Source organism: Protomyctophum parallelum, assembly GCF_964188405.1.
Source record: "Protomyctophum parallelum genome assembly, chromosome: 5".
In the NCBI taxonomy this organism is placed as follows: Eukaryota; Metazoa; Chordata; class Actinopteri; order Myctophiformes; family Myctophidae; genus Protomyctophum; species Protomyctophum parallelum.
Genome location: NC_139702.1, coordinates 3,804,035 through 3,876,123, shown reverse-complemented (window position 1 = coordinate 3,876,123; position 72,089 = coordinate 3,804,035). Strand labels below are relative to the sequence as shown.

General features: G+C 43.0%; 5 protein-coding genes across 5 annotated transcripts in view; 3 read left to right on the top strand and 2 right to left on the bottom strand.

Moving 5' to 3' along the window:
* The window catches only part of LOC310858896 (tubulin polymerization-promoting protein family member 3-like), a gene marked incomplete at its 3' end in the record, with an annotated part of 4,365 nt that extends 3,981 nt beyond the window's left edge, over positions 1–384 (bottom strand). Inside the window, exon 1 of the mRNA XM_083765191.1 lies at positions 313–384. The remainder of the gene's footprint in view (positions 1–312) is intronic.
* A 4,115-nt stretch (positions 385–4,499) lies between these two features.
* Positions 4,500–7,336, bottom strand: LOC310859206 (tubulin polymerization-promoting protein family member 3-like; the record flags this gene model as incomplete). Its single annotated transcript, XM_083765607.1, has 4 exons — positions 7,298–7,336; positions 5,474–5,665; positions 4,922–5,075; positions 4,500–4,658 (listed from the first exon to the last, which is right to left on the bottom strand). Exons 2-4 carry the CDS (start codon positions 5,662–5,664, stop codon positions 4,500–4,502), a joined length of 504 nt encoding a protein of 167 aa, XP_083621733.1. The 5' UTR covers position 5,665; positions 7,298–7,336.
* Positions 7,337–12,258: 4,922 nt separating this feature from the next.
* Positions 12,259–22,752, top strand: ftr84 (finTRIM family, member 84). Its single transcript, XM_083764995.1, has 7 exons — positions 12,259–12,973; positions 14,904–14,999; positions 15,841–16,074; positions 17,051–17,207; positions 17,395–17,451; positions 17,811–17,864; positions 22,074–22,752. The coding sequence occupies exons 1-7, from the start codon at positions 12,407–12,409 to the stop codon at positions 22,634–22,636; spliced, it is 1,728 nt and encodes a 575-aa protein (XP_083621121.1). The 5' UTR covers positions 12,259–12,406; the 3' UTR covers positions 22,637–22,752.
* A 3,151-nt stretch (positions 22,753–25,903) lies between these two features.
* Positions 25,904–30,118, top strand: LOC310859420 (DNA repair protein complementing XP-A cells homolog). Its single transcript, XM_083765956.1, has 5 exons — positions 25,904–26,360; positions 26,934–27,039; positions 27,482–27,647; positions 28,468–28,585; positions 29,914–30,118. The coding sequence occupies exons 1-5, from the start codon at positions 26,027–26,029 to the stop codon at positions 30,066–30,068; spliced, it is 879 nt and encodes a 292-aa protein (XP_083622082.1). The 5' UTR covers positions 25,904–26,026; the 3' UTR covers positions 30,069–30,118.
* Positions 30,119–35,855: 5,737 nt separating this feature from the next.
* Positions 35,856–58,098, top strand: rexo5 (RNA exonuclease 5). The gene is made up of 18 exons (XM_083766178.1): positions 35,856–35,974; positions 36,601–36,727; positions 37,392–37,512; positions 38,086–38,193; positions 38,619–38,707; positions 39,082–39,197; positions 39,534–39,672; positions 41,319–41,413; positions 41,792–41,894; positions 42,590–42,699; positions 43,571–43,679; positions 47,447–47,563; positions 48,197–48,334; positions 49,099–49,191; positions 50,041–50,452; positions 50,954–51,123; positions 57,117–57,223; positions 57,955–58,098. Exons 1-18 carry the CDS (start codon positions 35,910–35,912, stop codon positions 58,022–58,024), a joined length of 2,289 nt encoding a protein of 762 aa, XP_083622304.1. The 5' UTR covers positions 35,856–35,909; the 3' UTR covers positions 58,025–58,098.
* The last annotated feature ends 13,991 nt before the right edge of the window (positions 58,099–72,089 follow it).

Sequence of the window (72,089 nt, the reverse complement as noted above, 5' to 3'; positions counted from 1 at the left end):
TGTTACAATTAGGCTTACGATTTTAGGCGTGCGACACCACGCACGGAGAGGTATAAATCAGACATTGCCTGCGACAGCAACGTGATCAAAACAGCCCAGAGAGGAAGCATAGCGGTGCTGTGCTGTTCATACCTTAGACTAGTGTATATATATTTATATATACTCTATGGTTCATACCTTAGACTAGAGTATATATATTTATATATACTCTATGGTTCATACCTTAGACTAGAGTATATATATTTATATATACTCTATGGTTCATACCTTAGACTAGAGTATATATATTTATATATACTCTATGGTTCATACCTGCCAAGTGACCGGTGGATGAGCGCTGCGGCCTGTCTGCGATGATGCTACTGCTTCCTCTAGATCCACTCCACTCCCAGGCTGCAGGCTGTATAATGACGGCTCGATGGAGGGATGGAAGGATGGAGGGATGCAGAACGGAGGAGAGAGGAGGAGGAGCCGGAGAGGGAGGGAGAGGAGGGGGGGGGGGGGGGGGGGAGCACCTGACGTCATCACGTGCTAATGAGTGCAATGTTTATGTTACAGTAGCCTCGGAAACCCAGACGTTTTTAAGTGTTATACTATACAGTAGATGCCAATTGGACATTATGTTCTATTTGTGTGTAGCCTACGGACTAAGTTATGCAGAATTTGGCCTTTAGAAGGCAATTTAATTACAATATAACTAGGCTATTATACTATATATTACAAACACAAACAAACAAAATCAACCTCGCAATCGAATTCATGATAAAAACTGGCCGGAATCATAAACATGTGATTCGCAGAAGAGGAAGCACGCCCTCTAGTGTCTTACCTCCGTCAGTGTGTGTGTGTGTGTGTGTGTGTGTGTGTGTGTGTGTGTGTGTGTGTGTGTGTGTGTGTGTGTGTGTGTGTGTGTGTGTGTGTGTGTGTGTGTGTGCATGTGTGTGTGTGTGTGTGTGCGCGCGCGTGTGTGCATGCGCGTGTGCATGTCCTTTTGTTATGGCCTATAGAGAGACAGGTGTCACAGACAACATTTTCTGCATGGGAACAGACTAACAGAGCCTGCATTTATTAAATTCGGCTAAAATAATGGTTCAATTGAAATTTATTTTTTAAGAATAAGTCCTCTGTGTAAAGTGGTCACCACTTAGTGGTGAAAACAAAAACATCAATACCCCATTTTGATATTTTCATAGAAGCTTCCTAATATACAGCTCCATCTCAATTAATTAGAATATTGGGTAAAAAGTTCGTTTTTTTTCACAAAGTGAAACTTAGCCTACATATATTCTCAATTCATTGTGCATAAAATGAGGTATTTTTGTTTTCATCTTGATGATTCTGATAAATTTACAGAAGAAAATTAACTTTGACACAATATTCTAATTAATTGAGATGGAATCAAACGTGTTGGCCTTTTTTGCCTTGCTCATCATGATATTTATATTTGTTCACCAATTACGTCTCCGGAGTGCCTTGGAATCCTTTTTTCTTTGCAAGTCTGCATTTCACACCTTTTGGAAATTAAGCAGTAGGCCTACCACCAAAAAAACCCTTTTTGTACATGTTATGGGCAGCCTTTGTCTGGTAAAACCACTCCCCCTTCTGGACAACATTTGCAGGGAGCTGGTGAACTCAATACTGCCGCAATCTGGCGAATTCAGGTTAAGCAGCCTGGCTGTATATTTCTAATAATAATAATAATAATACATTTTATTTATAAGGCGCCTTTCAGGGCACTCAAGGTCGCCATACAGGTTAAAACAGTACAAGAACACATTTAAAAGCAGAACAAAACTAGGGCACAGCTTGCAGCAGAAGTCATAGGCCTGCCTAAACAGGTGGGTTTTGAGGTGAGTTTGAAATATGGTGATAGCATGTTTTCCTTATGGTGTGTATGGCGTGTCACATGTGGACGTGTGACTGTCTGCCTGGGCGTGACGTTCCAATTCCATCACACCTGGGGTTGATCTTCTCATCAAGCCCATGCAGCAAATAAAGCCCAGCTGGCTCTTCACTCCAGCTCTTTGCCAGTTTGTTCAGTTGCAACCGGAGCTGTACTGTGCCTCGATCATGCTCTCTGTTTTTGCTTATCAGTATCCGACAACAGGGGTGCCTGCCACTGTTTATTGTAGTGCTACATATCCGAGAGCCGTCAGAAAACAAGAATGACTCTCAGACCACTGCCAGACCACAAAGTTATCTCTAACAATGACAGATAGCATCATTCTGCCCACAACCTTTGCTGCGTGTCACCCCCCCCCCCCCCCCCCCCCCATGCATCTCTCAATCCATTTCCTGTCAGCCTACTGTACAAACGTGTTTCAATCCTTCTGGCCGTGGTCAGAATTTTAATCATCATAGTAATACACAATATAATATCAATATAAGAAAATACATAGGTTATAAAATACAAAAGTTAGGAATACAAAGATAATAGATTCTAAAATAAAAATCCAACAAGAAAACAACAGGAGTGTTCTATTACAAAAAATAGTGATACAATACCAGTTCCTCATTTATCCCAAGAAAGCTCTTAGAAGGAAGTGAAGTGGTCACGTGACTGGGCTGCGCCATGACACTTTCATGGACACTTTCATGGGAGCCAAACTACACCCGGAAGTTTGGCAGAATGCATTGGAGTCAATGAGAGCTCAGTGACCAGCTCATGAACAAACATTATTTATGAATGGCTGAGACCTTTTGTAAAGTGATGCTTCTGGAAAATAAAATAATATATATAACACGTTATTTTAGGCTGTCTTATTTTTTGATGTGCATACTACTTAATGTGATTTATTTTTTCAAAGAGCAGAGAGCAGCCCAGGCAGAAAACGTACTATGTGCTCTTCTATAAATACCTCAATAAAAATAAATAGTTATTAAGTCGAAAAACAACCACTCAGAAAAAACGTGTGATATCACTTATGTCTTCTTTCATATTCCTGAACCAATTATATGACAAAGCTTGCAAACGTTCATGTATAATGTTTGTTATGAGCTGGTCCAGCCGGCTCCATTCACTGCCATGTATTCATTGCACTACTGGTGTGAGTTTGGCTCCCATGAAAGTGTCCATGAAAGTGTCATGGCGCAGCCCAGTCACGTGACCACTTCACTTCCTTCTAAGAGCTTCCTTGATTTATCCCCTAGTGAATTCTGTATGTATGGAGTTAATCTAGTTAATCTAGTACTCTTCTCTCTGTAGAAGTAAACAACTCTATCAGCTCTTGTTTTCATGGCCTCACCACTTCAATATCATGAATGAAAGCTCAGCCTACACACCTCGTGTCCTTGTGGCATTGGAATGCCTGGCTACAGGATGTTTTTATTTTAGTTTTGCCAAAAAAATAAAAATAGAAAACCCTGACTTGTGGTGCGTTACCCGTTCAAATCATATAAAAGATAACGGTAATGGGTCGCACATACCAAGACCGCATATATTTCTTTGCATAACCCATTCTGACCGGGCACCCATTTTGGTGTTGGCATCATGTTATGCTTTAGCTATTGAAAAATAGCAGATCTACAAGCTCATATCGCGCCACCGAGTGGCGCGATACGAGCTTGTAGGTCTGCTATTTTTGAAAAATCGATGACACTTTTAGAATCTGATCTCAGGTCAGAATGGGTTAATAATGAAACTGTCAGGATGTAATAGACATTTTTAGAATCTGATCTCAGGTCAGAATGGGATAATGGAACACAAATGTTTCGGCTATCCAGCCTTCATCAGTGTCACACTGATGAAGGCTGGATAGCTTTAGATAGTTTGTCTTCCATTATGCAAAAATAAAAACAAAAAAATGCAGTCTTGGTGTGTGCGACCCATTACCGTTATTTCTGCCAACAAAATAAAAACCACAAGGACATTGTTTTTTGTTTTTTTTTAGCTGTGTGAGGATGTAGGAAAAGAGCCACACTTGATTGGTCATGACATTACAGTAAACGGTTATTTCAGGGAAGGTTACCTGGGGGTATAAGTATGTAGCCAAGAAATGTTGACGTTGTGTACCTTTTTCCATCAATATATCTCTCAGATTGTTAGCATGTTTATTAGCAAAAATGTGAGGAGATAGTGGAAAAGGCCTTTCACGCCACATGGATCATCTACATTTATTTCATGAGTGTTTGGTCCACAATGTCCTCATGATTCTAAATATACTTCTTTATTTTGGAAAATACAAAACACTTATTTTTTCTTTTTCTGTAGTCTGTATTTGTTTGGAGTTGAAGCAGACTCCCTCATCGTCAGTGGTTGTGTACCTTTTTCCATCAATATATCTCTCAGATTGTTAGCATGTTTATTAGCAAAAATGTGAGGAGATAGTGGAAAAGGCCTTTCACGCCACATGGATCATCTACATTTATTTCATGAGTGTTTGGTCCACAATGTCCTCATGATTCTAAATATACTTCTTTATTTTGGAAAATACAAAACACTTATTTTTTCTTTTTCTGTAGTCTGTATTTGTTTGGAGTTGAAGCAGACTCCCTCATCGTCAGTGGCCTGGGAACTTGGCACCTATGAGGGGACCAGGGAGGTCCGTGCGGCCGGCCTTGCCTTTCCCTTTGCCTGATTCGTCGAAGCGCTCCTTGTGTGATCCAGTGTACTTGGTGGTGTCTGTCAGTCTGTCCACCGCAGCGGCCCTCGTCGCTTTCTAAAGAAGAGGAACGAACATATTGTTGTTTAAAACATAATAATCACACATAGAACATTATTCAGGCATGCACGCACACACAAACACACACACAAACACACACACACACACACACACACACACACAAACACACACACAAACACACACACACACACACACACACACACACACACACACACACACACACACACACACACACACACACACATGCACGCTCGCACACATACTGTACACACAAATAATTTGTTTGTATAAACACTCACAGTGACTCCCACGTTGGTAGGCTCCTTCCCTGCTAACAGACCATAGATCTGCTGCTCTGACTCCTGCTGGCTTTTCCCTTTAAAGCGTTTGGGAGCCAACTCTGTCAACGCCTGCTTGAACTGCTCAAATGTGATCACACGGACCGACTGCGCTCTGAGGATGGGCACGCACGCACGCACACAAACACACAAACACACACACAAACACACAAACACATGAAACTACTTCAGCTGTATGCATATTATGTGAACAACTGACACGTCCATACAACGTCCATACAAACAGTCAACAGTCATCAAAATGATGACTGTCAGCATGGTCACATGTACAAGGAAACCAATAGTTGTATATTCACATAATGGTATAATGTAGTGACCCTATATAAGCATGTAAAGCACTTTAAGAAAGCACTTTGGAGAAACCTTTGCACTCTTGGCCTTGACATTAAATCTGGAATTGGTCTGTGAGCGCTGCATGGTGGCTGCTTACGGCACCTTCGGATGGGTTAAATACAGTGGGAGAATGAAGTGAAATTTTATAAAATCTCTTACTTGACTTTACTGAACACGATGTCCACGTCTGTGGAGGTGACGTTCTTGCCGTCGATGATGCCGCAGTCCTTACACATCTTGACAAAGTTCTTGCCGTTCATCTCCTTGCCCGTGGCCTTGGTGTCTCCATGGACAGCAAACTTCTTGAAGGAGGTCTCCACCTCTGCTATGGATACTGGACTCTCTGCCATGCTGGGGTAGCACACACATGCACGAACGAACGAACAAACAAACGCACGCATGCACGCATGCACGCACGCACGCACGCACGCATGCACACACACACACACACACACACACACACACACACACACACAGAGAGAGAGAGAGAGAGAGAGAGAAAGCCGTTCCTCGTGAATAAAATATTATTTTGAGTTTTTGACCAATCTGCATGGTAGGCGAGAGTATAAAATATACCAGTAAGACGCCTGGGGAATTAAATGCAATAAATGCACAATGAAAACAGGTATATGGACAAGGGGGGTTCATGGCCATATATATAGCGTGTCTTGGAGACCGTGACTAGATGTGATTATATCACAATTGAAAAGAACATGATGATAACAAAATTGACCATAATACTGTGAATATGCTAACAAATTGACTTTACTGTTGTTTCCATTGTGTAGGTGAGAACAGGACATGTGTGCTGCTGCTGCTGACAACAATCAGCTTGCGCTCCATTTCTCAAAGTGATCCAGTTCATTGCGTAATGATGCCTGTGGGTCAGTGTTGCCAGATTTTGTGAGAGAAATAAGGAACCAGGTCTATGAAAACAAGCCCAATAGAGGCAACTATAGGCCAGTGGCCACATGAGCACTTTAAACCTACATAGCCTACATGGTGCATTTATATAGCACCTTTATCCAAGGCGCTTTACATACATTGTGCATTACATTTACCCATTCACACACACATTCACACACCGATGCGATGACAGAGGAAACCATGCAAGGCTGGTACACTAACTTTGGGGGAGCCCGGGTTTGAACTGGCAACTTTGCGGTTACCATCCCATCCCATTCGTTCTGGCTTATTAGCCAGGCTAACTCTACCCCTGAGCCACCGCCGCCATACATACATAATATACACAGTGGCTATTTTAAAGTAGCAGATCTACAAGCTTACAATGTGTGATCTGCAATAAAATTAAACATTTTTGAAACACACAAATCCTGTACGGGGCTCCCCCTGGAAAAAATATCTTCAGATGGGGGTTAGCTTGCAAAAGAAAATCACTGTGTGAAGTGAGCGGTGGAACTATACTGTAATTGTTATACTGTATACTGATCTCCTGTACAGACTGGTGGTGATACACTTAAAACTCATGCACCTGTGTCACAGACAGACAGACAGACAGACAGACAGACAGACAGACAGACAGACAAAGGGACACACAAATCTGCCTACATGTTGGAGACTGTGTGCCCAATTGTGCACAGATTTGAGTGAGCTGAGCCTCCCTTTATTTTTTCTTAATTTCTAAACTTTTGTGACTCCAGCACCTCACCTAGGCTAAATCTATCGGCAGATGAGCGCTGGCTTTTTTGGGGGGTACATGACATGAAAATACGGTAACTAGAACTACTAGAACCCAAAAAACCTCAACCCGCAACTACTGTACCAATATCTACAAGCAACTTTACAGAAAAAGAAGCCCAGGGTTGCTTATAATAACCGAACATGGCAACACTGCGGTGGCCTATTTTCAACGTGCACTATATCGTCATACGACGGCTTGATTCAGATCCAAATGAATGCTCACTGAGTCTATCTATCACATCCCAGTGAGGAGGAAGCATAGGGTGCGGTTCATAATCATACCTGCCAAGTGACCGCTCGATGAGAACTGATGCTGCCTGGCCGGCCGGGGGAAACCCTGATGGAGCTGATGCTGTGTAGTGCTTCCTGTCCTGACACTGGCTGGTCGTAATGACGGCATGGAGGGATGGAGGGATGCTGAACGGAGGAGAGGAGAGACGGAGACACAGAGAGAGAGAGAGAGAGAGAGAGAGAGAGAGAGAGAGAGAGAGAGAGAGAGAGGAGAAATGGTACCGACCAGCACAAGATGTGACGTCATCACAGTCACATTATCTACAGATTGAGCATTGATGGTCGTAGCTTTGTTCTTGTTGTTCTTGGATTTCCAACAATTTCCCAGAAGCTGATGCTTTAGAATAGATCTTATAGTTTTGGTTGAATATCAAATGTGTGTTTTTTTTTAAATATACACTACACTAGTTTAACAAAGCTTTGGAACAAAATATGAATCAGACTTTATTGTTCAAAATGCATTTAAATTATGACAGACTGTCAGTTGAGAGAGTTTGTAATTTTTGTAGAAGAAGGACATATTATGTCCTTCTTCTCCCTGCCTCCTAGCTATAGCCCATCTGCCTCTGCCACCCTCCCCTCCCCCCCCCCCCCCCCCCCCCCCTCTCTCTCTCTCTCCTGATCTGCATTCTGCAGTCTCTCTCGACACAAGACACCTTTTGTTTTGACAAAGATGACAGCACTTACAGCAGCCAGCAGCCCTTCAAAATGGAAATAAATCCAACAACCATTTAGCAGACATCAATCCACTTCAGTGGCGTGCATAGATAGACACTAGGGGGTGCTAGAGCACCCCCTGCCCTTTTTGGCAATGTGTTCTTAAAAATAAATAAATAATAATAATCTTTTTTTTCTTAATTTGTAGTGTGTGGAGTCTGTGGACATGGTGACATTGATCAAATCTATAAAGCTATGTTTCTATGTCAGTGGTTCTTCGATAAAAAAAAATAGCAGACCTACAAGCTCGTAGCGCGCCACTCGGTGGCGCGCTATGAGCTTGTAGATCTGCTATTTTTCAATAGCTAAAGCACCAAAATGTGCTGCACAAGGTGCCCTTTTTTTCACTTGAGCACCTGCCCCTCTAAATGTCTGTGCACGCCACTGATCCACTTAGACACACTACAGTACATAGACTATGAATACAAATCTATGGTCTGTAGTCAATGGCATCTGTAGGCCTAGAACTATTAAATGTAATGTTTGTGTCACTTGATTGGGAAATTATTTTATAGCATATTTAATTTTGTGAGGTCTAAAGTTAAGTAGCCTATTTAACTCACTTTCTTCTTAGAATTGTCGTGGAGTAAAAGTACAATATTTTCCCCTTAAATGTATATATTCAGTGATTTCACTAAATTCAAATATCACTTATTTTTTTGTTCTGTTGTGATAATCCTCCCTACTATAGAGTGTGCTGACCATTATAAGGAGTTCCTCCCTGTCCCCAGTTGTCTAAAAACCATAGGTTTAGTTTTTGGCTAGGTGGCCCAGCCTTCATCCAATCAGGATAGAGAGGGGCCTATGGAGCGGGGGTGGGCCTTTGTGTGTGTGCTGTTGGCTTGTTGCATGTCGCCCAACTGTAGAGCTTGTTCATGTGCAGATCTTGTTACAGAGGAGGGCCGGGAATTTTTCCAAATCACCCAAAAATCACTGAATGCTCCTTTAAATGTAGTGGAGTGGAAGTTAAAACATTAACACATGTAAATTACCAACCAATGAAACTTACACTGGCAGCCAAATGCAGTCTGAATCAGATCGGTGCCACATCCAGATTGGAATCCGATTTCTATTTCTATTCTGGGTGGTTAGATCAGGCTACTGCGTTCAGAGTACTGAGACCAATCTTGTGAAATCAGATTTAAACTAGAAAAAGTGCCCTTCCGGGCACAGGTCTCCACCAGGTTATCCACAGATCCGTGCAGTTAGAGGTAAAAACACTTTTTGGCCAGTTATAGCGCCACCTTGAGGCTGAGTTGAAATTGTTCATGTGGCATTTCGTCCTCGGCCTAGTGGGAATGTGGGTGCACAATTTCACGGAAATCACATGATGTGTTCATGATTTGCAGCATTTTGTTTGAAACTGAGCACTCCTGTGAACTTTGGAAGCCAATCTTAACCAATCAGGATGGAGTCTGATAAATCTGAAAGACCCGTTTCGTTGAATGGCTCTAGAGAGACTGTGTACCAATTTGCGTGATGTTTGGACAAAATCTGTAGGTGTACTGTGCAAAAACTTGTTTTGCACAAAGCGGCCTCCTGGTGGCGCTATAACAGGCCGTTCTGGAAAGTTTGGGGCAGAGGTTCATGGTTGGCATCCAGGGAGTGTGTGTGCAAAATATGGCATCGACCGGGTTAACGGTGGCTGTTTTGCACAAAGCGGCCTCCTGGTGGCGCTATAACAGGCCGTTCTGGAAAGTTTGGGGCAGAGGTTCATGGTTGGCATCCAGGGAGTGTGTGTGCAAAATATGGCATCGACCGGGTTAACGGTGGCCGAGATTAGCTGTTCACGGACACACGGACGGACGGACACACAAACACACAAACGGACGGACGGAGTGCAAAACATACTCTCCCCACATGCCTTCGGCCTGGTGGAGACAAAAACACCTCTGAATGTGGCCCAAGTCGCATTTTAAACAAATCGGATTCCAATGTGGCTGCTGTGGCACAGTCTACAGATCCAATTCAGGTTGGGTTTGGCTGCCAGTGTACTGAGACCCCTTTTCCACCGGTTGGTTCCCAATGGGAACCGGTTCAGTTCTTTTTGGTTTTTAGTCCATGAGCCAGAGCTCCAAAATTGGTGGGCAAACTATACCCTATATTAAATTGTTTATAGGATCAATACAAGTAAATTAATACATGATAACCCTTCCACAGTAGTAGCTTTTTCATGTTTTTGATTATTTTGCATATTTTCCTACATAATGCCTCATTTGCATATTTAAAAATGTAAAATTTGCAATTCAATAAATCATTGTCTTCGTGTAAGTACTCAATTGGGAGAGTTTAATGGTGATAACAATCTAATATAGGTATGGTTTTGCCCACTCAATTCATAATTCACGTTTCAATTTTGGAGCTCTGGCTCATGGACTAAAAACCAAAAAGAACTGAACCGGTTCCCACTGGGAACCAACCGGTGGAAAAGGGGCCTGTATGTATGGGGCCAAAGAGTCAGAGTGTCCTCAGACAGCAGAGTGACCTTGTTGTGTTTGTTGTCAGTTCATCCATGTGGGTGCCTGCAGCATACCAGTGCTATAATGTCCACAGCATAACACTGTTCTGTTCAGACACCATGAAACTCATTGTGTTGTCAAAATGAGAGAGAGCCCACAGGCCATCAGACCAACCCATCTGTACTCTACTTCTTTGCACTATATGCACTTTCAACGATTGATATTCTTGCCCTTTTTTTTTTATTGTTTTAGGTCGTTTTATCATGTTTGTATTGTAAATTGAAGCTTTCAAAGATACGTTTTCTTGCATTGTTTTATTGTTTATTGAGTGTTCTAGGTCGTGTTTTGTATTGGAGCTTCCGAACGTACGTTCTTTTCACGAGTATTTACCCTAAGTGACAGTAAAGGGAATCTGAGTCCTTCATGACTCCTTGCAATGCCACACAATGGCCTTTGTTTCTATTGGAACATTGGAACGAATACAAGAAGACTCACCCCGTTTCTGTTTTCCTCCCAGAATTTTCCCCAGTGAGGGGTGGGAGAGGCTGAACAGCAGACGGCTGGATTTTGAATTTCTCTAACTATAAACTTTCATGACAGCAGACAGCCTAAGTACAAATATAATTTATGAAAAGCTACTACAGTGAAGTCTGTTCACAGAAGTTGTTGTAGGATATGTGGGGATTATCTGACGAGGTACCATTTGAGGGGGCAAAACCTTACATATACTAAATAATACTAAATTGTTTATAGGGTCAATAAATGTAATATTAAATAACCTTTCCACAGGAGTATCTTTTTATATTTTTCCAAAAAGAATACAAACAGCCAATAGCATATTACAAAGTTATCCCCCTCACTGGGGAAAATTCCGGGAGGAAAAACGGGCACGCACCGGGGTGAGTCTTCTTGTTACCATTGGAACAGGTCATTGAATGTGTTGTTGTGACTCTAGTACTGTGACGTCTACAACAGACGGTGTGGACATGACATTATTATTCACAATTCAAATTGAAGATGTCTGCTTCATCTGAAACACTTAACGTACACAGCTTCTGATCAGGATGACGGCTTCATCCAGATTCAGTTCATATATTCAGACACACATTTGACATTATCTTCATATATGCTGGGAATGATAACCTGATAAGTGAAGAATAAAGAACACAATAATGTCTTCTCTTGCTCAATACAGATTTTTTTTTAAATCCTTTAAAATTTAGTTTAGACAGGGTACTGGTGTTTATTTTATGTTATTATTTGATCTGTGTATATTCCACCAACACACCAGCCTAACAATGATTTTATTCAGAAAACATATCTTTGCCTGAAATTAAACATAATTCAATGAGAAACAACGATCCAATCCACACAATACAGTTACAATACAACTAATAGCCTAATAACTAATAATCTTAAAGCTCACAATGCACACTGTGGCCTTGTTTTAATGTCACCTACAGTATAGCCTATAATGACATTCCCCAATATCGGGATTCCAGGCTGACAGTGGTTCAATATTTATGTTCCTGAACAATGTTTATTTCCCCCCATTTTCCCCCGTTTCACTTAAAAGCATGTTGTCGTTGTGTAAGTACCGGTATACCTTTAATTACCACAACGTAAGCACATTCCGTCACGGTCACAGACGGGTTTACTTTCATACAGGTGTTGACAACACTGTGGGAAACCACAACCAAACTGTTTATACTAGAAACAAAGCCTCGCCTTTAAGTACTTAGAGAAGGGACTGAACTCTCGTTTGATTCACACCCATAGAAAAGCGCCTGTCGGGTCACACAGCATTTGGAGTCTGTTAGCTACTTTCGTACGTCGTGTATCGCTTAGCAAGAGTTGGACTTTGTGACACTAACTAAGATTTGTGGTGTACAGATCCACTTTCAGCAGTTCCGTTAGCGCCATTATGGAGTCCGATTTCCCCCAATCCCCGGAGCCTTTCTCCTGCCCTCTGTGTGTGGATACGCTGCGAGACGCCGTCACCATCCCATGCGGAGACACCTACTGTCTAGACTGCATCAAGACGTACTGGGACCAGTTCGACCACATCGGGGTGTACAGCTGCCCGCAGTGCCGCGCTTCCTTCACCCCGCGTCCCGTCCTGAGGCGTAACCTTCCCAACGTGAGCCTGGAGCAGAGGCTCCCGCAGCTCACGCCCTTCCCCTACATGCACAAGGGCGCGCTGTGCGACTTCTGCGTGGGCCGGCGCAATAAGGCCGTCAAGTCCTGCCTCATGTGCCTGGCGTACTACTGCGAGACGCATGTCATGCCACACTACGAGTCGGCCACCTTCAAGAGGCACAAACTGGTGGACGAGACTGGCCACCTGGACAGGAAGATCTGCCCGCAGCACGAGAAGGGCCTGGAGCTGTTCTGCCGCTCGGATCAGATGTGCATCTGCGTGCTGTGCACCGTCAGGGAGCACCGCGGCCACAACATTGCGTCAGCCGAGGAGGAACGCACTGACAAACAGGCGAGTCTTCATCACACAGTCAGTCACTGTGATGTTCTGTGCCTACATGTGAATCATTGGCATCACTGTTTTCATTACATTCCCCAGGGAGGTAATGTCAGCTAAGGTCACCCAATCAATCTGTCTGTCTGTCTGTCTGTCTGTCTGTCTGTCTGTCTGTCTGTCTGTCTGTCTGTCTGTCTGTCTGCAGAGGATATCAAGTATGCCAATTGACAACCTGAAACAATTAACATACCACTATACGTTTAGCCCTGGAACTGGTTTTTTGATTGATTGAAATATTTATTAACAGTTTGTAGAATTTACAGTACATTTTAAGCACAATCTCAATACAAACACTGTTAACTGTGAGTGGACGACCCAATTAAGCATTACACTTGTTTACAACAGGGTCCACATTGTTCAATTCATCAAAACATTTAGAGACATACAAATAGACACTTCTATGTAGCTAAAGAACAGAACAGGAATTCATCATATAGGAAGCAAAAAGGGAAAAGAAACATATACAGTGAGGGGAAATGGGGCGGGGGGGGGGGGGGGGGGGGGGATTCAGATTTTACAGAGGCCAGTTTCGAATTGCAGCCATCCGTAGGTGCCCTTTGAGAGCGGTTTTGAAGGAGTCAAGGGATTCACATGTCTTAATGACTGTTGGTAGGGCGTTCCACATTTTGGTGGCATAGGAGCGAAAATAATTTAGTCCCTTGTTTGTGCCGAATCTGGGTTGTACATGGTTTGTTGCACTCCCTCTGGTGTTGTGGGTGTGGACTTCGTTTACATTAAGGAAGTATTTAGACAGGTACTGGAAGAACTGATTAACTGGTTTCATTATTGCTGCATGGTGCCAAAGAGGCCAGCCGTATCCTAGGCTGTGTGTGTTCCACTTCCTGTCGATTTGATCCAATGAAATTTAATGAAACTGGTCAGATGACCAATGATATCCAATGAAATCGACAGGAAGTGGAACACACACAGCCCAGGAAATAGGTGAATAGGAACGGGTTGTCTCTGCCCCTATCTCTGTCCTCACAACAGTAGACGAGTCCCAGTGAACCACACAGATCAGCTGATGCTGCTACGCCAATCACAGCTCACCTCACGCTGATTTAAGCTTCATTCACAAATTGCACATCTACTGCTATTAGCTACAGAAAGAAGCCTGAAATGACTGACGAGGCAGTTGAAAATTGCGAGGGGGCACATCTTATTTTATATAGTAAAACAATATGTATATAAACCTTAAACTGAGTGGGGCAGAATTAGCAACTGATAATCATTATTTGGCCATAATTGTGTATCCCTAGTGTGTCTTATACATTGACTGTAAAAAAATGGACAAAGCGTTCCCCGGGTCTAACATGGACGTATAATGAAGCCTGTTATTCCTGCACTGTAAGTCGCCATCTTTCTAGATCCGTTTTGGCCCAGCTGGCCATTGGCTGGCTCCGTTTGGGCCCAGCTGGCCATTGGCTGCCCAGACAACGAGGCGGGACTTCCCCCCTTCTTCTCCGTTGGTTTTTATTTTGACTCGAGTGGGTGGGGACTCCCGATCATAGACTGTAACGGTAGCCACGCCCCTCAGAACATACGTGACTTTATGGTCATTTATTTTATAAATGGGACCATAATTTTCCAAAAAGAATATTATGACATTAGAAATGAGACTTTAAACTAGTGACTGGAAGCAGAAATTATTAAGGTAATACAGTCTAGGTGAAGTTGGGCCCAAATACATGGACTTCTATGGGGCTATGGGTTTTTCTGGGTCCAGTGACAGCGCCACAACAGGCCATTATATGAACTTTCAGGAGTTTCAGGCTTCACAAAATATCTGTCTGACTGCCCCCCTGGTCTTATACTGTCTAAATGTATTTCTTGTATTGAGATGTAGTCACTCATTGTCTTCTTATCGGCCCAATGTTCCTATCAGAAAGTCCTGGTGGTGACCCAGTCTCAGGTCCAGCACATCATTCAGGAGAGGATGAAGGAACTTCAGGAACTCAGACACAACGTGGAAGTTCTCAAAGTAAGGCCTGTGCACCTCTATATGAAAGGTTCATTACATTATATGTTATACATTTGACTTTGGTGTTTTATTTACTGAACTGCTTTGCGAGCATTAACATGACACACTTTCTCTGTGAATATACTGCAGATTCACAGAGAAAATATTTGACTTTGTAAATGTTTGTGTTTAGTTTGTGTGAGAGAGAACTCCTCATTATGTGATCGCTGCATCCACGCAGCCAGTGGTGGAAAAAGTACTGTTTTACTTAAGTAAAAGTACCAATACTGCAATTTACTCCTTTACAAGTAAAAGTACGGAATTGAAAATGTACTTGAGTAAAAGTGCAAAAGTATCGGCATCAAAATGTACTTAAAGTACTAAAAGTAAAAGTACTCATATTGCAGAATGTCCCACTTCAGAAGTTCAAAATGTGTACAAAGTCTATTGAAAATAGCCGATCTACAAGCTCACAATGCGTCGCGTTGCGACGCATTGTGAGCTTGTAAATCGGCTATTTTCAAATGGCCAAAATGTATTGGGTTGAAGTGGTTAGTTTATGTTTTCTAATCAAAATTAAAATCGCCAAAGTAACTAAAGTAACTAAAGTTTTCAAATAATTGTAGTGGAGTAAAAGTACAAATGTTGGCTCTGAGATGTAGTGGAGTAGAAGTAAAAGTACTGGAAATTGGAAATACTCAAGTAAAGCACAAATACCTCAAAATTGTACTTAAGTACAGTACTTAAGTAAAAGTACTTAGTTACTTTCCACCACTGCACACAGCAATAACATCCCACGCTGAGTTAAGTGAACAGACATGATTTGACAAGTGCCCGCCTGCACCCACCACCCCTTTTATAGAGTAACGCTCAGCGCGCGCAGACGGACAGCGACAAGACCTTCCACGAGATGCTGCAGGCGGTGGAGCGCTGGCACGCCGAGATCAACCAGCTGATCAAGGCCAACATGCAGGCGGCCATGCACCAGGCCGAGGGCTACGTGGAGCGGCTGGAGCAGGAGGTGCTGGAGCTGCAGCGGAGAGACGCAGAGCTGCGGCAGATCCTCGACACCGAGGACAACATCCACTTCCTGCAGGTATAACAACACCTTAGCCCTGGTCCAAGGCTTACAGCGAGCCTCTCTCTGACGCCTTGTGGAAGTACCTTCCACAGCCCTCTGGTCATATTTACACTCCCAACCGCCAGTAATGTGATCCTGGCGGTTCGCGAGTGTAGGATAGCGTTACCTAGTTAAATTCAGGGTACATTGCGTTAGTAAAATGGCACAAAGTGCATTTTAGAGAGAAACTGGGGACCTGAGACGCTTCCCAGGTTCGAGAATAGACTTTTACCTTAAGGTCTAGCAGGCTTTGTTTCGGTGAGTGTTTACATCGTTTTGTTTATTTGATGTATTAGAAAAACAGCGTACGGGAGTGTAAATATGACCAGAGGGCTCCACAGGGCGTCAGAGAGAGGCTCGCTGTAAGCACTGGACCAGGGCTAAACAACACCTGCACATATTTGGATATATGTACTAGCCTTTGTTCACGCCATATTTATTATCTCTGTTTATATTTTGTACATTGTGTATTTGCCCTGCCACTAAAAGATTAGCACTTTGGTGATTTGTTGTTTTTATTTCATTTTGAGGTGTCATGATGGATGGTTTTTGTTTTATTTGCTGTTCTATAATATTCGATGTAGCATTGAAGTGTAATTTTATTCCCACTTGTAAAATAGACACAGTCTCAATGTGTTTTTACTGGTTAAATAAAGGTTAAATAAAAAATTTAATAAAAGAACCGGAGGGGGGAGGGGCACCTTTTAGAACGGTGGTTCTCAAACTTTTTTTTTTCTCATAGCAAACTATTCCCCCAAACTATAGTGGTTATTGGTAGTTACTTGACTTATATCCTCTCATAGAAACTGATCACCTCTCATTATTTCTTTGAGATTCCAGTGCATGCGTTTCACCAAAACTGTCCAAAACTGTTTTCAGGATTCAAATTCAAAAATGGCAAAAGTAGCAGATCGAGAAGCTTGAAATATATTAAGTTGTGTTGTTTCCCTAGAATTTCCCTACACTGTGTGTTCCTCCTGAGCCCATGGTCCCCAAGGTGTTGATCAACCCTCAGTTCTCCTTCGGTGAGATGAGTAAGACTGCCTCAGACATGAAGGAACACGTGGACGACATTTGCAAGAAGGAACTGAGCAAAATCTCCAAGACAGGTTAGATACACTGAGCATATGCATGCATATATGCATCTGTCCAAGATGTTACCGTTAAATTGAATAACGTGTGTAGATTAGACTCGCACGCACACGCAGTGCACACGTGCACACGCACGCACACACACAGTTATATTGAAAAATATTCAATTTACACTAAAGACTTGTTTTAATCTCATTTTCACAGTCAGTGAAACACCTGTGTACATACTTTTACCAAGAGGTGGAGACAAGCGACTCAAAGGTGAGTTTCTGTTGCAGAATTATGCACCCAATCAATCAATCAATCAATCAATCAATCAATCAATCAATCAATCAATCAATCAATCAATCAATCAATCAATCACTGTCTGTCTGTCTGTCTGTCTGTCTAGAGCTTAATTGACTTCCATTATACAATGAATGAATGAATTAATTAATTAATTAATATGGCTAGACTCCTACAGAGCCACGCTGCAATATGTGTCTGTCTGCATGCAACATAATTTCTCATTAAATGTATTATTTATTAGAAAGACGTTACTTTATTACATTTCCAAATATGGTTTTCAATGTCAAACACTTACTGATGACATGTTTGATGATTCTATATTCTCCACACAGTTCCTTCAAGGGCAGATTTTCAGGAGCCAAAAAGCAGAGCAGACTTTCTGAGATGTGAGTATTCTGTCCATCGTTTTGGTTCCTTTATCTTCACATGCAGTGGAATTCTGACAGTATTGAGATATGTTGCTTTTGGCTGCTAACAGGGAGTTTACCCAGGTGTTGAGCAGGGGACTGCAGTGTCAGAAACACACCCATACTACCTGACCGTAATCCCAAATTTAACCCTAACCCCCAAATGAACCCTATACCCTACAGCCTAAAGGCCAATAATACTCCTTTCAATGTCAGAAAAAACTTCTGGTCCGGTCAGGCTTTCCCAACAGGACATCTGTGGGTGCACAAGTTCTGAGAAAAAAGTTCTGTGACCACCCATCCGAAATTCTGAATGATGATCCATTTGTAGTTCTATCACCTCACTTTCCGAAACAAATGTGCGGACATCGGAAGGAGCATGAATTGGGCTTAACCCTAAACCTAAGCCTATAGGTGTAATGAGCATTTGTGCCTGTCGTAGACATGCTGCGCAGAGCAAGTTCAGTCAGGGAACCTCAGTGCAGTTGCTGCCGGCCGTTAATTGGGCCGCCTCAGCATCACGCTCTCATTCACATGATTCACTCAGCCAATCACACGCTCACTCCATCTTCATAGCGGCTACTTTAACCGGAGGTTTGCATTCCTCTGCCTGCTTGCTTGCTTGCTGCTGCTGTATCAGTGTGCCGCTGTATACAATCTGCGCTCAATTCTGCTGCTGCTGCTGCATCAGCGTGCCGCTGTATACAAACCTGCTGCGCTCTAAGGCTGTCCCCAAACATTCAAGGTTCGAATGTTCGCTCGTTAGGGTTGGCACTCGAATCTTAATTAATGGGTATGAACCATTTGTTTTTTTATTTTTTTATTTTTTATAAAAATAAATATTATATATTTTTTCCTTTTTTATTAACTCGAAAATATATCTCGGCGAGAATGTGATATGAGCATGTAAAAAAAAGTAAGTTTCTAGTGCATTCCTGTCAGAAGTTATGTCTATCTCCTTGTTGTGCTGTCCCTCTCCAAACTCCCCATGTGCACATGGCTAGTCGAGCAGTTCTGATTGGCTGCCTCGTCTTTAGGGACACTAATTTGAGCATAACAGCGGAGTGCAGCTAAAAAGTGGCATAACGTCAGCAGCAGACCCACAGATAATAATAATGCAGCTGGTAATTCATTAATTTAATCAATTTGGGCTTGTTTCATATTAAATTAATTTACTCACCTTGGGCCTGATTCTTCAACGTGTTTCCGCTGATATATTGCCGTGACGCTGGCGGAAAGGCATTTACGTGGATTTCCCACATTAATTTGGAATTCATGGAAATGGCCGTGAACTTGACGCTGACTTTGGTTCGTCGGTAACTCCGCTAAATCCTCCGCCACCTCTTTAGGTGGCGGAGAACTTTGCGGAAGCATACACTTGCATATAGATTTATTCAGAAGGCTTTAGTCTTCATGCTGAATCAATAAATAGTCCCCAAATCTCAGATAAAATATGTAGGCATGTGCCCCCAACATATTGGTCGATCAGCACATAAAAAAACGATATATATATATATATATATATATATATATATATATATATATATATATATATATATATATATAAAAGCCGAGTGCACTTGTATGCCTATAATGCATGCATTCTAGAGGCAAGTTAGCCTATATAGTCCCATAAGGAAACTGCCCCTGCAAGCCCCGACACCTTTTTATTTATTTATTAGGATATTTCTATAGCATGCATGCGCGATTGCGCTGCTCACTGGACAGCCTTCTCTAGGCTACTCGCAGTGCAACGCGTTGTGAGCTTGTAGATCGGCTCTCGCGGACTGCATGTTAAAAAACAAACTCACAATTATAATAAGAACATATATAGGCCTACACTTATCTGCATTTTGCACTGTACGAATCTAACGTTGTTTCGGTGTGTGTGTGTGTGTGTGTGTGTGTGTGGGGGGGGGGGGGGGGGCAGACAGCAGCGTGCTGCCGATCCGATTCACATTGGAAAATGAATAGGGCTAATTAGCCCTATATAAAAAAATAGAAGACCACATTTATAGCCTAATGAATGCAGCGTGTTTGAAAGTCGGCCAGTCATATCAGTTTTAAACCAGCTCACCTCCACTCGTGAACATGACGGACAGACAGACAGAATTTATAATAATGTATAGGCCTATTGATATTGATCACATGGATGCCACACACAGAATAGTTTAACTCACTGGATAAACTCACTGGATTATAATTTCTTCAGACAAGAGGATCCCAGGCCTACGAGGTAGGCCTATAATATATTTACTTATGAATGTATGGGGCTATGGGCTACTGTTCTTTATCGCAACAGTGTCGAGGGCCCATGCAGCCCCCCTCCCTCTCTTGCTCTCTCTGAAAAGACGACTTTTGCATTGACAATTGACATATCCGATATTTTAAATATCGGATATGTTTTACCTCTGCATAGGTGTGAGAGAGCACCCGCCTTGGTCCCGAACTTAATTAAATAAATTATAATTATATTGCTTCAGCGGAGCACGCACCGTTGCAAGCTTCGATAGCAGTGACCGCGGCTGTGATCTCAGACAAACTGCTGTCTGCTGAGTCATGCTTGAAGCCTTTTATGGTATGAAATTGGGCGTGGATCAATGCAGATGAGGTTGTCGGGTGCTTTTCCGATCACTTTGCACCCGCTGCATTCAGTATGACATACACCTGCGATACACCTGCGCACCTGTGGTACACACCACTCTCTGAATAACACGTCATCTCAACGTAGCTTGATCGGACGGATAAATACGATATCTGTTTCCGCCACCGTTACACTCTGGCGCATTTCGTTTTTGAAGAATCAGGACCCTAGAGTTTAAATCGTAAAATGGAGGATCATGTAAGAACACATTGAAGAGCAGGGTAAATATGATGTTTTGCGCCAAGGTCCTATTCCTTTCCTTACAGTCTAGGGCAGGCTGTTGTTTTGTTTTGCAACATTATTTCCACGTTGAATCGTTCTGACGGCCGGGTTTGAGCAGCAGTATAGGGGGACAAAGACCAACAGGGGAGCCCACGACGGGATGGACGGCCGCGACCGGGCGTCGCGGATCATGAAGAAGTGACACCGAGGAAGCGACGCCATGCGCCGTCGAAACCCCCCTGGGGGGTCCCCCCTAACCGACTGCAATAGGCGAAAAATCAACTGCGAGTCTGCGACGGAACGGGCTGGCGCCTGGCGGGGCTGCAATATTAAACATTTTTCAGGGAGAACTCTCGGGGCCTCTAGCCGTCGGGGCTCTACGCAGCTGCGGGTTGGGAGAGAGAGAGATTGATAAAGAGCGGGGGAGACGCGCTGTGCGCTCGGATCGAGACGGTTTTTTTTTTAATTAATTAGAAACAAATGGTCCGAATGTTCACTCGGAAATTCCTGCCGAAGTTCGAGTCCTAAAATAAGGGCTAGGGTACAGCCTTACTGCGCTCCCACCTCCACCCCAGCTACCACCTGTCGTTTTGGATCTACTGTTTAGGTACGGGGGATTCGGAGTCCCTATGGCCGGGACTGATGTGCTTGATCTGAGTACCTAAAAAGCAGATCCAATACATCGCCAAACCATAATAAATATACTGCATTGCTCATTTATATTCAATACATATATATATTACATCCTTCTTGAGTTGTCTGACCTAAACTCTATAAAGCCTGAAGATGTATAAACTGCAGTCTCCAGGTCGGCAGGAAACCATTTTGTTGAGCGACACTTGTGGAAAGGGTCATGAAATAAAGGTACTGTATATACAAGTAAGACGCGCAAACGCGGGAAGCGAACGCAGCTTGTGTGTGTGTGGTTGTGTGTGTGTGTGTGTGTGTGTGTGTGCTACAGCTGCGCCCTGTGTGTGTGTGTGTGCTACAGCTGCGCCCTCTGGTGGCGGGCGGGTGGTGTAGTGTTTGTGGTTGTGTGTGTGTGTGTGTGTGTGTGCTACAGCTGCGCCCTGCGTGTGTGCTACAGCTGCGCCCTCTGGTGGCGGGCGGGTGGTGTAACAGCGTGACACACACACAGACATTCAGCCCTTGCTGTCATAGTAAGTGGCTCACTGCATTCGCAATTAAGCCTTAATGTCAGGGCCCCATAAAACCAAGTGGTTCTTCCGAGACATACTGGGCTGTCCTATAGTTGTAGTAGGTATTTTTATTCTAGGCTCGAGTACGTGCGATCACATTAACATTAATGATGTCTTTCTCAGATGCCAGTAAACTCAACTTTGACTCAAACACAGTCTACAAAGAGCTGGTTCTGTCGGACGGAAACCAAAGGGTGACGCGCAGGAAAAACGTCCAGTTTTACCCTGAGCACCTGGAGCGCTTCGACGGCTTCTCCCAGGTGCTGTGCAGGGAGGCCATGACTGGCTTCCGCTTCTACTGGGAGACAGAGTGGAGCGGGGAGTTCTCTATCGGTGTGGCCTACAAGAGCATCAGTCGAAAGGGCAAGAACTCTCACAGCCTGTTGGGATACAACGACAAGTCGTGGAGCCTGCTGTGCTCCGACTCCGGGTACTCGGCCTGGCACAACAAGGTGGACCGCGAGCTACCCGACGCCCCGAGGGCCAAGCGCATCGGCGTGTACCTCGACTATGCCGGCAACACTGTGGCTTTTTACTCGGTGTCCGACACCATGGACCTTGTCTGCAGGTTCAAGGCCCAGTTCTCTGAGCCCCTGTATGCAGGCTTCGGAGTGGGTTCCTCAGTGTCCTTATGCCAGTTGGCCCAGAACTCCCAATCCCAATCCCACTCCCACTCCCATTACTGACACGAGTCACTCACAGGTCGTTGATCAGTCTGTAAATAATGTCTAAGGCTACATTTATGCCTTATACATGTCTTCATATGACAAATAGCAAAATATCAGCATAATAATAATACCATCTGAGCAGCATTGCATTGTCTGTAGAAATAGGGAGATATAGGGACTCCCATATTAATGTTACATTTTAATCAAACTGATAAATTGTGATATCAAAAGCAGAGGCACGGATTTGTAAAAATTGCTTAGTGGCATGTCATTGGGGATGTCACCCTGATATTGTAATGACGTTTCACAATTGAGCAGAACACCAATAAACATAACTCCTGATTCTATTATCTGTCTGACTGTATTTCATATTAATTTATGATATAGCATTCCTACGGTGTGTCACAAACACAGGTTTTACAGTAACACCCAATGGTGTTCTCCTGTCTGTGATGCATGGCTGGAACGATGCACATATATTGTGATTGCCGGAATAAATACAATATGAAATATTATTTGATTAATAATAATTATTATAATTATCAAAGTCATGTTCTTAATCTGTCCATTTATGTTACAGTTCAGTAATAAGCATGTACAGCTGCAAATAAATTGATTTGTTTTATCATGACATGATTTTGTCTGGTCAAATTGATGGATGGATTATGGAATGAATGAATGAATGAACGCATGCATGCATGCATGAATGAACGAATTGGTTGGTTGATTGATTGATTGATTGATTAATTAATTAATTAATTCAATAATGAACAAACGAACAAACAAAGCAATGTTACCAAAATATATCTTCAAAGATATCTTCAGAGTTTTCCTCGTGACATCTGTGATTTGCATGAGAAATGGCTCTTCGGCAGGGAACTGCTTTCCACTTCTATATGTAATACACACTGTCATGGTCAACAAACTCACAGGTGGGAGCAGTCAGTCAGTCAGTCAACCGGGCTGTCAATCAGCAAATAAAACCTCAAACATGAAAACAGCGAGGATAAAAGACAGCCAGAGGAGAGCGAATGAAGTCCAGAGGAGAGAGAGTTTCAGGGGAAGAGGTGAATGTCTTGCATGTCTAATCAGCCATAACTGGGAAAGCCATCGCTGAGTAGGAGCCGTTGTCCACCTGCCAACTACCAGGTCGGAGAAACCTTTTGTGCTCGCATCATAGTATAGGCCAGTTAGTTCTCAAACCTTTTGACAAAAAATAAAACCTGAAGCCGATTCAGAAAATATTCAAGGTTTTGGTGTGCATGATTAGGCCATATAGACCCCTGTTAGCTCTGACAGTGACTTACAGACCTGTAAGCGTCCACTTATTAGTTCTTAACTATTAATAATTTAGCTGGGGACTGTCATGGGGCAACCCGTGCCCTATATATATATATATATATATATATATATACACACACACACTAAGAGGGAAGTGAGGTTTGGTAGTACTAGTACATGATTTTTACCTGTTACATTCAACTATAAAAATGACAGACTTCAGGGGTTCAAACATTCTGTGTATTTAAACACTGTTTATTGGAACAAAGCTGAAATGTATGTTATGTTTGTCACCTGTCTGTCTTCTGCAGTACTGTCACTCCTCAGAGCAGGGCCAGTCCATTTGGTTAAGAAGGGTTAAGGAACGTAACAAGTATTGTAGAAGAGAAGGGGTGTGTGTATGATGGGTTTAACAGTGTTCTGGTTGTTAAAGTATTTGTGATTATATGGGCGCCTAGAAATGTGATTAAATTATGCTGGACAACATTTATTTAATAGTTAGATTAGATTATACCTGTGGTATGGGAAATGTCTGTAACAGCTAATTGATGTTTAAATGGAATCTGCACTTGTGGTAGGTTCCACTCCCTATAAAGGGAGGCTGCAAGGGACAGACAATCAGTAGTACTTGGGCAGGCAAAGCGTTAACAGCCAAGAGACAGAGCTGCCAGGGCCCTTAGTTAAGGGATAGCCTTTAGTGCTGTCACTTTATGGTGTGTTGTCTTTAGTTGTGCTTCAAGTTTCCTTTGTTTTTGTAAATCTATTTTCCATAGTCTTATTTATTGGAAAGGCCTTCATTTTTCAGAGAAATAAAGAATCAGAAAACCGGTAATCCTGAACTTGTTCATTTTTGGGGCCTAGGCCACTCGGCCAACTCTACAGGGACCCTCTGGAACCCTGGGCCTCACTTTAAGAACCACTGGTATAGATGGACAACCACACTGACTGGATCACAGTAGTGGATCAAATTATTGTAATTGTTTAAGAAGTCGATACTGAGCACTGAAACATATTTTGCTGCTGTCACAGTTCAATTTTCCTGATTTCTGTTGTCGGAGGTAATAGCCAGATTAGGTTGTATGTCCAAAACTGTTAGAAAGAAAGAAAGAAAGCTATAGGGGATAGGATATACTATCCACTTGACTATAGCTACAGGGGAGAGGATACAGTTAGTGAGTTTATAGGATTCACAAATCAGGGTAAAAGTGATCAGAGTTTAAAACTGGAGTCCTTTTTTAATTAGGCCTAGTTAAATTCATGAGACATAACTATGATATTTTATGACCTACACTGATGAAGCATGCTACTGGTCCAAAGTACATGGTCCATCCCAAAGTACACAGTGGACAGTGACTTTGCCTTTTTTTTTTCTTCTTTTTTTAATCAAATGTTTTTTATTTTAAGACAAAAATCACAATAATACACGTTAACAACATGAATGACTTAAAGAAAACAAAACACATATAAAACAACACATAACAGCAAAAGCAAGGAACACAAAAACAAACAATCCCACCCACCCCTCCCCCCCGAGACCAAAGATGCCACAAAATGTCATTACTCCTACTACTGTGCAATGGAGACAAAAAATAAATAAATAATGATAATAATAATAATAATAATAATGATTAAACCATGCCCTTAACCAAATCTGCAATACCAGACCAAATCTCAATGTTTTCCTCTTTTCAGCCAGGAAGCTGTCAAGCTGACAGCCAGGATATGACTTTTGGCAGTAGATCTATTTTTTTGTAATCATTGTGAGCTAGGACAATTGTTTCATTCTTTCATTTCAGTTAAGGAGAGAGCTACATAAAGTGAGAAATAAGTATGAGTGAATATTGTGTTACCTGGTTGTCAGATGAAGCATGGATTGGTAGAGTTATGTGGTAGGTAGACTATACGGCCAGCAGATGGCGCAAACGTCAAGCTACAGTTACACACAACCCCGGAAGCAGCAGGAAACGGAACAATAACATTCACCACCAACACCATCATTGACATCATTGTTGTCGTGCTGCAGCCCAACAGACAGTGGCCACCGTGATCCACAACGACCAGTGAACAAAGCCAAGTGAACAATTAAATGCATATCATAAAGTAACATTTAACATTAAGGAATCAAAGATGGATTCGGTAGAATCAACGGAGGTGGTGAACCATCTGATCGGACCAACTTTGGGTGCATCCGAACCTGGGACAGATGCAGCTGATCATCATGAGCATGCACCCAAAGTTCGTACCGAGCTCTCTGCAGCGGTTCGGGCGAAGATCGAGCGGAACAGACAGCGGGCGCTGATGCTTCGTCAAGCCCGACTAGCGAGCCGACCTGTGGCCGCGGTGGAGGGCGGGACCCCGGCCAAAATGACCAGGACCATTGACTCTGGTGCTGGATTCTTCATTGAAGAAGAGGAGGGCGGAGAAGAGGAGAACAGGGTCAAGAAAGTGGTGCACGAGCCAGGTAAGTGTGTGTGTGTGTGTGTGTGTGTGTGTGTGTGTGTGTGTGTGTGTGTGTGTGGTGTGTGTGTGTGTGTGTGTGTGTGTGTGTGTGTGTGTGTGTGTGTGTGTGTGTGAATAAAGGGAATGTTGCACTATTATAGTAGCCTATATCAACTTCAGGCAGTGATACCTGTTTCAGTATCTAAAAAATTGAAGAGTAGGGAGACAACCTCCAATCGCTGCAGATGTACTTATTATAATTATTATTATAACTGTTATAATTGGAGCATATTCGACCGTCCACAGTCCACACAAATACAAATAATTTATAATGATAAAATAAGTTACTTATTGCAGCTTTAATTTTACTCAGTGCGTATAGCCTACTAATGTAATCAAATTCAAATATGACTTAATAACTTAGTGTTTTACTGTGTGGACTGTGTGTGTGTGTGTGTGTGTGTGTGTGTGTGTGTGTGTGTGTGTGTGTGTGTGTGTGTGTGTGTGCGCGCGCGTGCTGTGTGCGCGTGTGTGTGTGTTTATTAGGTCTTTGGCTGTGACATCACATCAGTGTGTTTGTATATCTAATCTCCAGCTCCAGTGATGGCACCAGACTACTTGATGTGTGATGAATGTGACAAACGTTTCATGGACTCCTACCTCAGCAACAGTTTTGATCTGCCCGTGTGCGACAACTGCAGGTAATATTTGTAATAATACTACACTAAATTAACCCATTCTGACCTGAGATCAGATTTAAAAAATGTCTTAAATCCTGACAGTTTAAAAAAATAGCAGACCTACAAGCTCGTAGCGCGCCACTCGCTGGCGCGCTATGAAAATACTTTTAGTCTTACTAGAATGACTCAAATTACTAGGTTAGGTTTCTGGTTTAGGTTTAGGTTTATTCTAAGTGGGGAACAAAGAACCTTTTTTGCATGGTGGGGAACATAGAACCTGGGGAACATAGGTACGCTCCCTACTAATACTACTACTATGAATATCTATTTATTAAATTGATGCTCAGAGACACTTCAACACAGACTGGGGCAGCCGCCCGTCTCTATCCATTCAGTTTGGGGAGGCTGAGGGTTCCAAGTTCCAACCTGTAACTTGTATGCATATTTCATCTTTCTCTTTCAGAGACAACGATGAGAAACACAAGCTCATCTCCCGTACAGATGCCAAGAAGCTGTACTTACTCAAAGACTGTGACCTGGACCAGAGAGAACCTCCACTCAGGTTTACACTGAGGAAAAACCCCCACAACCCCCTCTGGGGAGACATGAAGCTCTACCTCAAACTACAGGTATGAACATGAATCTAATGGATTTACATCTTTTTATCTAATCTAATTTCATACGGTTATCATTTGTATCAGTTTATTTATTTTGTTTGCTGTAATTGGGGTGTGGGTGACATGAATGAAAAATGTCTAGGCTTTATTTAACCATTGACGTTGACCTTTTATTTTATGATATTGCTGAAAAAGCCATGTGATAAAGGCTGAAGATTCAGTCAGTGGTTTCCACATAACTCCTTTTTCAGGAAATGAAAAATGTATAAATTAAGAAAATTTTATATTTTTAACAAAGCAATACTGCCTCATCAAAGTTAGTGTTGTGACTTTATATATTGTCAATTACTTCCATGAGAGGGGGAGAGGTGGTGGAGTTAGTTGCTTTAGCAGACAGTTTGAGGGTCCAATGGAGTTAAGAGGTTTTGTCCAAACTCCAAAGCATTTTTTACTACTTTCCATTGGTTCAATATTTTTTCGAAACAACACACAGTCGTAAAGGGTGTTCAATACCACTGATTTATGCAAAAAAAAAATCTAAAACCTCAGAAATGGAGTTAGGTGGTTTCCCTCTGACAGCAACAATATGCATCAGTAGGCCTAATTTAATTATGCTGTTTATTACAACTCTGTTTCTGCACCCAGAATCACGGTTACTGTATAACAGATGTAAGACAGTAAACCCTGCTGGAAATTGCATTGCAAAAAAAGTCAATTTGACCATGCAATAATCGGATGTACCGGTAATTGTTTGCAAAGCTGACCCTTGGTGATTTACTTGGATTCTGTGAAATTGCCATACTTTGCATAAGCCTGTGTTTGTTTTGTTCAGGTAGAAAGGAGGTGTATGGAGGTGTGGGGCTCAGAGGAGGCTCTAGAGGCCGCTAGGGAGACCAGGGACGAGAACAGAGAAGTGACCAAACAAAGACGCTTCAATAAGAAGGTCAAAGGTCTGTACACAAACACATCTCACACTCTTTCTCAACCTTTTCTTATGCTGGTCAAAGACTGGTCAAAGATCTTTGGTGGCTTTTTCTGCCTTTTATTGATAGGTTGGAAGTAGTCTGACAGGAAATGGGGGGGGGAAGACACACGGCAAAGGCCGTGGGGATGGGGAGGTGAACCCGCGGCACGCCGTCAGGCTGGCTCAGCAGCCTAGGTGAACCCGCGGCACGCCGTCAGGCTGGCTCAGCAGCCTATAGGTGAACCCACGGCACGCCGTCAGGCTGGCTCAGCAGTCTAGGTGAACCCACGGCACGCCGTCAGGCTGGCTCAGCAGCCTAGGTGAACCCGCAGCACGCCGTCAGGCTGGCTCAGCAGCCTAGGTGAACCCACGGCACGCCGTCAGGCTGGCTCAGCAGCCTAGGTGAACCCACGGCACGCCGTCAGGCTGGCTCAGCAGCCTAGGTGCCCAAAGGCCGTGGGGATGGGGAGGCGAACCCACGGCACGCCGTCAGGCTGGCTCAGCAGCCTAGGTGCCCAGACGGTTGAACTAACCGTCCGGGCCTTAAAATGTTAGGTCTTTACACAGCGGGAGCGTTTTGAGTAAATAAAGATCTGCCGATGTTTCAGCAACACCCTACACAACACATTATTACTGTACCTATGAACCCTACACAACACATTATTACTGTACCTATGAACAGACAACCTTTCTTGTTTTAACCCATTCTGACCTGAGATCAGATTCACACGAGGTTTCCACTGGAGACACACTGGTCTGATTAACCCATTCTGACCTGAGATCAGATTCTAAAAATGTCAGTCGTTCTTCGATTTTTCAAAAAATAGCAGACCTACAAGCTCGTAGCGCGCCACTCGGTGGCGCGCTATGAGCTTGTAGATCTGCTATTTTTCAATGGCTAAAGCACAACATGATGCCAACACCAAAATGGGTTCCCGACTTCCCGTTCAGAATGGGTTAAGCACTGTGGCTTTGAAATGAAGAACATAGTGGCTGTAGTTAATTACAAATAAATACATTGATTGACTATTTGATTAATTCCTCCAATTGACTTTGTCTTGACTTCACTGTGAGTTGGTCAATGGTCATATCCCTGTTATTTATCAGCCCCAGGGTATGATATCAGTTATCATGTATATTATGTATACAGTATACTGTATGCTGAAATGGAGACTGGAACATAAATATATACTGAGAGTACCTTTCTAGTTCGTGTACATTTTGTGGACTTATCGCAAGTGTGCACTTTCAGTTTAGTTTTCATTGTGTGTGTGTGTGTGTGTGTGTGTGTGTGTGTGTGTGTGTGTGTGTTAGAGCTCCGCAGGGAAGTACGGAGTAGCATGTGGACCAAAGACACCAGCGTTCACAAACATGAATATGGACCTGAACAGCTGCTGGATGAAGAAGAAGACCTCTACAAGAAAACATGCACCACCTGTGGACATGAACTCACCTATGAGAAGATGTAGGACCCCCAGTTTGGTCTACATTTGGGCCACAGACACCCATAACTACAGACCCTTAACCCATTCTGAACGGGAACCCATTTTGTTGTTAGCATCATGTTATGCTTTAGCTATTGAAAAATAGCAGACCTACAAGCTCGTAGCGCGCCACCGAGTGACGCGCTACGAGCTTGTAGGTCTGCTAAATGGTGATAAAAAAGAAAAAACAGCCGTGTGTTGTTCCTCTCCATTTAACTAGAGAACAGAGAGTCGACATGTAAAAAAAAAAGAAAAAAGAGATGAAGGGCTCTATTTTCCTCCATGCATCCCTAAACGACTTTTGAAAAACATTTTTGAATAGTTAAAATAGCCAATCTACAAGCTCGATGTAGATTGGCTATTTTAACTATTCAAAAATGTTTTTCAAAATAGTAAAATAAAAAGGGGGCAAAGTTAGGGATAAGGGATGGATTTCGGAGAGTGCTAGTCAGACCACCTGATTATGTTTTGGCTGATATGTCGAAAATCAAAACAATCATTTTGAAAACTTAGATTAGATTACATGTTCTATTTGAAAGGAAGAAAAGAAAAGAAAATACATGCACATGTATCCTCAGTGATGTATCCCAAGGTCATCGGGGTTTCGGGTCTCTCGTACATCATACCCCTCGCTCAGGCGACCCAGCCGGGGTGATCAAGTACTGACTTACTGTATGTCCCAGTAGCTACGCTTAATCAGTCCCATTAGGGAAAGACCAAGGCCACACAATCCGTTGGAACTACTCCAGACCTACTCTGCCAGGGCTGGGAGGTACACTTCTGGCACATGGAGGGCCTAGGCTCTGTGGGTTGTCTCCTGTCCGGTCCCCTCCTACGTCTCACCAGGTCCACTCCTGCTCTCATCAGGCCCAGGACATGTGCGTTGCACCAGAGTCCCAGCTCCTTCATTCAGGAGTCAAATCATGAAGACAACATTGAACTATAATTATACAATGAACAAGCAAACAAGTAAATGTAAAATACACATACCTTTCCTCAGTGTTACTCAAGTGTGTAACGCTGAGGAAGGCAGACGAGCTGAAATTCATGAACGTCTTCAAAGTGTGGATGTTTCTTCCTTATCGAAGTGGTTAAACACTCATTATTACCTTACCTGTAATGTCTAACAGTCCAATATTAATTCATGTAACAGTTGAAATGTGATTTTTAGACACATTTTCAAGCCTCATCAGACAGACGTGATGATGCATTATGATCTGGAATCATAGTGTGAGCTGTACAGATAATGACCCCCATGTGTGGAGTTAATGCGAAGATGATGAAATGCAGTGTGTAAGTTGACATCACATTACTACATAAAACAAATGTACTGTATATTTGTAAACTGCATTGTGCATGAATTATTGCACATGTAGAATGAAGTACCTTATTTGCTTCAAGAAATAGTGCTTTTCTCTTTGGCCAGTTGATTAAATACTTTATTAACATTTGCGGAAAAAGCACAGAAAAGTACTGTTCAATACTAGGTCTGCTAAGAGGATGGTACCATGTACCTGTAAAAATACTTCCTAAATGTTAACACAGTCCACACTCAACACCAGAGGGAGTTCAACAAACTATGTGCCAACTCAGATACGGCTCAAACAAGGGATTAAATTCATTTCATGAGACATATTCATCCTATGCCACTAAAATGTGGAACACCACCCTACCAACAGCCTTTAAGAAATGTGAATCCCTTGACTCCTTAACCCATTCTAGGCAGCAACCCCTTTTGGTGTTAGCATTACGTTAAGCTTTAGCTATTTAAAAATAGCAGATCTTCAAGCTCGTAGCGTGCCACCGAGTGGCGCGCTACGAGCTTGTAGGTCTGCTATTTTTTTTTAAATCGAAGACATTTAGAGTCTGATCTCAGGTCAGAATGGGTTAATAATGAAACTGTCAGGATGTAATAGACATTTTTAGAATCTGATCTCAGGTCAGAATGGGTTAAAAAGTGCTCTCAAAGAGCTCCTACGTACTGCTGCAATTTGATTACTGGCTCCCGTAAAATAAAACCCCCTTTTTCCCATACTGTACATGTGTATCCATTTTTTTTCTTTCTTAATATTATCTCCTGTTTTTTTCATAGAAGTGTATCTGTACGTCTCTAAATGTCCTGATGAATTGAACATGGAGGACCTTGATGTAAACAAGTCTAGTGCTTTTTGGGTTTGTCCTCAAAGTAGCAGTTTTTGTATTGACTTGTGCTTTCCTTTGAAATGTACCCATTCTACATACTGTGAAATAAAATTATTCAATCAATCAATTTCGTCAATTTGTGCAAAAGCAAGCTATATAATAGAAAGTTGACAATCTTTACTCATTTCATCGAAGTGATACACAGTAGAAGTATAAATATAATAATAGTACCAACATTGCCATGGGATAGATCTACAGTATGACTTATTGTTGATAGGCTACTGGTAATGCTGAGTAGTTTTTAATTTAAGAGCAAATTGGTTTTACTGTATCTCTAGCCCTGCCACACTGTCTGTTTCAACTATGGTCAACTCAACTGTCATTATTTTAGGGGAAAATAAACAAAGGAAGCGATTCAGAAATGTAAATGTGACCACTAGATGGCAATGTCAGCCTTACATGCTCCAATGGTAGGCCTATAGACATATCCAGAGTAGTATCAAATATTATTACATTACATACTTAATATTTGATACTACTCTGGACATATCTAACATTCCCTTTCCCATACATTTGATCTAATCCATATTTTATATCTGCTGCTATTTAATATGTAATTATTTGCACAAGCGTGAAGCGTGTAACTCACACTTTTATGTATAGTGTATATTTAATAGTTCTTTTGATATTTGATAGTTTTACCAAATTAAAAACTGCAATTCTTCTTTATTTAAAATCGAACTGCAAACCACGAGAAGCTTGCGCAAAAACAAATTAAACAAAATATAATAACTAACATGTTCGTGTAGCTTTTATTGTGAAAGGTAAAAAGAAAAATCAACCCGGAAATCCTGCAGATGGTGAACATTGAACAACCATAACATCCGGTGACTAGTTCCACATAACTTCCATGTGGTTTGAACCGGCTGATGGAGTTTAACTATCTGGTAAATGCATATTATTACACAATTTAACCAATATTCATGCGATTAAAATAGCCTCCGATAACTTCTAGGCTTTAATTGTTGTAGGCCTACTCTGAATACATAAATCATACATTGTTTATTAAAGATGATCTATACTAGTGGAGACAGAGCATCGTGCTGATCTGGGCTCCTACAGCAACACATATTTTTAGTATTACTAATAAAGCTGGTACATTGTATATAGTAAAAGTATAATATTTATTTCTGAAATGGAATGGAATATGGAATGGAATTGAAATAAAGTAAAATCAGCAAGAAATGTGAGTGCAGTACTACAGTAGATAAAGTGTACTTTTCACCACTGTCCAGAAAGCAGAATAGCACTACTGCTACAACAACTATTATGTCTAAAGGAACATTAGGCTGTTGTCAACATAATTGCGAACGCAGTGAGCCACTTACTATGACAGCAAGGGCTGAATGTCTGTGTGTGTGTGTGTGTGTGTGTGTGTGTGTGTCACGCTGTTACACCACCGGCCCGCCACCAGAGGGCGCAGCTGTAGCACACACACACACACACACACACACACACACACACACACACACACACACACACACACACACACACACACACACACACACACACACACACACACACAGGGCGCAGCTGTAGCACACACAGACACACACACACACACACACACACACACACACAACCACACACACACGAGCTGCGTTCGCTTCACGCGTTTGCGCGTCTTACTTGTGTATGTCTGTCTGAGCACCTCTAAGCTTTGTTTGTTTGTCACAGAAACCTCTTATCTCCATATTCAAACTTTTTACTTCATTGATTGATTGATTGAAATATTTATTAACAGTTTGTAGAATTTACAGTACATTTTAAGCACAAACTCAATACAAAGACTGTTAACTGTGAGTGGACGACCCAATTAAGCATTACACTTGTTTACAACAGGGTCCACATTGTTCAATTCATCAAAACATTTAGAGACATACAAATAGACACTTCTATGTAGCTAAAGAACAGAACAGGAATTCATCATATGGGAAGCAAAAAGGGAAAAGATACATATACAGTGAGGGGAAATGGGGTGGGGGGGGGGGATTCAGATTTTACAGAGGCCAGTTTCGAATTGCAGCCATCCGTAGGTGCCCTTTGAGAGCGGTTTTGAAGGAGTCAAGGGATTCACATGTCTTAATGACTGTTGGTAGGGCGTTCCACATTTTGGTGGCATAGGAGCGAAAAGAATTTAGTCCCTTGTTTGTGCCGAATCTGGGTTGTACATGGTTTGTTGCACTCCCTCTGGTGTTGTGGGTGTGGACTTCGTTTACATTAAGGAAGTATTTAGACAGGTACATGGGTATCTTGGTGGTGTATCGAATCTTGTGGACCAGACCCATTGCAAGATGCTGTACTCTGTCGTCGACCCTAAGCCATCCCAGCCTGTCAAAGTGGGCAGGGGTGAGGTGGGTTCGGGGGGTGAGGCCAAGTAGGAGCCTGACCAGTTTGTTTTGGGAGGTCTGGAGCCTTGTTTTAAGGGCCTTTGAGGTGCTGTGGTACCAAGAGGTGGATGCATAGTCAAAGAAACCTTGTACGAGGGCTCCTGTTAAGGTCTTCAAGGTGTTTTTGCTGACCAGTGAGGAGATCCTGTAAAGGAATCTTGTTCTTTGATTGACTTTTTTGATTACGTTGGTGGCCATTTTATCACCGGAAAGATTGGCCTCCAGGATGGAACCTAGGTAGGTAATTTCATCTTTTCCTGTGATAATATTGTCACCCACTCTAACCAAGAAGCCATCTGCCTTGCTGAGATTACTATTTGATCCGAAGAGGATGGATTCAGTTTTTCCCAGGTGTAAGGATAGTTTGTTATCAGCGAGCCAGGTGCAGATTCTACCGAGTTCAGAGCTGAGGGTCTTTTCAACCTGCAGTTTGTTCCTGTCCGAGACCAGCGGTGCTGAGTCATCTGCGAACAGGAACAAGTTGCAGTCACAAGCTGAAGTCATGTCGTTAACATATATTAGGAACAGTAAAGGCCCTAGTATGCTTCCTTACTACAGTACTACAGTGTCACAAAAGCATCAAACGTAGCAGATCCACAATCCATAAACGTGTAGATTTGCTACCTTTGCTATTTCACAATTTGAATCCTGAACCATGAACCGTTTTGGACATTATGAGGTTTACAGAAAGGATAAGTGAGAATGTCTTCTTCTTTGATCCAGCTGATCTTTCAGGGCGACTATGGAACCGGCATCATGCTACGGCATGAAAAGAAAGGAGAGCATGTCCCCAACATGGCCAGAAAACACCAAGAAGCTGAAGACCGAGCCCAACGGCAGCGTTCCGCTTGAATGTGAACGTCCTCAGCCCTCCCCGAGGATCTCTGTGCAGTTGGGCTGCGTCCAGGAGCCTAACCCTAACCCTAACCCTAACCCTCAGCCCTCCCCGAGGATCTCTGTGCAGTTGGGCTGCGTCCAGGAGCCTAACCCTAATCCTCAGCCCTCCCCGAGGATCTCTGTGCAGTTGGGCTGCGTCCAGGAGCCTAACCCTAACCCTCAGCCCTCCCCGAGGATCTCTGTGCAGTTGGGCTGCGTCCAGGAGCCTAACCCTAACCCTCAGCCCTCCCCGAGGATCTCTGTGCAGTTGGGCTGCGTCCAGGAGCCTAACCCTAACCCTCAGCCCTCCCCGAGGATCTCTGTGCAGTTGGGCTGCGTCCAGGAGCCCCTGACACTGATGAGTCTAACAGAGCTGCTGCACTTTGCAGCCCTGGGGAGAGGCTTTGGCGTGGAAAAACCCAGGTACCCAAAACTCTATACGTATATTTATATTTTCTTTGGCTTTTAGTAGGCTTTCTTAGTAGGTTGACAGGAAACAGGGAGAGAGATGGGGAGAGGACACGCAGCAAAGGTTGTCGGGATCGGGACTCGAACCCGCGACACGCTGTCAGGCTGGAATACCAGCCTGGGTGCCCGGACCGCTGGACCGGCCTGGCCCCCCCAAAATCTTTGCTTGGCAAAAAAAGTATTTTTCTATAAATTGAATAATCTAGGATTTTGTTTTTAATGTATATCGACAAATTCTAAATTGTTTGTCTTATCCACTATACCAGAAGCCAACCCACATTCTAAAATCATTTCTAGGGCTTTTTACAATTTGACAAATCATCACAAGAAATTCAAATGTATTTAGGCTATTTTCTTCATTTTTGTTAGTAAAATGTATTATAATAGATTTTAATGGATTAATTCAATTAACTGCTGCACTCCTCAATGTCTGTGTGTGTGTGTGTGTGTGTGTGTGTGTGTGTGTGTGTGTGTGTGTGTGTGTGTGTGTGTGTGTGTGTGTGTGTGTGTGTGTGTGTGTGTGTGTGTGTGTGTGTGTGTGTGTGTGTGTGTGTGTGTACACATGCGTGCGTGCGTGTCAGCTGGTGTCGTCTGAGTCACCAAAGGAGGCTGAAAGGTGTTAACGTTGTGGTTGTCGACGGCCTGACGCAGAGCGACTTCTACAAACACTATGTCACTTTTCGCCACCTGAGAGCCAACTACAGCACTGTAAGTGACGCTCTTTGCAAAGTTTTAATATCACCGCCTCTGCGCCTCAGCCGAATTGAGCCCTCTTTCCTCGCCAGGCATCGGAAGGGACCATTAAGGAGACTGCATTGTCGACTTTCACGTAGAAAGCCAAGTGTCTTGCTAGTGATCATGGGCCAGACCGACATACAGTATGGTCAATTTTGCCTGCCTATTTGCTATGGGGAGTTCTTTGACGACATACGTAGGCAGTGATGTAAATAGGTTTTCAATGTAATAGTCCCGGGACCCAGGGGTGGTCTTTTAGATGGGTCCCATCACCCATGGACATTGTATGAGTCCCTTTTCAACGACGATAGGAATATATTTTGTCATTTTTACAAATTGCAGTATTTAACTCCCATGTCATCTTATATGGTTATAATATGGTTGAGCTTGTAAATCGTCTATTTTAGAATTTTCTATTATTAAAACACTTTTTTCATAAAATATCTTTCAAAACATCCTTGGGCTCATTGATATTCAGAGCCTAAAATCTGGCATTGGTCGAGGTCTAGTCAAGTGACCACATCTGAAAACAGAGAATAGTGCCTGCATGTTCACATGCTTCACAAGCAGGTTATAGGAGATGCTTTTCTGTCAGTCAATGTTCTTTTTTTTGTTTCTGTTTCTGTTTCTGTTTCAGAGGCTCAGCTTCACTCCAGCGTCCACCAACCTAGCGTCTGGAATCTTCACCTGTGAAGTGCCTGGATTGGACACTTTACCCGTTTCCAAAAGCAGCCAGGAAAGCAGTCACCCCTGTCAAGGTGGGATGAAAGGGCACCTCTGAGTCATGTGTTTTAATTGTGTGGGTGCATTATGGTCAACAACAAAAAAGATACAAATAAATAAATAGAATGAGTTGACACTCTAATTTATGGGTTAGAGCATTGTGTCTGTGTCAGCCTTAGCCTGGTTTGCCTCCTATCTGTCTGAGAGATGCTTCTCTGTAAAATCATCCTCGACCCCCCTGTCTTCTGGAGTCCCCCAGGGCTCGATCCTGGGGACAATACTTTTCTCCTTATATCTTCTCCCCCTTGGTTTAATTTTTAATCTTATCACCTCTATGCGGGTGACTCTCAAATCTACATGCCCATTAAAAAAGATAACAACAGCGCCCTGACTCCTCTCCTCCACTGTCTAGATATAGGGTGCATTTTGCATCCCAAAATGACATTAAGGCTTGGATGGCTCTTGTGTGTGTGTGTGTGTGTGTGTGTGTGTGTGTGTGTGTGTGTGTGTGTGTGTGTGTGTGTGTGTGTGTGTGTGTGTGTGTGTGTGTGTGTGTGTGTGTGTGTGTGTGTGTTTAGCGTACTGATTAAATGTGTGCTCTGCTGCAGCGGTGGCCTGGCACCCAGTAACCAGGAAGTTTGGAACCAAGACCAGAGGGCTGACAGCCTACACTCTGACAGAGGAGGAGATGATCAAGAAACGCTTCCCTGTCAAAGGTGAGTCTCTGGCTGCCTCTCTGCCTCTGTTTGTCTCCCATTTTGACCCCAGATCACATTCTAAAAATATCTGTTTGAAAATGACAGTTTTCCGAAAAAGCTATGTTTCTATGTGAGTCGTTCTTCGATAATAATAAAAAATAGCAGACCTACAAGCTCGTAGCGCGCCACTCGGTGGTGCGCTACGAGCTTGTAGGTCTGCTATTTTTGACTATCACTGACATAGAAACATGAGGTATTTCAGAAAACAGGTATTTCAGGATTTAGAATCCTTTTTTTCTCCCGGTCTATCTGATTCTGATCTCTCCATGCAGGTGGAAGAAGGAGATTAGAACAATTTGAAAGTAGAAAGCATAATCTCATGAGCGTCTCTCCCTCTTTCCCCCCCGCTCCTCTCCCCACTTTCATCCCATTTTATGTGTCAGGTTTGCCAGGCTTCGAGGGCTTTGCCTGTACGGGCGGGGCCGAACGGGTCACAGACAGCAGTCCACTGTACGGACTCGACTGTGAGATGGTGAGGCGTGCTCCACGCTCAGTTATAGCTAGACCAATATATCAATATATCTGACGTTTTTGACGACATCGTATCAGCAATTATGCAGGCTTATTTGTCCAGTGACTTTCAATGTTGACATTGCTAAAAAGACAAATTTTAATAGGTCTATAAAAAGTTTGGTGTTTTGTTTGCTTATAAGTTGTAATCAAAGTTTTTCTCCATTTTGCACGTTTTACTAAATATCGTTCAAAACATTTTGGTGGTCTTCTAGGAATTCGGGATCGTGATCGGACATAAAAATCTGTCCACGCTCTAGTTTTCCTTTCAATCCCCGCTGTGTGATATGTTTTGTGTTTTTCAAACCGTTGATTACAAATGTGCGTGTGTTCCAGTGTCTCACGGTGAAGGGGTACGAGCTGACACGCGTCTCCCTGGTGGGAAGCGATGGGAGATGCTTGCTCGACGATCTGGTCAAACCTGAAAACCGTATCCTCAACTACCTCACCAGGTACAGGTACACACACACACACACACACACACACACACACACACACACACACACATAGACAGAAACACACAGACACCGAAATCGGAACCCCCGACAGAGCAATAATGGTGTGGCAAAGTTAACTTTTTGTTGTTGGCACAAGCATAGATAATCACACACATAAGGACACACAAACAGAATCACACAGGCACAAGCATAGATAATCACACACACTCACTCACAAGAACATACAGTACATGTACATGTACACTCTCATCCACAGTGGTAGATCATAAGCTTAATGTTGACAGATCGGTGCAGTCTGGGTGCTAATGTTCATGTATCTACTACCGATAGTTTCTCTGGCATCACCGCAGCCATGCTGCGACCAATCACCACCACCCTGAGGGAGGTCCAAGCCAAGATCATAACGTTGTTGCCGCCGGACGCGGTTCTGGTGGGCCATTCGCTTGAAAACGACCTGGTGGCTCTCAAGGTGAGTGACTGGAACGAGCTTCTAGCGCTGGGCAATTAACTGAAATTGCCCAGCGACGTTGTTGGCACTAGTTGATAAGAAAAAAAGGAAAAAAATCCGGGTTTTGTAGGCCTCAAGATCAGATGGATTAAAGTTATAGTCTCCAATGTACACAGTACATTATAGGTAGTTAAACGACTAGTCGACTAGTAAACTAGGCAACTAGTCAACTAGTAAAAATTACTAGAAGTGAATGCCCTACCTCAGATACAAACAAATGCCCCTTCAGGACATACATGTACTATAACACAATCACTCTGTTACTCTATAATGAGTCTGAGCCACCCCTTCATCCATCATTTAAGCTACTACCATCAGGCAGGGTCAGTGTTCTGCAAAAGAGAAAGAAGCAACTAGTTCTATGGAAACAAGCTCGAAATAAACCACTAGTCCAGATGGTGGACAATTACATGAATCTGGGGATCCTTCACATGAAAATGATTGAGAACCAGTGGTTTAAACATTTAGGAAGCAAGCTCTCCCCCGTTTACAGAAAGCCAAGCCCAACGTTGCTTGGGGTCCCACTGAGAAAAGAATAACTTATTTGTGCTGTGTGGATATTTTCTTTAACTAAAACACGTTAAAATAAACCCCTCACCTAACTCCAATGATCACTGTTGCTAGGGGAAACATTTGTGTATTGTATTGCATTTTATGCAATTTATGTATCAGTTGCCAGAGTTCCAAAGTCAAATATCCATTTCATGTCAAAATGTAATGGATAGTAAAGTTTTCTAATGAACTATGGTGTATTGTGAATGTGAGACATAGAAGGGTCAGATGACTCTATGGTGTAACTATGGTGTATTGTGAATGTGAGCTTGTAGACATAGAAGGCTCAGATAGACTCTATGGTGTAACTATGGTGTATTGTGAATGTGAGACATAGAAGGCTCAGATAGACTCTATGGTGTAACTATGGTGTATTGTGAATGTGAGACATAGAAGGCTCAGATAGACTTTATGGTGTAACTATGGTGTATTGTGAATGTGAGACATAGAAGGCTCAGATAGACTTTATGGTGTAACTATGGTGTATTGTGAATGTGAGACATAGAAGGCTCAGATAGACTTTATGGTGTAACTATGGTGTATTGTGAATGTGAGACATAGAAGGCTCAGATAGACTCTATGGTGTAACTATGGTGTATTGTGAATGTGAGACATAGAAGGCTCAGATAGACTCTATGGTGTAACTATGGTGTATTGTGAATGTGAGACATAGAAGGCTCAGATAGACTTTATGGTGTAACTATGGTGTATTGTGAATGTGAGACATAGAAGGCTCAGATAGACTATGGTGTAACTATGGTGTATTGTGAATGTGAGACATAGAAGGCTCAGATAGACTCTATGGTGTAACTATGGTGTATTGTGAATGTGAGACATAGAAGGCTCAGATAGACTCTATGGTGTAACTATGGTGTATTGTGAATGTGAGACATAGAAGGCTCAGATAGACTCTATGGTGTAACTATGGTGTATTGTGAATGTGAGGCATAGAAGGCTCAGATAAACTCTATGGTGTAACTATGGTGTATTGTGAATGTGAGACATAGAAGGCTCAGATAGACTCATGTAACGTCATTGTGTTGCTCCTCTCCTAGCTCATCCATCCTCATGTCATCGACACCTCTCTGCTCTACAGGAAAGAGTTTGGACAGAAATTTAAACTCAAGGTCCTGGCTGACATCATTCTTCAGTAAGATCCCAGGCTCCATTTCTCTCCCTCTAGCCCCTGCACGCACGCACGCACGCACGCACGCACGCACGCACGCACGCATGTCGTGAGTTACTGTCGAAGTGTTCTTCAGCACCATAGCACCAAAACACACTGCCCTTACAGATCAAACACGCTGTCCTCTTTTAAATCCCTTTTAAAAACACACTTTTATAGATTAGCGTTCACTGCCAATCTAACATTTTAGTATATATATTTTTCCTGCTTTTGTTTTCTATTGAAATGCTGTATAGTTTGTTGTTGTAAAGCACTTTGTAATGCCAATTTGAAAGGTGCTATATAAATAAAGTTGTATTATTATTTATGATGCATGTGTCCATTCTCCCATCCCTGCCTCAGGAGGCAGATTCAGAGTGATGAGAGGATAGGTCACGACCCCACGGAGGACGCTGTGGCAGCCCTTGAGCTGGCGCAATATTTTATTAAAACAGGACCTCAACAGGTAAATATAGCTGTGTCCACACACACACACACACACACACACACACACACACACACACACACACACACACACACACACACACACACACACACACACACACACACACACCACTAATGGCTATAGCAGACGCATACAAACTTTTTTCGCCATCGGAATGGACTTGCCGAACTGAAGAAAGTTTTCTATTAGCATATTCTGCCTGAATCTCTGCTGTGTACTTTCATCAAGCGCTGACTCACTCCGATATGCTTTGACATGCGGTCATTTGCTCTGAGATGTTGGCATTTCTGGGACAGACACAGTATGTCATGCGTGTATTATCTCGCCCCCCTCAAGTAAATTGCCATCTGCTTGTGTCGTGTGTGTGTTGTGTAATGTATTAAAGCGACATTTCTTTCACCGCTGGAAGAAACTGCAGTCACTCAATGTTAATAGTATTTGTAGTAGATCACATTAGCACAATTTGAAATTTGCACCCTATGGCCAGACAAATAATTAATTCTGTGGCTAGGGTTTGACCAGAGTAATTTAGTGAGAGAGTGGAGACACTAGCGTTGACTTCCATTGTAACAATGGAATGCGGAAGTGCTCATTCTATCTCCAGCCATAGGAGCATTGGTTGGAACTATAGCCCATAGGCACCATAGGCCAGATCATAATCATCATAAAATGTCATCTTCTGTTTTGACTGGTAGGTTTTGGAGCGCCATCTGGAGGAGTTGTGGGGAATTTGTCTGACCGTTGACAATGAGGACGCTGACAGTGCCTCCACAGTCACACCCACACAACTGCCACACAGTAACAGGTATGGTCTCTCTCCAGCAGTGATTATCAATCTTTTTTTGGTCATTTCAAGGAAAATCGACTAGATATCATATAAGCAGATTCATCGCCTTGATATCATAAAACCATGCTAGTAGTGCAGGGGTATTCAACTAGATTAGGTCGGGCGCCACAACTGTAGAATGATTGTGTGTGGAGGGCTGCACAGCATGCGCGCGAGGCGCTTTTTAAAATTTATTCTACAAATGCATTTTGTGTTCAAACAAAGATTTATGTAGGCTAATACATTTGTGCACAGTATGAGCACGGGGTGATATATGTCTATACAAGTATATGCTATACCTTTATTGACCTATTTGACATAACGAGCGTCAACAAGCACTGGATGAACACACACACACAAACACACACGCGGTGCTCCGCGGGCCGCATTTGCCCCGCGGGCCGCCAGTTGAATAGCCCCGCTTGCATGCGGTCCCACAGGCATTCACACCCATGAGCCCAGGTACTTGAAGTCCTTGACTTCCTTCAGCAAAATATGCTCCTCATCTTTTTCAGCCCGCAAAACAAATGCAAAAGAAGGTTATTCTGGCAACAATTTCATCTTTGAGTAAGCAAAGTTGGCATTGTATCCACAACCAAAAACATTGAATTTAGTTACTATGGAAAAAATGGGATACTTGGATGTGTTAAAAAATATATGGGACTATGAAGCTGTACCTTTTTCTGTGACATTTATGTTAATGACATTTGTAAATCTGCTGCTCTAAATATTTATTTTGTGTCGTCGTATTGCAGTCTGTGATTGATTGTTGGAATGAAACAATGTAGCAAACATTCTTTTGAATAAATTAGTGGTTAAAAAATATAATTAAAGTCTCTCCCGCTCTCAGGTTTGCGGATGTGCTGCGGAGGTGTGGCCAGTCCGTGGCCTACCTGGGGAAGCGTGCTGACGTCAGCTTAGCTCTGACCAATCAGCAGTGGCACAGCTCTGACAGAGAGGTGAGTTGTATTTGGGTAATATTATATTATGTCCACATGCACCCTGTCCTCTCTCTCTCTCAATTTCAATTTTTTTCAATTTCAAAAGGCTTTATTGGCATGATAAATATGTTTTACATTGCCAAAGCGTACATACAACAAAACAAAAAAAAGTCAATAAACATCCCAACAATAATGAACAACAAGCAATACAGTAACAATGAAAATAAATTAACAAACATAAACATAACAGCAACTTAATGACCCTGTTCAGACAGATATACCCTGTCTCTTCTGTCCACTGGCTGTCCCTCAGTTGATGACAACTCCATACATATTTTGCTGCCAAAACTGTGCATTTGGACTGTTCTCCCAGAACATATTGGAGTGATGAGTTATTAATGGTGGATTCAAATTCTTTATACTTTTCTTTAAATTTAGGGAAGAATGATTCTCTGATGTCTTTATACTTGTCGCATTGTCGCATTGTCTCTCTCTCTCTCTCTCTCTCTCTGGTCATGTTAGTAGGTTGAGGGTCTCTCTCTCTCTCTCTCTCTCTCTGGTCATGTTAGTAGGTTGAGGGTCTCTCTCTCTCTCTCTCTCTCTCTGGTCATGTTAGTAGGTTGAGGGTCTCTCTCTCTCTCTCTCTCTCTCTGGTCATGTTAGTAGGTTGAGGGTCTCTCTCTCTCTCTCTCTCTCTCTGGTCATGTTAGTAGGTTGAGGGTCTCTCTCTCTCTCTCTCTCTCTCTGGTCATGTTAGTAGGTTGAGGGTAAACTGCTGATAACTTGCCCAGTGCTGTGTTCTGTCCACATGTGTTACCTTTTTGCTTTACTTACAGTATTATGCAGCGGAAATCTAATCACTGATGTTACGTAAAAGCTCATAGCGCGCTGCACCGCCACCTGTTGTGAGCTCATAGCGCGCTGCACCGCGACCTGTTGTGAGCTCATAGCGCGCTGCACCGCCACCTGTTGTGAGCTCATAGCGCGCTGCACCGCGACCTGTTGTGAGCTCATAGCGCGCTGCACCGCGACCTGTTGTGAGCTCATAGCGCGCTGCACCGCGACCTGTTGTGAGCTCATAGCGCGCTGCACCGCGACCTGTTGTGAGCTCATAGCGCACTGCACCGCGACCTGTTGTGAGCTCATAGCGCGCTGCACCGCGACCTGTTGTGAGCTCATAGCGCACTGCACCGCGACCTGTTGTGAGCTCATAGCGCACTGCACCGCGACCTGTTGTGAGCTCATAGCGCACTGCACCGCGACCTGTTGTGAGCTCATAGCGCGCTGCACCGCGACCTGTTGTGAGCTCATAGCGCACTGCACCGCGACCTGTTGTGAGCTCATAGCGCGCTGCACCGCGACCTGTTGTGAGCTCATAGCGCACTGCACCGCGACCTGTTGTGAGCTCATAGCGCGCTGCACCGCGACCTGTTGTGAGCTCATAGCGCGCTGCACCGCGACCTGTTGTGAGCTCATAGCGCACTGCACCGCGACCTGTTGTGAGCTCATAGCGCGCTGCACCGCGACCTGTTGTGAGCTCATAGCGCGCTGCACCGCGACCTGTTGTGAGCTTGTAGGACTGCTATTTCTGGCTTGCGTCACCATAGAGCGTAGCAGTCCCGCTCCCTACCAGGGCCCAGGAAATGATTCTCTGTTCATTTTCATTTCAAAAAGTATTTATTTAACCCATTCTTACCTGAGATCTGATTCATACGAGGTTTCCGCCGGACACACACTGGTCTGACGAACCCATTCTGACCTGAGATCAGATTCTAAAAATGTCGATTTTTCAAAAATAGCAGACCTACAAGCTCGTATCGCGCCACTCGGTGGCTTGATATGAGCTTGTAGATCTGCTATTTTTAAATAGCTAAAGCATAACATGATGCTGACACCAAAATGGGTGCCCGGTCAGAATGGGTTAAAGACGTTTACGCCGCGGACAAAGCCAACTGTTGTCGTGACAAATCATGACAACAAACAAAATTTTTTGGGCCGAACAAATAATTTGAAAGAAGAAAAAAAAACGGCAGGTTACAACACTTTCTTCTTTGTAATTATTTGTTTGGTCCAAAATATTGTGTTTGTTGTCATGAGTTGTCACGACTCGAGTTGGCTTTGTCCGCGGCGTAACCGTCTTTAAATAAATAACTTTTGAAATGTCTATGGGAAAAATGCATTGGGAATAATTTCCTGGGCCTGGCGTCGTCATGAAAGGGGGTGGGACTGCTCTATAAGTATACAATGTTATTCAATGTGACCACTAGGTGGCAATATCAACCTATTTTACATTTGGTACATTGACTGTTTAGAGCACTGGTTCTCAAACCCTTTCATGTTTCTGTGGCAGCCCTTGAGCTGGCGCAGTATTGTATTAAAACAGGACCTCAACAGGTAAATGTAGCTCTGTCCACGCACGCACGAACGCACACACTCACACTCACACACACACTGCAATACAGTCCAATCAGCAGTGGCACAGCTCTGACCGAGAGGTGAGTTGTATTTGGGTAATCATGTTATGCCCACATGCACCCTGTCCTCTCTTTCTTTCTCTGGTCTTGTTAGTAGGTTGAGGGTAAACTGCTGATTTGGCCCAGCCCAGTTTGGCCCAGTTGGACATGTACAACACCTGCCTACAAACCCAGCACATACCAACGATCTGTAGGATCCACATACCAACGATCTGTAGGATCCACATACCAACGATCTGTAGGATAAATGCAATCTTTGTTTTGTCAAAATCATTGCCATGTTGGAAAAAAAAAACATATATTTTCTAAAACGCATTTGAGCTTGGCTAATTCCACTATTCAGTATAGTATATATTTCTCATATATCTGCCCTGTGCATGTTTTCTTTCTGAAGCCTAAAAGCCAAACAGAAATGTCATTTGTATTCATAATGTTCCAACGAGAGAAACGCAATTAGATCGCTAGGCTGTGATGTGTGGTGGGGTCCCTGATGATTATGTTAGTGGCTCTGCTGAGATGGCAGTGAGGTGGCAATGTCCTCCAGGGATGTTAGTGAGCAGCCGGTGATTTACACTACACAGGCAAACGGCAAAACACATGCTGTGCCACCAGCAAAATGGCCACTGGAAAGCTATTACTACATGCTACGCACTACAAATTATGTCTCTAAAAGGTTTGAATCAAGAAAATGAAATGAGACATTTTCTGTGAGTGATGATTATTATACTTGGGGATGAAAGTTGCTTGCTTCTGTGGATGAGTCATTTAGAGCAGTGGTTCCCAAATGAGTTCCAGGGGGACCCCAGCTAAATGATAGTTTGGAACCAAATGTGGACCATTATGGGTCTGTAACTGAGAATGTACAAATGAAACCAAATGGACCCTAATGGGTCCATTAGGTTCCATTTGTACACTCTCAGAGTTAAATTAACATTTATTTTACATTATAAATTGGGGGTCTCAGAGATAGAAATGCCATTAAATGGGGGTCCGTAGACTAATATGCATGTCAAACCAGGGGTCCTTGAAATTAAACGGGTTGAGAATCACTGCTAGAGCCTGGCATTATCTCCGTCCTTGGGCTAATAGTGTCAATTTGGGCGTCCTTGACATGAAAAAGTTTGGGAACCACTGATTTAGAGGTGTCTGGGTATTGTGTATTATGTAAGTGGTTTCTATTCTGGCATGTCAAATTTACAACTCCTCAAGGGTGATATTTGTGGGGGAGTTACCGGTACACAATTTGGGCTTAAAAACGACCAGTCATGCCTGGTTGAAAGTGTCTCATGTCCCCTCTGTTGTTGTATTCAGGTGCTGTGGTCTTTCAAGAGGAAGACGACATGTCCGTCCTTCTCTGTCCTCCAGTTCTCTTCTTTCTCTGACCACCTGAACAGTTCCTTCTTCCACCAGGAGCAGCACCACCACATGGTCAGTCCTCCTAATATCTCACACTTTTATAGCGCTTTTCTGAGTACCCAAAGACGCTTTACATGGGGGGGGGGCTTTACAGAGGTAACAACAAATAAAAACTACTTTATTAGAAAAAAGGGAAAAAAACACTAAAAGCTAAAGAACATTAAAAGACAGTGAGAGAAGTGTCCTCCAGTTCTCTTCTTTCTCTGACCACCTGAACAGTTCCTTCTTCCACCAGGAGCAGCACCACCACATGGTGTGTGTTACGGCTGCAGCCATTAATCACTTCAACCACTGGTTCTGAAAGTGGGTTCAGGGAGGGAGGGAGAGGGGAGGAGCTTTGTGTAATATGAGGCAATGAGTTAATGACCAGGTCTCAATAAACAGGCATCATTTAAATTGATCAAATTGATTTAATCACAATTTAAATGGAAACGATCAAAACATTTCAAACATTTGTAAAAATGGTGAAAATAGAAAATAGGCTATTTATTTATGATATTATGTATGATGTCCCTGTGGCAATAAAGATGATTCTGATTCTATCTATACATTTCTCGATTATCTAGTTAAACCGGAAGAAAATCAATAGTAATTTACTCTGTGTGTGCGTGTGTGTGTGCGTGCATGTCTCTCTCTCTCTCACAGGTGTGCACACGTCTGAGGGAGATGTGCATAGTGTTTGCAGGGTCGTTCCCGGCAGGTTACAGCGAGAGAGACGTGAGGAGGTTGTTCCGTCGCTGCGGAGCCGTGCGTAGAATCCGAATGCTGAACGCCACTCTCAGAGTAAGTTAATGTAAGGGATTCTATTTTAATGCTGAACGCCACTCTCAGAGTAAGTTAATGTAAGGGATTCTATTTTAATGCTGAACGCCACTCTGAGAGTAAGTTAATGTAAGGGATTCTATTTTAATGCTGAACGCCACTCTCAGAGTAAGTTAATGTAAGGGATTCTATTTTAATGCTGAACGCCACTCTCAGAGTAAGTTATTGTAAGGGATTCTATTTTAATGCTGAACGCCACTCTCAGAGTAAGTTAATGTAAGGGATTCTATTTTAATGCTGAACGCCACTCTCAGAGTAAGTTAATGTAAGGGATTCTATTTTAATGCTGAACGCCACTCTCAGAGTAAGTTAATGTAAGGGATTCTATTTTAATGCTGAACGCCACTCTCAGAGTAAGTTAATGTAAGGGATTCTATTTTAATGCTGAACGCCACTCTCAGAGTAAGTTAATGTAAGGGATTCTATTTTAATGCTGAACGCCACTCTCAGAGTAAGTTAATGTAAGGGATTCTATTTTAATGCTGAACGCCACTCTCAGAGTAAGTTAATGTAAGGGATTCTATTTTAATGCTGAACGCCACTCTCAGAGTAAGTTGTAACAGTCTTGTAAGATGATGACGTAAATTAATTTACGTTAAAAAATGAAATACATTTTGAACCATGGAGGAGATACAGGCCAGGCTTCTGCCCGACAGCAACGACATGATATCCAGTTTATACGTATATCACATTATCGGTTTTAAACACTGAACTTCTCTCTCCAGCTTCATGCAGAAATTGAGTTTAAGCTGCTGGAGGGGGCTGAGCTGGCTGTACAGACTCTGAATGGACTGAATGTGCATGGACACTGCATAAAGGTATACGTTACGTCTGACTTAACTTTGGTCCTTTTTGTTGGCTTTGTCTTTGCGCCTCTCTCTGTGTTCTCCCTCTTTGAACTGAAATACAGACGGCTCGTTTCAGCGGGCGTTTCCCCTCAGGCTTGGGGAAACTACGGGGAAACTAAATGTGCCTCGTAAACAACTTTTACTGTATTTGATGATGTGATGAATGGCCCAAACTACACCGGTTACAGAGAGGGCCTCGTAAACAACTTTTACTGTATTTGATGATGTGATGAATGGCCCAAACTACACCGGTTACAGAGAGGGCCTCGTAAACATCTTTTACTGTATTTGATGATGTGATGAATGGCCCAAACTACACCGGTTACAGAGAGGGCCTCGTAAACATCTTTTACTGTATTTGATGATGTGATGAATGGCCCAAACTACACCGGTTACAGAAAGGGCCTCGTAAACATCTTTTACTGTATTTGATGATGTGATGAATGGCCCAAACTACACCAGTTACAGAAAGGGCCTCGTAAACATCTTTTACTGTATTTGATGATGTGATGAATGGCCCAAACTACACCGGCCCTCACATCTGATGAGCTTGATATTAGATTAGAATATCAGATTAATTATTATAAGATTAACCCATTTTGGGCGGGAACCCCATTTGGTGTTTTAAGCAATTATGTTATACTTTAGCTGTTGAAAAATATCAGATCTACAAGCTCATTGCGCGGCACAGAGTTTGAAGTTATTAAATATGCCATTTCTTTGTATAGTTAGGTTATTTGCCCTGTGTAATTACATTTATTTGTGTGACAATTGATTGTCACGTAAAGTGTCATAATGGTGTATGTGTACCACGTGTAGGTCCAGAGGCCTTGTCACGAGTCAATGTTGGACCTGACTGTGACCATAGAGGCTCTGCGAGACGACCCGCTCAACAGCCACCTGCTGTATGTTGTTGCACAGAGGCCCGGCGATGACCACACCATGGCAACCACCAACGGACACACGCCCCATATCACGGCTATAAAAGCCACTAACGGCTTGCAGCCGGGTCTAGTAGGTGCCTCCATGCCTGAACTCTGTTCAGAGCAACTATGTGCTGTGAATGGGACCGCTGGAGCCAAGACCACGACGTCGGGCCAGTTTCACCACAGCGACTCCTCCGGAACGTCCCAGGATGAACTCAGAGAGGTGTTCGGTCGCTTCGGCGCAGTGAAGACAATCCTCCTGCCTGCTAAGCCTTCTGGGAGACGTGCCAGACATGCATACATAAGTGAGTCAAAAGCACATGGCCCTCGCATAGTATATGACTCAAAGTCAATTTATATCAGCTTGCACCTGTGTGTGTGGTGAGTGAGTGAGGGAGATTAACATTTCAAGTATTCTGTCTTTTTTCTGCTGTGCTTCCAGACTAGGGGAGAGTGTATGTGTGTTGGGGGAATGTCTCCCCATTACTTTAGTTGAAGGATAGCCAAAAAGTGTTGAAGTCAAGAAGTGTTGAAGTCTGAGCTGCCTGATCATTGATCAGCTCTGCAAGCTGATATAAACCGCCAAAGCATCTGTGTCATTTTAGATTTTGACTATATATCGTTCGTCTCTGTCGGGTTGAAAACTCATGTCTAAAACTGTTACTTTTCAGGATTCAAATTCTAAAATCTGTTTTTCAGATGTTGCTGATTTAGAATGCATTTGTAATATCTACCTCAGGTCTTAATTGGTTAACATGTCATATGTGGGTCTCTTTTTTTATGTGTGTTTTGTGTGTGCGAGACAGAGTTTGAGACTCCTGAGAGTGTGCATGCGGCTCTTGGCTATTCCCAAGTCCTGTGGAAGCAGAAGTACCTGGTGTGTCGCTCCCTGACACCACCACACCTGCGTTCGTGGGCTCCCCATAGCACTGCTCCATCGGGCTGTGAGGGGGAATCAGTCATGCACGGCTCTCAGGTGAGATTCACTGTTTGCTTCAAGCGTTTTCAGAAGATTTTCACACTTTTCAAAACTTTTTACTTTTTATTGCACCTGAATTTGAGGTGCATTTACAAGTTCACAACTCATGGCATTGGCATTGCACAGATCAGCTGTTCTTTGCAGATGCAGGCATTTGTTCCGACATACCAAGAGTCCGACAGTCATTGGTCCAACACCCTACCCAAACACTAACCTAACCGCACGTGGACGCCACAGGTGATTTGTAACCCGCAGCGCAGGTGATTTGTTTCTGCCAATGCATGTCGGGAGCCACGTGTGATTTGTAACCTGCAGCGCATGTCAGACTTTTGGTATGTCAGATAAACGTCTTTAAAGGGGGTATGTCACGGCCCTCGGGAGCTAATAATGCTATTAAAATTAGCATTTTGGATTATGAGGTCGGGATCGCACAATTTGACCAATGAAATTGATCTTGTATCTGGACTAAGGGCAGAGCGCCTCTGGGCTCTGCGAGTTAGCAGTCCTGGTGGCTATCAACTCATGCTAGTGGTTTTGGTGTCAGACTTAGCTTCATAATTGTTGAAAGTGTCAACCAAAAAATTTTTTTTTCACTGGAAAATCTTCGTTACAATGACATTGAGTTGACGTGTAAGTTTTACGGTAAACTGTTGCGTTTTTTTTTTTTTCGCGTGACGAGTTCCATGCTCCCCCCGTCTCCCCCCGCTGACATGGCCTCAAACACGGCTAAGTGCTGAACAGGGCTCCGTGCTGGAGCCCTGGAGCTTCACATGAGGTTACCACTGCCTGTCTAGCGCCACAGCGCCGGGCTAACCTGAGCCCTCTCTCCCTCTCTCGACTCTCTCTCTCTCTCTCTCTCTCTCTCACACACACACACACACACACACACACACACACACACACACACTCTGTCTCTCTAATGATTAGGCCAGTTGCTGTATAGTGTTGTATAGCCTATCTGATCAGCGATCACCAGGGAGCAGCGACAACACACACACACACACACACACACACACACACACACACACACACACACACACACACACTCTCACGTCTCACACACTGCGTCTTGCATCAGCCTTCAGCGCGCATATGGACTGCCTTACGCACCGCCAGTCTCTCCCTCCGTATCTCTCTCTCTCTCTCTCTCTCTCTCTCTCTCTCTCTCTCTAATAAGAATAATAAAACGCATCACAGCGCGACAACATGTGAAGATTAGATATATTCGAAGAAACTATAGCATTTAGGAACCACTGGAAAAAATAACAAGTATCCGTGCGCAACTATAGGAGCTCTCCAATAGCCACACTCAGGCCCAGGCTATACGTGCATGGATCTTTTACAAAACGCACATTTCTTTGTGCGTTTGGGCCTTTCAGCCACACGCAAACGGCGTTTTTGGCCACTCAAACGGAGGTTTTGGAAACGGATAAATAAGTGGAGATTTTCGAAAATATTTGTTTCAGTGGAGCTGTGTAGTCATGCGAAACGGAGCTTTTGAGAAACGATGATGTCACCGCTTATTAGCGCATATCATTTTTACTATAATTAGGCAATAATATGCAGCCCATTGACTGCATGTCACTCTGCCTACATGCTGACAATGTGTGCACGTTGTATTAGCCTACATTATAACGTGACATTTATTATACAGCTCGAAAATATAGCCTCTCTGCAAGCTCACAACTGGTTGTGGACACTTCTATAGGTCTGACTCTGCTATTAATTTCTGTACCAAGTCGCCAGAGCAATGGTAAAGTGTCTATCATTTTTTAATTATATGGAGAGAAAAGTCGAGAGTCGGGATCTGGAGATTGCTGACAGACAATGAAAGAAACATATACTTCCACTCACAATTTAGGTGGCTTTAGGTGGTACTTATTCCTTCATTAAAAAATATGATTGGCACCTCATAAGTGTAAATATAAAATCCAATATAATATAGCCTACAATTGAAACCTGCTACTGCAGTGATTTTATCCTGTGTTCAATGCGTTGCTGCGTTTGTGTGTGGACATATATCTCTGTCGTATGGCCAGGGATTTCTTCTAAAACGGAGGACGAAAATATCCGTTTTGCAAAAGATCCATGCACGTATAGCCTGGGCCTCAGAAGGCATGTGATGTCTTCGTCTAATGAAACGATCATCTCATTAATCATTGACATGGCGTTATTTAGGCTATAATGATCAACTTGTATGGGTGATCATTTTATGTATATCAAATATTCTATTAACTCAAGGTAATTAATGCTACAGCTCTGAATATAAATGTCGGAACTGGTGTAAAATGGAGAATAAGTCTGTTGCAGTGTTGCACTGAAAACCAGAACAGGTACGCTCGCCCCTTTTCCAACTCACCCCCACGAAAAGTGAAGTGCGGTCGCCCTGGGATTTCGAAAAGTGAAGGCGGCTTGCCCCAAAGCCATGAATAGCTCGCTCCCAAAGTGTGATTATCTCGCCCCACAGCGTGGATATCTCGCCCCAAAGCACGAATATCTCGCCCCATGTTTATTTCATGTTTATTTTACCTTATTTCTCATATTAGAACCTTTAGAATCAATGTTGTTTGTCAAAGGAGAACATTTAGAACCAGTTTGTTGTTGTTGGTCAAATTAAAATGATGCATGGTACCCAGGGGGCAAACCACCCTTTTTTTAGGAAACCTGCATTTGCCATGACCTCAAAGGTTGTCCACCAGAAATAATATCTAAATTGTCAAAATTAATAATATCGAAATTGTGCTTTACCATGATTTCTGAGTGTTGACTGTTTTGGCAAACACAAGCAATATTAATCCATTGGCTAATGTATGGCCCAGAAGGGACATATATCCTTGAGCTTGCATATTGTCAATATGGCTGCAAAAGAAAAGAGACAATGTCTCTTTTCTTTTTCACGTTTCACGTTTCGGGTAGTCACCATCTTGTAAATATGCACAATAAGGGTCCAGACACACCCAATAATAAAAAATAGGTATTCCATTGAGTCTCTCATGGTCAGAAACCATGAAATAGACACCAAGTTTGCATTTCTAGCTCATCTGGTTCAGAAGTTAGTGCCAAACCTATATTTTCTGATTTCCAGCAAAAGAAATTGACCGGGTTGTCCATACAGGTTGTGATCCTATGAGATATTATTTCTGGTGGACAACCTTTGAGGTCATGGCAAATGCAGGTTTCCTAAAAAAAGGGTGGTTTGCCCCCTGGGTACCATGCATCATTTTAATTTGACCAACAACAACAAACTGGTTCTAAATGTTCTCCTTTGACAAACAACATTGATTCTAAAGGTTCTAATATGAGAAATAAGGTAAAATAAACATGAAATAAACATGGGGCGAGATATTCGTGCTTTGGGGCGAGATATCCACGCTGTGGGGCGAGATAATCACACTTTGGGAGCGAGCTATTCATGGCTTTGGGGCAAGCCGCCTTCACTTTTCGAAATCCCAGGGCGACCGCTCTTCACTTTTCGTGGGGGTGAGTTGGAAAAGGGGCGAGCGTACCTGTTCTGGTTTTCAGTGCAACACTGCAACAGACTTATTCTCCATTTTACACCAGTTCCGACATTTATATTCAGAGCTGTAGCATTAATTACCTTGAGTTAATAGAATATTTGATATACATAAAATGATCACCCATACAAGTTGATCATTATAGCCTAAATAACGCCATGTCAATGATTAATGAGATGATCGTTTCATTAGACGAAGACATCACATGCCTTCTGAGGCCCAGGCTATACGTGCATGGATCTTTTGCAAAACGGATATTTTCGTCCTCCGTTTTAGAAGAAATCCCTGGCCATACGACAGAGATATATGTCCACACACAAACGCAGCAACGCATTGAACACAGGATAAAATCACTGCAGTAGCAGGTTTCAATTGTAGGCTATATTATATTGGATTTTATATTTACACTTATGAGGTGCCAATCATATTTTTTAATGAAGGAATAAGTACCACCTAAAGCCACCTACATTGTGAGTGGAAGTATATGTTTCTTTCATTGTCTGTCAGCAATCTCCAGATCCCGACTCTCGACTTTTCTCTCCATATAATTAAAAAATGATAGACACTTTACCATTGCTCTGGCGACTTGGTACAGAAATTAATAGCAGAGTCAGACCTATAGAAGTGTCCACAACCAGTTGTGAGCTTGCAGAGAGGCTATATTTTCGAGCTGTATAATAAATGTCACGTTATAATGTAGGCTAATACAACGTGCGCACATTGTCAGCATGTAGGCAGAGTGACATGCAGTCAATGGGCTGCATATTATTGCCTAATTATAGTAAAAATGATATGCGCTAATAAGCGGTGACATCATCGTTTCTCAAAAGCTCCGTTTCGCATGACTACACAGCTCCACTGAAACAAATATTTTCGAAAATCTCCACTTATTTATCCGTTTCCAAAACCTCCGTTTGAGTGGCCAAAAACGCCGTTTGCGTGTGGCTGAAAGGCCCAAACGCACAAAGAAATGTGCGTTTTGTAAAAGATCCATGCACGTATAGCCTGGGCCTGAGTGTGGCTATTGGAGAGCTCCTATAGTTGCGCACGGATACTTGTTATTTTTTCCAGTGGTTCCTAAATGCTATAGTTTCTTCGAATATATCTAATCTTCACATGTTGTCGCGCTGTGATGCGTTTTATTATTCTTATTAGAGAGAGAGAGAGAGAGAGAGAGAGAGAGATACGGAGGGAGAGACTGGCGGTGCGTAAGGCAGTCCATATGCGCGCTGAAGGCTGATGCAAGACGCAGTGTGTGAGACGTGAGAGTGTGTGTGTGTGTGTGTGTGTGTGTGTGTGTGTGTGTGTGTGTGTGTGTGTGTGTGTGTGTGTGTGTGTGTGTGTGTGTGTGTGTGTGTGTGTGTGTTGTCGCTGCTCCCTGGTGATCGCTGATCAGATAGGCTATACAACACTATACAGCAACTGGCCTAATCATTAGAGAGACAAAGTGTGTGTGTGTGTGTGTGTTGTCGCTGCTCCCTGGTGATCGCTGATCAGATAGGCTATACAACACTATACAGCAACTGGCCTAATCATTATGATTGACTACTATTGGTATGTCTGTAAACGAGTATAAAACTATTGGTATGTCTGTAAAAGAGAGAGAGAGAGAGAGTCGAGAGAGGGAGAGAGGGCTCAGGTTAGCCCGGCGCTGTGGCGCTAGACAGGCAGTGAAGCTCCAGGGCTCCGTGCTGCGGAGCCCTGTTCAGCACTTAGCCGTGTTTGAGGCCATGTCAGCGGGGGGAGACGGGGGGAGACGGGGAGAGCATGGAACTCGTCACGCGAAAAAAAAAAAACGCAACAGTTTACCGTAAAACTTACACGTCAACTCAATGTCATTGTAACGAAGATTTCCGACCGATTTTATTTTATTTTTTATGATACTTTCACGTAGTATGACGCAGAAAGTTACCTCAAAACAGGTAGCCTTTAGTGCGCTAGCCACTCAGCTTGACTAGATGCTAGGCACGTCAGAGCCTGAGATATAGTCACGTGTCGTTTGAAATCGTTTTCATTCCGACCACGTGATGTTCCTTATCAGCAACGTTAATCTCGGGCCGTGACATACCCCCTTTAAAGACAACGGTGACATGCCTCCCACTTTGCAAACCTGTGTGTGCGTTGGATGGGAAAAAGGCTCTGAGAACCACCTCAGTGTGCCCTGGCGGAGACGTCCTATTGTGCGCTAAGTTCAGTTGATTTAAGAACAGTCGGTAAAATCCTCTATTGGGGGCCCTCTATGGGGGCCCTCTATTGGGGGCCCTCAGAGATTGCATTATGGACATGAATCAAACATGGTTGCTACCGCTCTGGCTAGAAACACTGTGTGTGTGTGTGTGTGTGTGTGTGTGTGTGTGTGTGTGTGTGTGTGTGTGTGTGTGTGTGTGTGTGTGTGTGTGTGTGTGTGTGTGTGTGTGTGTGTGTGTGTGTGTGTGTGTGTGTGTGTGTGTGTGTGTGTGTGTGTGCATACACCAGGTAACAACTGAACGTGTTGTAAGGAAGCTGGACCGCCGTCTGGGGAAGCTTTTCAGATGCCTTCCAGACTCTACTCTCTCTGTCGTTGTGCTTCCTGGACAAATCAGGTGAAGAGTCTGCTTCCTGTTCCTTTTGGCATGAAGGGGTCAAAGGTTGTTGCTGTGCACTAGAGTCTGCTTCCTGTTCCTTTTGGCATGAAGGGGTCAAAGGTTGTTGCTGTGCACTAGCGTTAGATCGTAATGGTTCATAATATAAAAACACATCTCCTCTTTGTGTGTGTGTACAGTAACTATAATAAGGTTTTACAGTGTTGTCATATCATATTACTAAAACTAGACTAAAACTAAACCAAAATGAACACTTGTGTGTCGATGGGCTATTTCCTGCCAAAGCTTTCCCCACGATATGGACACTGGGGTCTAAGTGGTTAATTTTTCTGCCTAATCAAAGTAGCTGTATTCCAGTGTGCCAGATAAGATAAGATAAGATAAGATCTTTATTGTCACTGTATGAAACATACAACGAAATTCTGTTTAGTGCAGCACAACATATAACAGTATCAAGAGAGGACGCAAAGACAACGGAAAAAACACTAAAGGGGCTAAAACTAAAACTTCATGGCATAAAACTGTTAGTCCGTCATAGTCCAGTCCAGTCAAGTCATCTCAATCCATTAATAAATATTAAATATTCTAATGCACTGTTAAAATCCCCATCAATTAAAAATAGTTTGTGGAGGTGAAACTTGCAACTTGTCCCTTGCAGTGCCAATTGGGTGTCAGACTCACTGTACATACATTAAAACATATTTTGTTCCTTCCTCTTATCTCTTGCACAGCTCCAACACCCAGCAGCCAGGTCTGTGCTTCATGGAGGTCAAACCGGCGTCATCCATGAAGACTCTTTAACGCTCCATACGCAGGGCTTCTCAAAGCTTTGCAAAATTGCATGTCAAGGACCCTCAAATTACGGATTTGGCCACTTAAATCTCAAAAGTGAATGCACAGTCAAACAGTTGAGTGAGGGATTCCCTTCATACCATATCAGCTGCAGCTATGCAGACAGCTGCTACACTGCCAGTTTAATCAAGGCATTAAAGCTGTGATTCTCAAGCTTTTTAATTTCAAGGACCCTATTTTATTGATCCAATTTTTTTTTTCTTTTCTTTTTTTATAAATCCGAGGAACCCTTAGGATCTACACAGTCAAATCCACAGTGTAATTTTAACTCTTGAATGTACCAATGGACCCAATTGGCCTTTTAAGGTGCCATTAGGCTCTTAACTTAAAAACCATAATGAAAAAGAATGGTGGATCACAGCTGGAGAAAAAAATATGTTTTTGCCCTATCGCTCACCATTCAACTAACATTCACGTCCGTTTGAATCAAACCACTGATCCACTGATTGACTGACTGATTGGTCCAGGGCGTTGTGTACTGCGTCCCGTAAGCTAGCTAAAGTGACAACGCTCAGAGGAAAGTGTCATGAGTTTGTGTTGACTATCGTTTGAGCTAACGATGACAACACTAGCCCAGTATTCTAAGTAAGTAGGTCGAAGAGGCTTATTGTCGGTATCAGCCGAGAACGAGCAGCAGCTCTTTTAGTAGATGCAATATTGTGCTTTAGTCCAATATTGTGTTCCAACAAGGCAAGATTATTTGATCCTTAAGGTCCTTACACACGGGGAGCATTCTGCTTTTCCCTGTGCTATATTCAGTTAGGATAGTCATTTCAAGTCGGTAGTTCCAAAGGCAAGTCAAAATCTCAAGGTTGCACACCTGTATTGATATAAATGGCCCTTATAGTGCATGTTATGACTTTCATCACACTACAAACATTTATATTTTATTTATTAATGCCAAATCAAAAACGTTTAACCACTTAAGCCCTATTTAATATTTTCAAAACATTTGAAAATGCCAAATCTACAACTCCCTACATGTGTATCTTGCACATCTGCACTTTGCCTCTGTATTGGGAAATGGGTGCACACAAAGTGCTGATATATTAAATGAAAACAATTATAACATTTTGCATAGTATAGTTGTAAACATTGTAACAATAATGTGACATGTCTCTGAGTCCAGGGGTGCTTGAGGGCTGGAGCACCCACTGACACAATGGGTGCTTTGGGAAAAATGTGCAATGTAAACTAATAGGCGAGTGCGCTCCAGCACTGGGGGGCGGGGGGCACCGACTTTCCGCGCCTGCTCGGCACACTACAGTGCCTCAACGCAACGTTTTGGGTCCCCAGTGACTAAAGACCAATATTGCATAATCATACAAAAAGAGGATGAACATTATGTTACTGCGACTTCATGGAACATGTATAGTACATTATAATTGAATGTAAAGGCCTGTCATTCTTGTAACTCCAGGTTTATGCATTGATTTGATAGCCTGGCTCCAGCCCTGAATCGCTAGCCATGCCTATTAAGAAATAATGAAGTGAAACAAAATGTCAGTCTATTGATTTGATGCTTCAGCTGTACAGTGTTTAATGTTGCATCTATGTCTTTTAATTAAGAGTCATTAAACTAGTGACTTTGGCCAAACTACTTTTGATTTGCCTTTTTATTATGAGTTATTGCAGTGAGTATAAGCAGTGATTTCACTTAAATATGTGTAAATATATTGCTTTCCTTCTGGGAGTTCAATGTTTTTTTTTTTTTTTTTTTTTTAGATATTTTTTTGCGGCTTACGCCTTTTATTGATTTTTGAAGGGACAGACAGTAGGCTGACAGGAAACGGGAGAGAGATGGGGGGATGACATGCAGTAAAGGCCGTGTCGGGTCCGGGAGTCGAACCCGCGGCACACTGCGACTGGATTACCAGTCCGGTGCCCAGACCGTTACGCTACGGCCTGGGCCGGGAGTTCAATGTTAAAGAAATGAATATACCATATGATCATCATCTGTATTGTTAGCCAAATATATTCATGTTTGAAATTAATTTGGTTGCAGTGAACGGGGGTCCCCCACGGGGGTCCGCAGTAGGCTACGTGGGGGTCAGAATGTGTTACTGTTAAATCAGCGGGTGTGCTCCGGACTCGTGTGCTCTGCTTTGCTGCGCTATATGGCACTCGCGCGACCGTTTCGACTATGGCATTAAACGTGTCTGGTTGCGTCCCCCCTCTATCAGCAGCCAATCAGAACTATGCGTCAGTATGACGATATGTCGAAGTTTTCTTGGCTATTCATTGACCAGTGCTTTTCAAGCCACTGGTAAAAGGTCGTAAGGTCGTTGGGCTAGGGTGAGTGCTACAGCAAGTGCTACGGGCCAAGATGTCTGAACAGGTGGGGGCCGCCTATTGGGGAACCCTGGTGTAGATTCATTAAATGCCATTGACAATGAATGGAGAATTTACGTCATGTGTCTGAGCAAATCGGCCATTTCTGTGTTAACACAAACATTAAATGCCATTGAGCAAATCGGCTACCGGTAATTTGTCCTAACACAAACATTACGACAGGATGATGTACGATGATAAGAGCGCCCCTTACTTCACATGTGTGTGATTTAAAAAATCTAATCAAATCCGCTCACAGCCATGCATGCTGCCTGGGTGAAGTCATGAGAGACTGATTTAACAACATGATTATGAGCACGTCATAATTACCCCCCTCAGGATCTCACCCAGTTTGCAGATGTGCTGTTACTGCATCCTCCCCACGGCTTCATCTGCACTTGGATGTTGGTTAATAGCCAGGCCTTGACCTTCCAGTATACTCATCCATGAGCTGAATACCAATAACCAAAATCCTGGCCACTTCAGCATGGACGGTGGTGTTACGGTGAAATTGGTCACCTCATTTTTAAGTATTTTTATTCAGCATACGTAGAAGAGGGGTATAGACAGGGAAAAATGCAGTGCATACAGTATGTTATGCTTCTTTTTCTATGTTGTACATAGACAGAGAACAAACAGGAAACACGACGGTTTTGTTACTATATGAACAGAGTTAGTTATTGAATTGGATTATGCAGATTGTTACAAAACAAGACAAAACAACCCCCCACACTCTGACACCTCCTTTCACCGTATATGTTTTTATTTTTGAGTGGTGCAACCACTCCCTTATGGAGCTATGTGTGTGGGTGGCTGGGTGGGTGCGTCTGAGGCTCTGAGCACGAATACAGCATGGTTGTTTCTCACCACCTGTGCGCAACCTAACACACACACACAAGCATATTAACTGTATACTGTATATGGTGATTTCGGGTGTGCCAGTATAGTACAGTGACAGTACAGTGACTGGAAACGACGATGGAGGGTTCGTCTGAGGACGACCTAGAGAGAGACAGTGACAGTACAGTACAGTACACGGAGCGGCTCGCCGGAATCCCCCCAATAGCCAATAAGGACTTCTTGGGCATGAGAAAAGAGAAGAAAGACGTGAGGAAAGAGAGAGAAGAATAGACAAGAGTGAATGGTGAGATAAGGACTCCATGGTGTTGTATAGGAGAGAATGGCAAAAATATTAAAGGTTATGTGAGGGAATGGGGTTGGTGTGCAGAGTAGGAGGGGAATACCAAGATTGATAATTAATGCCCGACTTGACAGATTCTCGAGATGAAAGGTTATTTATTGCAGGACCCCAGGAGGAGGTAAATCCTCCTGTAGAACAACGTAGAGCGAGGTTAGAGAATAACATTGGCATCTTTCAGCCAATGATCTGATTTATGGGGGAGTGAAGATTTCCAGTCTAAGAGGATTCTCCTTGGAGCGAGTAATGATAGAAAGGCTATACCGTTATGAACCTTTTTCTTACACTTAATATATATATTTTTTTTTGTTACACCAAAGATTGCTACTTCAGGACATGGAAATAAGGATATACTGAACATTTCTGTTAAGGATCGAAATATGGCAGTCCAGTATTGTGTTAATCGAGAGCATGACCAGAACGTGCGTGTTAAATTAGCTTAGAATATGTGGCGTCTATCACACTTGTCGTCAACACTGGTATACATTCTAGCTAGTTTAGCTTTGCAGTAATGAGAGCGGTTGTAGAACTTTGAGTTGGATCAGGTTTAGCCTGGCACATGAGGTACTACCATTTACCGGTACCTGAGAGAGAGCATTACTCCACGTCTCATCCGATTTGATTTCACCTAGTTCCCCTTCCCAGCCTGATTTGGTTCTATCAAGAGAGTTGGTCCTTATAAATTAGAAATAATATTATAGATATAAGACAGAAGGCCTTTTACTTGCCATGGGGCATCTAGGATGGATTCAACTCCTGATTTGGAGGAGATGTTAGAGAAAGAAGGATTGCATGACTGGGCGAAGTGACGGATCTTGAAGTATCTGAACAAATGAGTTAGGTAGATTGAATTTGGATGCCAGTTCCCTGAAGTTAGCAAAAACACCGTTGATATGAAGATCCTCCAGTCTAACGAGTCCTGATCTAGACCACAGAGAGCAAGTTGGGTCTGACATTGCGGGGGTGAACAGGTATGTTGTGGAAGACGGGCGCTATCAGGCCATCCTCCCTCTCGACTTCAGGAGGATTTCTCATATTTTGAAATCAAGTACGAAGTTTCCATACTTTAAAGGCTTTTTTAATGTTTTTTGAGCCACGGCCCAGGCACTCCTGCATCGTTCTTGAGTAGGTCCACATATATTAATGTGGGACGTAATCATGACTGGTGCCCGTGTGTTGGTTCCCACAGCACTAATTTGCTGGCTGGCAGGTCTTGGTGTCTTTGGCAGTGTCCTGCTAGTCTCATTCTCCTGGCTGCTATTTTCTTGCTGATGTTAAGTATACTGCACGCAGCATTCTAATGCAGCACCCATCTAGAGATTTCTGCAGATTGGCTTCAGGGTCCAGCATTCACTGCTGTATAGGAGAACAGACTCTACCATGGCATAGAAGCTGAGTTTGATTTGAGGGGGGAGGTTGGAATTCCATATGCTGGCCATGCTCTACACTTTCCTCCGCACTTAATGTTCAGATCTTGGCAGACTGCATGAGAAAGGTGTCTGCTAGAGATTCTAGCTTTTGCCATGCCTCTGGTTAACATGAGCCTCTCCAACTCCCTTGATCTGTCATTCAGCTCATGTTGTTGTAGTGCTGTGTACACTTGGTGTAGCTCATCTTTATTCTGCTTTTACTACTCTCAAAGGACCCTTTACTTTCCAATCAGTGACCGTCCTTTTTTGCGGTCTTCTTGTCAGCTGTGTCAGCGTAGTTGAAAGCCAATGGCAAAAAAACTGCTCGGATACAAATGCCTTTTATTAACGCGGAATGCAGCAATGCTAATCGCTGTCCCACCCATGGCCCACGTGTTGAGTACTTTATATTTTAAATTTGAATGTTTATACACGTTTTCAGTGTAAATGTAGCGATGACGTAAAACAGGCGGAAGTTAAGCCATGGCGCTTGTGAAGTCCGAGCGTCATGTGAACCATGGCTAGAGCTTCTCTAGCAGACATTAGCTCAAGACTTCCAATTTGGGCAATGGTGTATGCTATGTCTGTTACGTCACACTGATGCCTATATAATAGTTGTCCAGTGAATATTTCAGTATTTGTATACAGCACGTATCACTGGTATAACAGTGGTTATACTAGCCTACATTTAAAGCATATGTGGACACTAACAATATTTAATAGTTAACTAGCTATTCTGATATGCTTACATGAGATACTAAATACAATTTCATAATTGTATTTAATAGTCTAGAAGGTTTGTATTTTGGTATTTTAAAATGATGACTGAAAATACTTGTACTGTTGAAAAGTTTCAGTTTCCAGTAAAAGAGATGAGTGTCATGGATGTATATGATTTTCAGGTGAAACACATGGCAGATGAGAACAGGCCAGGCAACAGTCACATACACTTTTCAGGCAATGAGAGAGACGGCCTCACAGAAGTAAAGATGTCTGAGAACTACATCTTAGTACAACACCATTTAGAAAGTACAACAGTACTGGTTGAAGAGATGTTTGCACAACAGCATAGGGATGGGATGGGATGGAATGACGAGAAAACAACACTGGTTGGAGATATGCAGGCACTGGCTGAAAAGTTCTACTCGATGATTAAAACCATGGGGGAAGAGAGTACGGTGAAAGAGCACAAGCACCAAACGTTCTTACAGGTCCATATGCTGTTGACTGAGAAGGAGAAGGAGATCACCGACCTTAAAGAGAGTCTCTGTGTTCAGATGAAGAACAACGAAGCCTGTACATGGGAAATGGAACAGTTGAAAAAAAGCAAACATCAGGAGCACTCAAAGATCAGTGATAGTTCTCAGAAAAAAACACTTATCGCAGAGGATAATAATAATACTAATACACAGCTCCAGTACCAGGTGGGTCATATCCAGGAAGAACTGAGAATTGTAGAGAATCTTTTGTCAGTGGAACATGAGAAACGGGAGAAGGAGAAACAGGGACTAGTTGTAGAAAAGGAGGCTTTGATTAAGAGGAATGGGCAACTCCAGAACCAACTGGAGCTCATCCAGGAAAAACTGAGAACCATGGAGTTAAAGGAGGTGGAGAAATTGGAGAAGGTGAGACAGGGACTCGTTTTAGAAAAGGAGGCTTTGGGTAAGAGGAATGGGCAACTCCAGAACCAAGTGGATCTCATCCAGGAAAAACTGAGAACCATGGAGTTAAGGGAGGTGGACAAATTGGACAAGGTGAGACAGGGAGTAGTTGTAGAAAAGGAGGCTTTGGTAAAGAAGAATGGGCAACTCCAGAACCAAGTGGATCTCATCCAGGAAAAACTGAGAACCATGGAGTTAAGGGAGGTGGACAAATTGGACAAGGTGAGACAGGGACTCGTTTTAGAAAAGGAGGCTTTGGGTAAGAGGAATGGCCAACTCCAGAACCAAGTGGAGCTCATCCAGGAAAAACTGAGAACCATGGAGTTAAGGGAGGTGGAGAAATTGGAGAAGGTGAGACAGGGAATATATGTAGAAAAGGAGGCTTTGGTAAAAAAGAATGGGCAACTCCAGAACCAACTGGAGCTCATCCAGGAAAAACTGAGAACCATGGAGTCAAAGGAGGCGGATAAATTGGAGAAGGTGAGACAGGGAGTAGTTGTAGAAAAGGAGGCTTTGGTAAAGAAGAATGGGCAACTCCAGAACCAACTGGAGCTCATCCAGGAAAAACTGAGAACCATGGAGTTAAAGGAGGAGAAATGGGAGAAGGTGAGACAGGGACAAGCTACAGACAAAGATGCTTTGCTCAAGAACAACGGGCAACTCCAGAACCAATTGGATATCTTCCAGGAAGAACTGAAGAGCAAAGATAACCAACTGCACCTCATCCAGGAGGAACTGAGAAGAAACGATAAGCAACTGCACCACATCCAGGAGGAACTGAGAAACATAGAGCAGGAGAGGTTGGGGAAGATGAGACAAGGAGTAGTTGGAGAAAAGGAGGCCTTGGTTAAGAAGAACGAGCAACTGCAGAACCTACTGGACCTCCTCCAGGAAGAGCTGAGAAGGAACGATTCTCATTCGCGCATTGAGAAGGAGAAATGGATGAAGGAAATGCATGGACTATCTGCCGAAAATCATGCTTTTAGACAACTCCAGAAACAAGTGGTTCAGGAAGAACCGAGAGAACCCAAATATCCTAATAGGTACGAAGGCCAGCAGGGTAACTGGGGGGAGAGACATGGGCCAGGTGGAGAAAAGGAGGCTTTGGCTGAGTCGAATAGGCAACTCCAAAAGGTGTTGGTGGAGAAGGAGGACAAAATCACCTCCTTTAAAGATAGTTTGCACATTCAAGCGGAGGAATACAAGAGGCGACTGATTGAGAAAGATAAAGAACATAGACAGCTACAGTACAAACTGGGTCACCTCCAGGAAGAACTTAAAACCAAAGACAGTATTATCATAATGAAAGAGGATAAACGGGAGAAAGAGACATACGGACTAGCTGGAGAAAAGGAGGCTTTGGTTAAGCGGAATGCCCATCTCATGAGTGAACTGCAAGACGTCAAGGAAAAACAAAAAGAAGAAGAAGGGAAGAATAAGCGAATCATGAAGCAACTTGAACGCTTACACGTTACACTTACAACCAAAGAGACTGCATTTAATAACCTTTCTAAGAAATTAAGTCTCCAGGCTAAGGACCTGCATAATCTTGCAAATCTGCAAGAATTCCCATCATCATGTGAAGAAACTGGAGAGTATTTGTAGGGCCAAGTGGAAGATTGGATAGTTGAGTGTAGAGACATAATAAGGGACAAATGTGAGACATTTCAGGACTAAATGTGGTCTGTGAATCAACTGACTGAGCCACCGTGAACCCAGCTAGAAAGGCATGCCTGTCAAAAGCCTGTCTAAACCAGCATATTGGTGACCTACTCATAGCACTGTTCACAATCCTAAAGACCACAATAAGGTGGCTATGTGGTCATCGTGATTTCCTCCTGAAATCCATAGTTATAAACGAAGTAGAGTGGTAACCGGAAATCCCGACCCATTCACTGCTATGGTGTTACTCGCCCAGCGCCATACGCCATGTCATAGAGTTATCTCACATGCACAGTAGTGTCACCTCTGTGCGCAAGTGAGTCGAGCCCATAGAGTATTAAAAGGATAGAGACTGAACCGGAGCGATAGCCCCGCCCCTCGCTATTCGTTTCAGTGGAAGTTGCTCAGTGGCGTTTTGAAGCACCGGAAGAGCGGTCTACTTCTGCAGAAGTTCCTCGGCATAAATCCACGGGTCCGCCTGCAGTCCCACCTCTTACCACTAGGGCCGAGTGCTTTAACGTTGGAGAGCATGAAGGGCCTTTTACCCCAGGTGTTATCAACCGTTGTACAGATGGTCCTTCAAGAATTGGTGGACCACACTGTTTTCTCAGAGTTCTGGATTGTCATAAAGTGGCAGGATCAGAAGGGGTCATGCCTATGTTCCCCACTTGGGTTAGGGGTCAGGGTTAATTGTTTATTGTTGTAAGCAGGGAACAAAGAACCTTTTGTGCGAGGTGGGGAACATTGAACCTGGGGAACATGGGTACGGTCCCAATCAGAAATGCATTTTGGACCATTCAGCAGTTCATACACCAAGTGGATATTAAGCCATTGCTCTGCATTCTATGCATTTGATTGGTCCGGGCGCCATGGTTATAGTTTGCAGCATGACTCAGTTTAGGATTTGTTCACTAGTTTCCGCCGTAGTCTGAAAACCCACCTTTTTAGACTCAATTTTTAGGCCCATAGCACTTACCCTACCCCCTTAGATAGCATTTCTGTAGACTTAGATAGCATCTGATACAGACTTATAGCATGTTATGTAGACGGCACTATAATTGCATTGTATATAGTCATAGCACGCCATAGTACATATGTATAGCATAGTAGTATATATATATAGTTTATATGTATAGTCTCATAATATAGATATTCCACTGTTACTTTCTTAGCTTACGCATGTTTTATGATAAATGCTTTTGTGATGTATTCCCATGCTTTTGTTCTTGATTATTGTAAGTCGCTCTGGATTAAGAGCGTCTGCTAAATGCCTAAATTGTAAATTGTAATAATGTTCCCTTTACCAAAGCCTCCCGATGGCTTATCCCTGTCTTTTTTTTTAGTTACCAAAGCTGTCCTATCGCTGACTATACACTGCCTTTTATCTTTTTTCTTACCAAAGCCGAAGCCTGATGGCTGAATATTCATTGGCTTTTTACGGCATGGCTCCTCCGAGTCCTATCTAGACGAGCATCTGTCTGTGTATCTATCTAGGGCTAATCTTGCAAACCACTGGATCAGTGGCACATTTCCTGTGCGATTTAGAGAATCACACCCAGTGTGAAGTGAGTGGTGCCTTGGATTATGTAATCGTTACGTTATTGAAATAGACTAATTGACACAGTAACCACAGTAACCACAGTAACTGTGCTGTTCCATCTAATAGACTAATGTTACACAAATGATGGAGCCGCTCAAAATGTTCACGAAATGTGAATATTTTGTGTATATATATAAACTACTTAAAATGTACTGCATACTGGAATAAATGGATGATGATTGGACTGCAAGAAATATGGAAATAGGGAGATGGAACTGATCGCGTACTAGTGGTGTCATGGATAATTGACATCATGATAGCCCGGCAACATGATGCAGAGATCCACATCGCTAAAGCCTTTATTATATAACCAAAGCTGCCATTTGGCTGAATCTTTTAAAAACTAAATATATTGCCTGGCATTTATACATTCTTTAGATGGGAATGTGTAGAAAGTCGGCAAACTGACGGCAGAGAGACGAGACATACAGTACGAGACATGACAGGAGTCGGATTCATGACTCTGGCACTCAGCCTTTGCCTATTGTTTAGCCTACTTTTTTTGTTTGTGTGTGTGTGTCCACAACAGACCACAGCTCATCTCATGCTGCTAATTTAGTGTAGGTACATTAGCACACAAAACGGGTGTATTAGTCAAACTACGGTCCCACTCAATGTACTGATTGGATGTTTGCAGGGACAACATCTGTAAACAAAGTTCTGCCAGTAAAATAATGGTGGCTGCAGGGGAGGATATCAAAATCAGAGCTACCAACCTGCACACATTTTGTGTACCAACCACACAATTCTAGGTGTCTATACGCCTAGAATTGCGTGGTTGGTACACAAAATGTGTGCAGGTTGGCAGCTCTGCAAAATGAATTGAACTGCATGGTTAATGTTGGGCTTGCTTTGATCTCAGAGGTCTGGATTGTCATTACGTGGCAGAATCAGAAATGCATTCATAGACCAACGGCGACACTTAACACTTAATTATTTACTAACTAGTCCATACCCGTTTGGATACATTAACCTACTCAGACATTTCGGCACCAATTCTGTCCTCAAGTTTTGAGCACGGAATATCTGCCACTTATATATAACGGGTGTCCCCCGTCGCACACTCGTTATGTGATGCTCAGCCAATCACCATGCAGAATTGCACACCTTCCACAACGGCCAATCACAGCGCCAATTTCGGCACCATACATGGTCATTTTTCTGTCCAATCACAGCTCCAATTTCCTCCTCAATTTACCATCCTCATTACTAAAATTATCCCCTGTGGCCCAACCGTTTCGCGATGCTCAGCCAATCACAGCTATATATATATATATAACGGATTTTCACTACAAAGATTATTAGTTAGAGACAATCAGAGTGCAGAATGGCAGTCCTTCCAGCCAATCACAACCTCAATTTCGGTGCCATACGTAATAATGTTGCATTCACTACTATAATTATTATTATATATTATAATATATATATTAGTATGTAATAAAGTGTTAGAAAACCTAACTAGAAATGCACTCTGTTGAGGTGCCAACTTGCACCTTGCACACAACTTAGTAGGCCATACATGGCCTACTTGTGCTCAAGCAGAGCGTGCAAGTACTGCTTCTAACTAATGTCTATTACAACTGCTGTTCTAAATCTTTTAGACCCGTTTTGACCTTATACCAACCCTGAAACGTACCTCAGTTACGTCACAATCAACAGCCAATAAGGGACCATTCTTACCCACGTACCTTAGTTACGTTATCAAGAACGGTGGTCCCTCATTGGCCGACGGACAACACCGTCATATGCACACTGACATACGCAGTCGATTACAGTAGGCTACTTGCGCACTCTGCTTGAGCAAGTAATTAGCAAGGGACGTTTGAATTACACCTTTCCTGGGACTGTGCATATAGCCTACATAATAACAAAATAATGAATTGAACTGTCACTGGTTATTGAGGTGGGATACAGCCAAAATACAGAATATACATAATAATAATCATTTGCAACCAAGATGCAGAACATATTTGTACATTCATGCATTGGAATGAATACAGTCTATTGTATGGTGAGTCACAACAGTTTTGCCTTTTATCTTAAAGTTAAAAGCTACATTATATTCAGTAGGGTTTTTTTTACACCTTCACGTGACATCAGCCCTGTCTTGAGTGTGGTGTCTTGAGCCCTGTGTCCTATGTGCTGTGTCTTGCTGTTTGGGTGTCTGTTTGGGTGTCTGACTAGTGGTTGTCTGGGAGAAGCTCTCGTCATAATGCTAAATACCTAACCGACACTGACTTCGCTGATGACATCGCGCTTATCAGTCAATCATTGGAATACGCTCAGGCTCTCCTTCAGTCTCTTGAGCAGGCCTCCAACTGTGTTGGAGCTCACACCGCGTCTTGCTCGCACCACGTTGTGCGCTTGTAGATCTGCTTTTTCTAGATGGACTGAGAATGATGGACTGAGAAGAAGTCGCACATTGAAGAGGCATTCATTCCCTTACACGAAACGTTAAATAATTCCAGCATCAGTATAAATCTCTGGCAGATGTTTACTTGGAGTGGACAAGGAAGACACCCTATTACGTCACACCCAATATGCATATATAAGGACATCCAGTGACAATCACTCTTTTTTACAAAATACACTAACTGTTATAGGTATTGGAGATTAACATTGTAGAACAGATGAATGAGCAGGAGGACGTCAAGGTGGCTGGTGACAGCGCTCAGACAGAAGCACTCATCAAAGAGGAGAATAGACAGTTCAAGTACGAACTGGGTCACATCCAGGATGAACTGGTTCATTGTAGAGGGCTACAAGTCCAAAAGGAAGTTGTGGAAGCAGAGGAAGACATCTCTGCCCTTAAAGAGAGGTTGCGCATTCAAATGGAGGACTACGAGAGGAGACTGACGGAGAAAGATGACACGTGGAAACTCATGAGAGAGGAGAATGTACAGCTCAAGTACAAACTGTCCTGCATTCAGGAAGAGGTGAGAAACACAGAGACCCTTAGTGCTGGAGAGAAGGAGGCTTTGGCTACGAAGAATACACGACTCCAGAAACAACTGAACGACTTACACAATACCCTGAAAGCCATTGAGAATGCATTTAATAACCTTTCTAATAAATTAAGCCTCCAGGCTAAGGACCTGCATAATCTCTGCCCTCTGTGATTGGGCAGCCCAGCTCTGATCTATAGATGAATAGATTTTTTTAAATTATATTTTAGTAGCCTTTTTTTTCCATCCATTTATTGAGTTATCATACATTTGTTCAGTAATACAAAGAAGTCGGCATATAAGTACCGGTATCCAAGTGTTGTTCAATGCCTTTAAGCTCTTGGCATTAGCAGACCATTCATATTTGGACAATGGTCTCTGTTACAGTATGTCTGGGTTACGTCATATCCAATATATATATATGTAATGACATAGGGTGGCAGTTTCACTCATAATCAACAAACTCCATTAAGTGTATAAGTATTCAGATGTATCAGCAGGACAACATAGAGATGTTTGGCGATGCCTCTCAGACAGAAACACTCACAAAGGAGAATACACGGATTCAATACCAACTGGTCGACATCGAGGATGATCTGATCAAAGAGACTCCCTCCTTAACGGAGGACGATCATTTGGGTCAAGAGACACAGGGACTAGCTGGGGAAGACAAACCTTTGGTTAAGAATAATGGGCAACTCCTGAACCAGCTGGACCCCAAACAGGAACTAGCCCAAGAAACGGAGGCTTTGGCTATGAATAAACTCAAGAAACAACTTCACCTCTTCCAAGATACCCTGAAAGCCAAGGAGATTGCATTTAATCAACTTTCCCAGATGATGAGCCTCCAGGCTAAGGACCTGCAGCGCCTCAGAAACACCCTGGTGAAGAACCCGGAGAGTGACATGTGTATGGACGGCCATGTGGAAGATCCATCGTAAGGATAACTCTACCTTTTGAGGGGTGCTATAGCCCTTCCTATGCACAGCTTTGTGTGTTTGTACCACGGAATGTGATGATTTGATTGGCTGAGCACGGAATGTGATGATGTATGATACACAAGTGTGATCTTTAGTAAATTGTAGAGACAGGAACCCGAGCACAGGTAGTTATGGAGACATGCAAGACAGGGCAGTACCTGTGCACAAACTGTCTGAGCACCCAGTCACCCAGTAACCCTAACCCTGGAGAAGGTATTGCCAACAATA

Excerpts from the sequence above, each read along its gene's own strand:
- ftr84 (XM_083764995.1), top strand. The coding sequence starts at position 12,407 with ATGGAGTCCGATTTCCCCCAATCCCCGGAGCCTTTCTCCTGCCCTCTG. Across the intron at positions 16,075-17,050 it reads ACAACATCCACTTCCTGCAG|AATTTCCCTACACTGTGTGT; the intron begins GTATAACAACAC and ends TTGTTTCCCTAG. Across the intron at positions 17,865-22,073 it reads CAGAGCAGACTTTCTGAGAT|ATGCCAGTAAACTCAACTTT; the intron begins GTGAGTATTCTG and ends TGTCTTTCTCAG.
- LOC310859420 (XM_083765956.1), top strand. The coding sequence starts at position 26,027 with ATGGATTCGGTAGAATCAACGGAGGTGGTGAACCATCTGATCGGACCA. Across the intron at positions 27,040-27,481 it reads CCCGTGTGCGACAACTGCAG|AGACAACGATGAGAAACACA; the intron begins GTAATATTTGTA and ends TTTCTCTTTCAG. Across the intron at positions 28,586-29,913 it reads CTTCAATAAGAAGGTCAAAG|AGCTCCGCAGGGAAGTACGG; the intron begins GTCTGTACACAA and ends TGTGTGTGTTAG.
- rexo5 (XM_083766178.1), top strand. The coding sequence starts at position 35,910 with ATGAGTCTAACAGAGCTGCTGCACTTTGCAGCCCTGGGGAGAGGCTTT. Across the intron at positions 43,680-47,446 it reads GGCACAGCTCTGACAGAGAG|GTGCTGTGGTCTTTCAAGAG; the intron begins GTGAGTTGTATT and ends TGTTGTATTCAG. Across the intron at positions 47,564-48,196 it reads AGGAGCAGCACCACCACATG|GTGTGCACACGTCTGAGGGA; the intron begins GTCAGTCCTCCT and ends TCTCTCTCACAG.